General features: G+C 34.9%; 3 protein-coding genes and 1 long non-coding RNA gene across 7 annotated transcripts in view; 3 read left to right on the top strand and 1 right to left on the bottom strand.

Moving 5' to 3' along the window:
• Positions 1-14,395: 14,395 nt before the first annotated feature.
• LOC126725601 (methyl jasmonate esterase 1-like) lies at positions 14,396-16,313 on the top strand. The gene is made up of 3 exons (XM_050430404.1): positions 14,396-14,941; positions 15,620-15,751; positions 15,860-16,313. Exons 1-3 carry the CDS (start codon positions 14,492-14,494, stop codon positions 16,142-16,144), a joined length of 867 nt encoding a protein of 288 aa, XP_050286361.1. The 5' UTR covers positions 14,396-14,491; the 3' UTR covers positions 16,145-16,313.
• A 19,482-nt stretch (positions 16,314-35,795) lies between these two features.
• LOC126725599 (pleiotropic drug resistance protein 1-like) lies at positions 35,796-43,891 on the top strand. Its single transcript, XM_050430403.1, has 24 exons — positions 35,796-36,428; positions 36,762-36,882; positions 36,984-37,072; positions 37,203-37,287; positions 37,374-37,533; positions 37,680-37,756; positions 38,054-38,107; positions 38,195-38,285; positions 38,369-38,670; positions 38,791-39,072; positions 39,178-39,494; positions 39,619-39,782; positions 39,865-39,968; positions 40,059-40,215; positions 40,294-40,353; positions 40,455-40,621; positions 40,699-41,031; positions 41,544-41,834; positions 41,925-42,008; positions 42,112-42,245; positions 42,401-42,628; positions 42,725-42,896; positions 43,055-43,309; positions 43,465-43,891. The coding sequence occupies exons 1-24, from the start codon at positions 36,160-36,162 to the stop codon at positions 43,720-43,722; spliced, it is 4,254 nt and encodes a 1,417-aa protein (XP_050286360.1). The 5' UTR covers positions 35,796-36,159; the 3' UTR covers positions 43,723-43,891.
• Positions 43,892-55,765: 11,874 nt separating this feature from the next.
• On the bottom strand, positions 55,766-58,228 carry LOC126725600 (uncharacterized). Of its 2 annotated transcripts, XR_007655509.1 has the most exons (3): positions 57,916-58,146; positions 56,179-56,464; positions 55,766-56,067 (listed from the first exon to the last, which is right to left on the bottom strand). It is a non-coding gene; the product is annotated as an uncharacterized LOC126725600 (long non-coding RNA). The 2 variants fall into 2 exon arrangements; XR_007655508.1 differs by having other exon boundaries at positions 56,045-56,464; positions 57,916-58,228.
• A 6,557-nt stretch (positions 58,229-64,785) lies between these two features.
• Positions 64,786-72,089, top strand: part of LOC126725598 (pleiotropic drug resistance protein 1-like) — an 8,474-nt gene continuing 1,170 nt past the window's right edge. The window contains exons 1-22 of one of the 3 annotated variants that reach the window (XM_050430401.1): positions 64,787-65,630; positions 65,920-66,040; positions 66,160-66,248; positions 66,379-66,463; positions 66,550-66,709; positions 66,842-66,918; positions 67,213-67,266; positions 67,357-67,447; positions 67,531-67,832; positions 67,952-68,233; positions 68,340-68,656; positions 68,776-68,939; positions 69,022-69,125; positions 69,214-69,370; positions 69,449-69,547; positions 69,649-69,815; positions 69,897-70,229; positions 70,799-71,089; positions 71,180-71,263; positions 71,369-71,502; positions 71,672-71,899; positions 71,996-72,089. The exon at positions 71,996-72,089 is cut by the window's right edge and continues 78 nt beyond it. In XM_050430401.1, coding sequence (XP_050286358.1) covers positions 65,305-65,630; positions 65,920-66,040; positions 66,160-66,248; positions 66,379-66,463; positions 66,550-66,709; positions 66,842-66,918; positions 67,213-67,266; positions 67,357-67,447; positions 67,531-67,832; positions 67,952-68,233; positions 68,340-68,656; positions 68,776-68,939; positions 69,022-69,125; positions 69,214-69,370; positions 69,449-69,547; positions 69,649-69,815; positions 69,897-70,229; positions 70,799-71,089; positions 71,180-71,263; positions 71,369-71,502; positions 71,672-71,899; positions 71,996-72,089 — 3,759 coding nt within the window. In that variant the 5' untranslated portion in view covers positions 64,787-65,304. Of the gene's footprint in view, positions 65,631-65,919; positions 66,041-66,159; positions 66,249-66,378; positions 66,464-66,549; positions 66,710-66,841; positions 66,919-67,212; positions 67,267-67,356; positions 67,448-67,530; positions 67,833-67,951; positions 68,234-68,339; positions 68,657-68,775; positions 68,940-69,021; positions 69,126-69,213; positions 69,371-69,448; positions 69,548-69,648; positions 69,816-69,896; positions 70,230-70,798; positions 71,264-71,368; positions 71,503-71,671; positions 71,900-71,995 lie in introns of those variants that run through there. The other 2 variants (XM_050430400.1, XM_050430402.1) reach the window with 2 other exon arrangements.

Here is a 72,089-nt window from a genome sequence, read left to right as displayed (position 1 = left end):
CTCTGGGAAGCATGTCCAACATTTCCAATCCTTGGACCTTTAGGAAGCACGTCCAAACTTCAAACCATCGGACCTCTGGGAAGCACGTCCAAAATTCAATTTCAATGGACCTCTGGGAAGCACGTCCAAAATTCAATTTCAATGGACCTCTGGGAAGCATGTCCAAAATCAAACCACCGAACCTCTGGGAAGCACATCCTAATCCAATTCCATCGGACCTCTAGGAAGCACGTCCAAAATTCAAACTATTGGACCTCTGGGAAGCACGTCCAAAATCCAAATCCATTGGACCTTTGGGAAGCATGTCCAAAAATTCAAATCCATCGGACCTCTGGGAAGCACGTCCAAATTCAAATCCATCGGACCTCTAAGAAGCACGTCCAAATTCAAATCCATTGGACCTCTGGGAAGCACATCCAAACTTGAAACCATCAGACCTCTGGGAAGCACGTCCAAAATTCAATTGCAATGGACCTCTGGGAAGCACGTCCAAAATTCAAATCCATTGGACCTTTAGGAAGTACGTCCAAATTCAAATCCATTGGACCTCTGGGAAGCACATCCAAACTTGAAACCATCAGACCTCTGGGAAGCACGTCCAAAATTCAATTGCAATGGACCTCTGGGAAGCACGTCCAAATTCAATTTCAATGGACCTCTGGGAAGCACGTCCAAAATCAAACCATCAGACCTCTGGGAAGCACGTCCAAACTTCAAACCATCGAACCTTTGGGAAGCATGTCCAAAACTTCAAACCATAGAACCTCTGGGAAGCACGTCCAAAATTCAATTTCAATGGACCTCTGGGAAGCACGTCCAAATTCAATTTCAATGGACCTCTGGGAAGCACATCCAAAATCAAACCATCGGACCATTGGGAAGCACGTCCAAATTTCAAATCCATTAGACCTCTGGGAAGCACGTCCAAATTTCAAATCCATCGGACCTCTAGGAAGCACGTCCAAATTTCAAATCCACAAACCTCTGGGAAACACGTCCAAAACTTCGAATCCATCAGACCACTAGTAAGCATGTCTTGTACTCATTTTTTTTCCAAAAAAAGAAAAAAGAAAAAGAGGCTGCATGCATGAACTACGTTTAGACCTGATCCTCCCACTAAGAGGTACGTAGGCAATCTCCCTCTAGATTCGGTCCACATTTTGATCCAGAACAGGACTGTCTGCATTTTTATCTACATACATCATACATTCACCATGGTTAAATACTGATTGCAAAGTTAGGTGTCTCTTTCATACATTGACATTCGCTTTTCAAACTCTGCCAATAAGGGGCATTCTGTTGACACTCTATTTTGCAACCCACATTTAACCTCACATGGAAGGTAAAAAGGTAATTTCACCTTGGAAATATGCATTTTGATTCTGATCATTAGATCCTTAATCTCATTTCACCAAAATGATCTTGATGTTGTAACGATCAAATTGATTGGTCATGAGCCCTAATCGGACCATGAGATTGAAAGTTATCATCAAATCAAATTTTAATGGCTAAGATGTATTATCACAAATTGAGTCTGACTATATGTGATTATGAACAATTGATTTCAATTGGTTAGAAGTATAATCAATTTGAGATCGATGATGTGCCATAATTTGATTGGTTAGAACTACATTTTATGGTAGGGTTGCACACACCTAATTAACTAGATAGTTAAACAATAATTATTCAATGAGTAATTTGTGCAATTATCTTTTAATTAGAGTAAATTTGGAACTAATTAAGTCTAAAATGGGAGTGATTAGAGCCATTTAATGTTAATTGGGAGCTGATTTATGACATATTAATGTTACTTGTGCTGAAACCATTTTCTAACAAATGACATTTACTCACCATTTCATCAATATCTCTCAAATTTTTTTGAATCTGTGAATGAAGTTAATTTTCCAAGAAACTAGACATCCGGGGCTTCAATTTGAGCACAAGAATGAGATAATTTCGATCAGAATTGAGTCAGATATGATTTTTTGAAGTTGGCTTTACAGGCTGTTACAACAGCTACGGAAAAACCGAATTTTGCGTACTCCTCACTCTCATCAATCTCTACATTTAATGCACCAGATTTCCCCAAAGGTTAAAATGAGGTCTAGGTTCATGATTCTTTGTCAACCCTCATTAAATGGCCTTCCATTCATATTTCCTCCACCACTACTATATAAACCCCCCCTCTCCTTCATTCTAAGGCACACAAAAACCCTCTCTCTTCTCTTTTCTTAAGTTCTAGTGAAGTTGAGTAGTTTTGTCATATCTTGGTCTTCCTGAGATTCAAGATACTAAGTGAGACTCACTTTTCCTCTCCTAGCTCTTCTTTTCCTCCACCCTTAGGACCTCCATCAAGAGTCTCCTCCTCCACCATATTAATATTGCATGAAAGCATAATATTTTTCCCTAATTGGTTTTTTATGTTGCCATGATGAGAATTTAAGATCAAAGCATGATAGTAATTATTTAAATTCTCTTGAATATATTTGAATGTTCTTAAATGTTCTTATGTGTTCTTCACATGTTCTTGGTTGTTCATCAGATGTTCATGCATAAACACTAATTTTGATCCTAAATCCATATCAAAAATATGAAAAACATGTTTGTTTCATAATTCTTTTAAATCTTTGAATCTAGGATATCACCATACATACACATTCACTAGAATTTATTTTTCAATCTAAATGCCATGCTTAATAAATTGAATAAGGGTTTATCACATGTACACACATTAAATTCAACATGCAGATTGATTGATATATTGGATGATATGATATGAATGTTGGCCACCATAGTCTAGAAGACAGGTTTCACCAGGCAAGGTGGGTGCCTTACACCTTTTCACTTTGTAACATAACCTTCGAGCTTAGATCAAGGGTTAGTAGATCAAATGCTTATTCATGTAATTTTCAATTTTTAGATTGTAACTAGGAAATATAGCCATGTACTTTATCTTAGATTGTATCTAGGGCCAAAGCCATGTAATTTTCCTAGGATCAATGTAAATTCATTTTCAAATTAATAAAATGAGGAATTTTTCAATTATGGTTTTCTTATTTTTCTAATAATTAAATAAGTGGTGACTCCATTGTAAAACTCTTAATCTAAAGGGGAAAATATAATCAGTCAAATCTCCATTTTGAGAGGCAATAACACGACTCCACCTATTCATATGGGTTTGGCCCAACATCCTATAAAAAGTAGGCCAGGGGCGCGGTCTCTCACATTGAATTGGATCGATTTCATGGTTCATAGTTCATACTAAATATTACAAATCTAAAAGATTATTATTTAATCCACATAACACTCTATTTAATTAATGTTATCCGATGCAAGTCACATTGAAATCTTAAGGAGTGCAAGAATTTAGTAGTAAAACGCACTCACAGTTTTTTACACACATCCATCCCCTTCATTCTCCACCAAAACAAAACAAAACAACCAAAAAGAATGTTTAAGAAAGTACCTAATATTACAATTTAGTATCAAATATAACAACTCTTTACTAAAAAATCAAAAAATAATAACAGAAAAACAAGGAAAGTAAAGTTGGAAGTATTTCTAAGTGTTTGTCACATTTTTTCAATGAGGTTAAGTCTCACTTGTGAGAGCGATGGTTTAAGATTCACCACCATCATTGGCTGTTTGTGAATAATTGGGAATGAAAAATGGAAGACTCGGACTCTTCAATGTTGAAGTTCACTAGTAGTAGGCTCCTTAATGAGTTGTGCCACTATCAGTGGTTGAGCAATAGTTAAGACTGATACGAAATGCCAAAGTATATAATATCCACGTTGTGGACACCAAAAAAAATAAAGAGCCTTGGTTAGGGGTTTTTCTTGGTTTATCTCATGTTGGGTCCTTAGCAACGTGACTCTTTGTGTGCATGTGTTTCTAGGGTGAGGTGTGTGTGTCCCTTTTTCTTATTTTTATTTTAGGACTCGCCACCAATAATTGGTTTTGTATTAGGTGTAATTGGTCACCTATTTGTCTAATTCTCTTTTTAATTACCTAATTAACTAAAATCGATTCAAGAGTTATTAATTAATTAAGGTGAACTAAAAGTATCAAACCAAAAATTTTGGACTCAGAAGTTCAATTACATGTGGGGAAGGTGTTAGGCACCCTACACCTTCTATCCAAAGGATAATACCCCATTTTAATTTTAATTCAAACGTTATATTTTCAATGAAAATTTTAAATACTTGGCATATGGTTTTTAGAAAAGATTTTGTACGTGTGTGTGTGTGTGCACGCACGTGTGTGTGTGTGAGAGAGAGAGAGAGTATTTACTTACATATAGCATACCATGTGAATATTTATTTCAAAGAATTATTTACAAACAAAGCATGTTAAATATATGTACATAACATGTGAGAATTACTATGTTACAAAAATAATACATATAATTTAACATGTGATTTTTTATTTATTACATATTTAGCATATGAATACTTACAACGTAAAAATAAAAGACAACATAAGAAAGATAGCACCTTTTAGCAAATTTATCCTCCATTTTTCTCATTCTTATGCACAAACATAATGAACCAAAACGTTAGTGCCAAGGGGAGGGTGGAATGTGTTAGATTGATTGATGCCTATTGGTTCATTGGAATTGAACCATAGATACAAACTTGTAAAAAGATGCAATCCAAAAGATTGCAAAATTATGTACATGTTTGAAAGTCTTAAAACTTACCTAAAAAAAAGAGACAGTTTCTTAGGAAAACCAAGGCTTTTGGAAAAAGTTTGCTTGAAAAAACTAAGGTTTACACATTTTTTTGGTAAAAGACTTAAAAATAATTTTTCATGGTTTTTATAATAAAAAATAAGAGGTTTTCTTTGATAAAAAAAAATGTGAAATTTTTTTTGATTTTAAGGGAATTGGGAAATGAAAGCATTTTGGTGAAAAAGAGTTGTATTTTCAAGAAGATGGATTCCATGGTTTGTTGAAAACCAAGGTTTTTCTTCATCTTTTTAGGGTAGAGAGGATTTGAAGAAAGGTTTAAAAACCATTTTATTTTAGGAAAAGGCTTCTATGGTTTTATTGAAAACTATGGTTTTTATCCAATTAAAGAAAAAATGTTAAACTTTGTTTTTTTGTGAAAGATGACAAAAAAGCTTTTAAGAAAACAAATTTTAAGCTTTAAAACCTTTTTTTTTAAAGAGGATTAAAACAACAATTTTTGGAAAAAAGGTTTTTGAAACATGAGAAAATGATTGATTTGAAGAAAATTGTTTCCATGGGTTTTCTTTTCAAACAAAGACTTTAGATTCAAAAATCCATAGTTTTTATTCATTCTTAGAAAATAAAGTGTAGAAAAGTTATTTTTTCTATTTTGAAGAACCCCACTTAGCTAAACTTCAAACCTCATCACATCCAAGCTTACGGATTCTTTTCTATGGGAGGAATGGGAGTCTTTGAAGACTTCTACCATTCTCTAGAAAACATACCCATATTATACTTAGGAAAGAAGTTCAAAACCCAATCAAGAGGAATTCAAAAAATGGTTTCCAAGGATTTCATTTTATAAAAAGATGCCAAAATTTTTTTTTGTAAAAATAATTTTTTGAAAGAAAGGAATAGAAAGAAAAGGGTTTTTGGAAAAAGGTAATGCCCCTTTAGAAGACTTTTAAGGTTTTTAGAAAGAAACTTCTTTTGAAAACATTTTTTGGAATAAGGGATGGTCATTGGAACCATTTTTACTATTTTAGAAGACATTTTTAGAGGTTTGTTTACCTAAGCTTTTTACTCTATGGTAACTTAAACCCCATTTCTCATGAGAAGGGAAAAAGGAAAATAAATGTGCATAAATAAAGGACATGGAATTTAAAGATAAGGAAATAAATAAAGTGCTTGAAATTTAAAAGAATTTAAAAAGAAGACAAGGAATGTAAAGGAATTTAAATAAGATAATAAAATAAAGTGCTTGGAATGTAAAGGAATTTAAATACAAGACAATAAAATAAAGTGCTTGGAATTTAAAGACAAGACAATAATGTAAAGTGCTTGGAATGTAAAGGAATTTAAAGACAAGACAATAATGTAAAGTTTATTGAAATGACTAAGAGCAAAAAATAGTGAAAATGCATAACTGTTTGGTGAAAATGCATAACTGTGATGTTGCTGGTGAACATAACTGTTGCTGGTGAACGATATAAATTCACAAATTCTATAGATTTATCGAGAAGTTGTAGCCTCATCTCAAAACCAAACATTGCATATATATAGTAAAACAATTTATAATCCTGCATACAATCACAATTATACACATATATGAATTTAAATTATGTGTGATATTATAGTTAAAACTTGCACATTTTTTTTTATGAATTTCTATATATATATATATATATATATGGGTAATTACTATAAACCCAGTGCAGTTAGGTCTATTTTCACATTACTTATCCGTAGTTTAAATTAAAAAGTGTCTTTTACCCACCTGACGTTCGCTCCATTAAGACTTCATAAAAATGAGGGTGAAATACAAAAACAAGAGAAACCATGATAATAAAAAAGTTAGGGTTTTGGAAGAATTAATAACAAACATATGAACTATCTCTTTCCTCTTCAGCTATGAGTCTTTCTCTCTCTTATATTCCTCTGTTTTGTTGTGACCCGTGCCTCCTTCAGGATAATGTGGGGTGCTACTCTTCAGTAATAGCTTTTACTAATTGTAGGTAACTTGCTATTGTTCTGATTGAACCAAAATCAAAGCTTGTCTAAGGGTGAGTTTGGTTCAGCTTTTTGTAAAAGTGCATAATGAAAAAGTGGAGTTTTAAAAAAGTGCATAATGAAAAAGTGTATTTTCAAAAAGCTGAATGTTTGGTAAAAGTTGTTAAAAAGTACTTTTTAAAAAAGTTGAGTGTTTGGCTAACACTTATAAAAGTGGTAGTTTGAGGGATAAATTACCAAAAAGGACAATGTATATATAAGAGCATCTCCAGCAAGTTAGACAAATTTTTGTACTGTTTGGACAATCAACAGTGACATTTACCTTTTGCCTATCTACTTTTTTAATCTTTATTTTTTAATCAAATTTATTCTTTTTTAATATTTATTTTTCTTTTTCTATTCATTCTCAACAATTATATTTTTCAACAAAAAGTGTTACATCCACAATATTTTTTGCAATACTTTCACAAGAATCACAACAAAATCTTATATGGAAAGTTGTTACTAGTTTTAATTTGAACCCACCACTGAAATTATATTTTTACTCATCAATATTTGCTAATTACTTAAAATTTATTGTGAAAATATTGTGAAAATATTGTGGTAGTATTTTTAAATAGTGATTTCTAATTCTTTGCCTTTCTTTCATCCATACGTTTCCTCATTTTGTTTTTCCTCTTGCATTTTTTCCACCACACACGTATACCCATAGGATTCCATCATCTCTTTTTTTCCTTTACATTCCACTTGATTCCAAAGCCTTCCTTTCTTATTATTTCTCCAGCTTTCTCATTCTTTGCTCTTTTTTTTTTTTCTTTTTTTTTTTTTTTTTTTTTTTTTTTTTCTACTTGATTCCATAAATTCTCTAGCTCTCTCTATGATACTTGATTCCATAATCTTGCTTGCCTTTTGGTGTCATTATCTTCAAACACACGTAGAAACACATGGAGAGAAAGGAGAAATCGTCTTTGCTCCACCACACTGCCACCGCTGCTCCTCTTCCTCACTACGGAGTGCATGCAACTAGGGGTCATATCGGCTTCTATTTTTTTTCCTTGTTCTTGATTAGTTGTTGTTTTTGATTTTAGATTTGTCAAATCGGCTTCTTCTTTTTTTCTTGATCATTTATTGTTGTTCTAATTTTTTTTTTCTGTTCTTGATTTGCTGTTGTTGTTGTTGTTGTTTTGATTTAAGATTTCTTGTTTAAATTATATCAGTTTTATGAGAGCAAGAATTTTTTTGCTTTTATTGTTATGGTTTGATTAATTTTAAGATTATGTTTTTGAGTTTGTATTTTGATTATGCTTGAGATGAGAGGCGTGAGAGTGAGCTTCAGGGCAAAGGGAGAGCAGAGAGATGAGATGAGAGGCGTGAGAGTGCTTTAGGCATGAGAATTGATGACTATTTATTAGGGTATTTTCGTAATTGACTATCCAGCCCAACGGATAGTTAAAATTTCCATGCGTGTTTTGGTTTATGGACCTCTTGCGGTCCATAACATTTGCGCATTCTTAGTGCGTTTTTTGCCTTGGCCCAAAACGCACATTTGTCTCCAGCTTTTATAAAAATGTGTGTTTCAGCTCCTAAAAGCTGAAACAAACGCACACTAAATCTAGCTTTCCTCATTTCATAAAGTGTTAGAAGAACCCAAGTCTTCTTATTCACTTTGTGCCAAGGGAAGCAACCTCGGATAATGGGCTCTACCATACTAAGCACAAGGTTAGGTTCCGATAAGAATTAATACATGCCAATCAAACAGCTTGTAAAATCTTAAAAATCAAGGAGTCGCATCTAATGATTTGTTGTTGTTCCCATAATGTTGTAAAAGTTCTTCATTGTAACTATAATTAATTTTTACATCGTAAAATTTCATTCATACGTACGTGAAGAGGGAGGCAAAGATGAGAGAGAGACACACTGGAAGATAAGAGAGAATAAGATGTTTGTTATTAATTTTTACACAATCCTAACTTTTTGACCTAACCTGATAGGCCAAAAACATATTGACCCCTTGTGATGAATTAATTGATTAATTAGCCAAGTTTATTAATTAATCAAATTAACATGCAATTGTATGTGGCAGCACAAACAAATCACCAATTAACTAAAGTATGCAACAGAAAATAAATTGACACGGTGATTTGTTTATGAATGGGGGAAACCTACATGGCAAAAACCTCACCGGATGATTTTAAGGTCACCACTCCCGAGAATCCACTATCATCAAAACAAGAGGTTATAAGTAAAGGAATCCCAATACCTTATACTAATATACAGTTAAACCCTTACCCCAATACCCAATTAGACTTGTAGTGACAATTTCTCCTTTCCAATGCACAACTCCTAGTACGTGACTAATCAATTGCGCGGATCCCAGTACGCGACTTGATCACCAACTTGAGAAGGATGTTGGCTACAAAGTTCTTCAGTTCATCACACGATGAAGATCATGAAGTTGCTTGGTCACAAAACCCTATGGTGTACAAACACAGTAGCTTCTTCGAGAACTAGGGCAAACTAGGTTTCCGGTCACACTCTTCTTCACACTATGAAATTGTGCTCTTGTGTAACTTGTGTCACCTTTTATGGCCTTTAAAATAATTCTTATATATGTTTAGGGTTGTGAGAAAAGAAAGTCCAAACATACATTCATGGATTGGATGAAAATCTGAACTTCATAAATCTCGACAGATACCCTATCTGTTGAGCAGCTGTCGAGCCTTGGGTTGAAACAGCTCTCTTTAAACCTTGATAGATGCTAGTTGTCGAGTTCTAAAATCCTGCACTTTCTGACTTGATTCTTGGACAGACTTGTATGGTTTTAACACTTGAACTTGAAACCTTATTTCTTGAAGTATTAAACACATCCTAAATCTACCCAATTACAAGTAAAGTGCATTTTGTCAAAGGGTTAGCCAATTACATAAAATAGTGACATATGTTCCTAACATTAAATCACATATGTCCTAACAATCTCCCCTTTTGGTAATCCGTGACAAAACCACAACAAACAAATGAGATATGAGAGAAGTCATAAATCACTTAACTCATATTTACTTGTTGAATACAATAAAATCTATCCTAACACAAACTCTTGAAAAACTTTGTAAGAAGAGAGTTTATGGCAAGTAGACTTTGACAACCTATATTTCTGAAACACTTTAAACAAAAATCATCAAGGCATCTTAGTGTGAAGCAGAAATATAAGATTGCATACATTATATAAGAAACATGTGTACAAAGAAAGAAAAGAAACAACATATGTAAAGATAGGTGAAAGAACATACATCAATAATATATAAAGCAAATATAAGTACAATGTATGTCAAAATGGTTACAAGACCAATATACAAGATGTAATGTATCTAAAATAGAGAGAAAAGAAAAAATACATCAAATCCTTACTACATCCATCAATATACACTCCCCCTAACAAAAATCTCCTATATTAACCTTTCCCCTACGAGAATGACTACTCTCATATCCAAAACTACTCCCCCTTTTTGTTACGAGTGACAAAGGGTAAGAGTATCAAGTAGACATCTCATCATCATTGGAAGAGCTAGCATCTCCATCCTCATCATCATCATCATCGTTGTCGGAGTCATCATCGTCCTTGGATGCCTCGGGAGGAGGAGAGGGAGACTCCACAAAGCCACCAAGGCGAGCCTGCCATTTGGCAATATGACCGACACAGGTGTTCACCTAATACATCTCAGTAGTGAGTGTATCAAGGCGATCATCCATGCACTGAAGCTGCGCCTAATCGCATCAAGAGTCACATCTCCCGCAGAAGAAGAGGGAGCGGAGATGGATGGAGCTGAAGGAGTGGGAAGAGTTGCCGACTGGGACTGCCTCGAACGTAGCTACGCCTCGCTTTGTTTAATAGTAGTGGCATCAATGGCACACATAACATGGAAGTGATCAGAAACGGGAAAGGGAACAGAAAAATGGCATAAAATCCTCGTGATAGCCGAAGGGAAGATGAGCTTATCATGGGTTGCCGTATCCCTATGTACATCTATAATGGAAAGAATGAAATGGGAGGGAAAATTTATAGTAAGATGCTCTAACGGAGAAAGCAAAAATCAAGCACGAGGCTTGTTAATAGAGTTATAGTGAGAAAGAGGATGCAAAACAAAAGTCTTGACCATCTTAAGAAACCTAAGGCCTTTAGCAAAGGCCGTACACGAGGTGAACCGACGATTACCCCAAACAGAGGGACGCTTACAAAAAGAAGATATGAGCTTGTCTTTGGACACAGTCCTCAGACGATCACAACCGGGGTAGTAAGGATGCTCTACCCTTGAGACACGGAGCACATCGGATACAATATCCGATGTAACCACAATGTGCATTCCTTGAACGCGAGTAACAAAAAGAGGTAATGAATAATCAAATCCATGCATGTTGGAGTAAAACTCCTAAATCAGCATAGATGGACAAGTGACCGGGATGTCACACAGTGACTCCTAACCCCTACTGTGAATGATAGTGGGTAGGTCAGTGTCGGAGAAGTCTGACAAAATGACTTGGCGTTCTGAATGAACACCTCGTCGAGAAAAGTTCTCAAAGAAGTCCGATTTGGTCTTCTTATCACGGAACTGGATGTGTGGGGGAGTAGGGTCAGAAGAAGTGGATGCCCCGGAACAAAGAGGATTCTAGGACGGAGTAGACTTACGTTTAGGTGATATGACGCAACTAACATAAACTAGAGAGAGAGAGGGAGAGAAACACTCAGAAAAGTCTCAATACAGTTCAATACTAAAAATATCATGGGCTCAGCCTAATCCAATCCTACCAGCACACATGTTTGCAACAAAGTAAACACATATCTAAGAATGCATGAAACGGTGTTATAATGCAAATGAGATGCAATGTATGATGTTTTAAGATCAAAAATACAAAACTCATCCCAAAAATTTCACAATAACTTCATCAATTTTGAAAAACCCCAAAATTTTCAAAATAATCCCAAAAAGTTAGGTCAAATGCATGAAATGCTTGAAAAAGAAGGATTAGGATCCTTACCAAGTGAAGAAAAACTTAATCTAGGCCGAAGAATCCTTGAGTATGATGTTTGGAGTGAGAGAGAGAGAGAGGTTTTGGGAGGTGAAGAGACGAGGGCTATCGAGAGAGATCGAAGAGAAATGAATTTGAAATCACGCTGAACAAATATATAGGATCTTAGTAATTCTCAACAGATCGAGAGGTGTCGAGCATTAAAAGGGTCGACAGATGCAACTATAGAGCAGGTGTCCACAGCAAAAAGAAAGCTCGATGGATCGAGGAGTTATCAAGCAGATATCAAGGAGACAGAAACTTTCTCGATGGATTGAGGAGCTATCAAGAAGCTGTCAAGATAGCGATTAAAAGAAGCTGAAGAGCTTGATAGATAGGCCAGGTGTCAAGAGGTGTCGAGGAGCTGTCGAGATTGCTTAAAAATAGTTTTTCAAGAATAGAAAAATATAGACATGAATGCAATCAAACATGCAACTCAACCAAGGATCCAAACAATATTTTAACCTCTCAAAAGCATCTCTCAACAAGAAAAATGTTAAGCACATAGATCCCAAAACACACACACACACTAAACAAGTCTAACCAATTTTATATTTCAAAAACAAGTTAAGACAATTTAGTAAGCATACACTAACACATGTATTCCTTATGATGGCCAAATCACATTGTACCTGCACATGTATCAAGAGTAGCAAAGAATATTACGTATTGTGTGTGAAAAATATCGCAAGATTGCATAAGTGTTTACATGTTATGAAAATTTGAGATATGAAAAAATCACTTTAACTCACACACATTCATAACTGTTTGATGGGGACTGTCACCTTCGAGGTACATCCTATAACTCCTACATCTCTTAGAATACACGCTTGCAATCATATATAAAGCATTTTTATTCTTTTTGCTTTTATTTTCTTTGCATATTTTTCTTTTAAGCAAACCATGCATGGGCATATAAGAGAGAGAAAAGAAATATCCAGTTATGTTAAGCATTTTGACATTCCACTTTTGCTATGCCAAAGCATACAAATGTCATTTCATGATTGGCGGACAATAGTGGTGAGATGATTAATTATGCCTTTCTCTTAGGATTTTCTAGTCCTTCCCGTCAAAAAGAGTGATACGAGTGTTAAGTACAAGAGATCACTTAACCTTATTCATCACAAATACGAGCCACAAAACTCACTTGCTTAGTTGTGCATAGAGATGCTCATCTAAGTTACAAAAAATACAAAGTTTAAAAAACTTTGTTTTAATGGCCATCTAAGGTACACAAGTACCAATGTACACAAACACACACTGGAGACTTTTAATCTTGATTCCATTGACCTTTGAGATCTAGGCAGGTAGTTTAGATGATTCTGCTTTGAATGTTCCTTGCATTTGAGGTCGAAGTTCTTGAAGTTCTTGAAGGCTTCAGGGCTTGATTCCAGCAAAGCTTCAGTACTTCTGAGTGCTTCTGAATCTTCTCTGATGCTGCTTGTGCTCTAGATGACTTGGTTTGTTTGTTCCAAGATCTCTCCCAAGGTGTCTTGGTGTGTTGAAATGCCTTAGGAAGCCTTCTATTTATAGGAGTTTAAGAGTGGGTGAGCGACATGTGATGGAGTCTGATTGGTGACACATGTCACAACCTGATTGGTCCGCTTATGTTATCGCTTACATGTGCTAGATTGTTTATGTCATCGCCTACACAAGCTAGACTAATTATGTCATTGCTTACATGTGCGGGGCTGCTTACGTCATCGCTTACACGTGCTAGACTGCCTACGTCATCGCTTACACGTGCTAGATTGCCTACGTCATCGCTTACTTGCGCTGATGTGTGATTAGTTTTTGCTTGAATTTATGCCTCTATTTCAATGACACTTGGTAAATTTATGTTGGTTTCTAAGTAGTGATAGCAAAACCTAGCAGCAGTACGTGGCGCTTTGTAATTGACTGTATTTTGTAGACTTGGTAGTATAATGTGTCAGCTTGTGATAGGTCAGGAATTTTCCCTCTCTACAGGTGGATTGTTACACAGTGTAATTAGTTAGAAGTTAGTTAGGGAAATTCCTAATTTCCCGCTTCTTTGCTTACTCTGTTTTGTGTATATAAAGCAAGTAGATATTTATGTATTTTGTATCTTTCTCATAATCAATCAATTAGAATCTTTCAATCAGAGTTTTCTCTCTCTCCCCAAGTTTCTTTGAAGTTCTGGTAGTTTCTAGAAACTCCTTTTCTTTACAGAATCTTTGATTTTTTTGAACCCTATTTCTCCTTAAAAAATGGATTAATTAATGTAATTGAGTTACAGACTCTCTTGGCATCTTCTAACTGTTCAATGTTTGATCGAATTCAAGTAGCCCCACTTGCATGCTATGACTTTCAAAATCTGTTCTCAAATATCAAAGTTCAAATTTGCATACATTTTTTATTGAGAAAACGTGAGCCCATTAAAATATAGAATCGGTGATGTCAGAACCTACCCGTTTATAAATCAATGATGATCTGTGTACTGGATAACTACACAAAGAAATTAAAGAATATTCAATGATCATTTGAACTTGTTAAAGCTATTTGAGAAGTGTTGTTTTGTGACAAGTTTTTCAAAATTCTTCTCGAAGATCTCAAAGTCAAATTCAAAAAAAAAAAAGGAAAAGAAAATTATATGGTCAAATTGCATGTTTATATAGAGGGAAAACTAGCCCACTGGAAAGTTCATGAATCATGATCAAAACCTACCTCTTTATAACTACTACATAAAAGCTAAGACAATTTGTGTCCATAGGAAGAGCAAAACATAATATGGAGATGAGCAAGAAGTATTTCATGCTAATTTCTTTCTTTATCATGCTTTCATCTCTTGGAATTGAGTCTACTAAGGAGGAGCCACCAAGAACTGGCAAGCACTTTATGCTAATTCATGGAGCATGCCTTGGAGCTTGGTCTTGGTACAAGCTTGAGACACTGTTAAAATCTTCAGGGCACAATGTCACTGCACTAGACTTAGGCGCTTCTGGAATCAACCCACTGCAGTCAAATGATCTCCAATCAAGTTCTGACTATTTCAAGCCTTTGAGGGACTTCATGGAAGCTCTTCCTTTTCATGAAAGAGTAATCCTTGTTGGTCATAGCTATGGTGGGTATGCAATTTCTCAAGCCATGGAATATTTTCCAAGTAAGATTTCTGTAGCTGTTTTTGCCACTGCCTACATGCCTGGGCCGGCCCTCAACTATTCCACCCTCAATCAAATGGTACTCCTTGCAACTTTTTTTCAAATGATTTTTTTTTTTTAACGATAAAGTTCAATATAATATAATTAGATCAAATAGAAGTAAGGGTAACCCTATTACACTTGCAATTTCTCTCCAACGAAATTCGTTACCCTTTAAAATACCATTGAGATTCAGGCCCAAGTCGGCATATTAACCACAAGATTTGAACTATTGTGCAATGTCCATGCCCAAATATGAGCTCTTGTTGAAGCTATAGCTGGGCCAAAAATATTTTACGATGGAAAATTTTTTTCTAGGCTCCTGGCTTTACTATAATCTCGACCTGCCCATCATAAAAAATAAAATCTAAACCTACCCTTAAGAAAATATCTCATCATATAATTATTAAATATATTTCTATGAAATTGGCTAATAATTAATATTTACCTGTCCGATTCTGAAAGAAAGAAAGAAAAAAAAAAAAAAACTATTTACCTATACAAATTTCATGATTAGAAATTCATAGTTGTTAGTGATCAACTCTATTAAATTTTTTGAATACTCTATTGAATTTTCTTCTTAAAAAAAAAAACCTCTATTAAGTTGGTGATATCAGATATGTGATCCTTAGAAATAAGTTTGCACTTCACTCCTGTAACACCAACCCCACTCTTTGAGTTTTGAGTCTTTTGACACTGATTTATCTTATTATTACAGAGAGTGAGCCAACAAGGCCCTCAGCTTGACAATCACTTTACATATGGCCAAGGCCCAAACAACCCTCCAACTACTTTAATCTTCGGACCCTTGTACTCGGCATTAGATTTGTTCCCGCTTAGTCCAATTGAGGTAAGAAATGCATTTTCTTTTCCAAAACTTCTTCTTGAAACTAACATGTCAACCTTCTGATCATGTTCAAACAAGTGCTCTAACATTTTATGTTGCAATTTGTTGTAGGATTTGACACTGGCTGCCTTGTTGTTGAGACCATTGCGTTTGTTTAGTGATGAAGACCTGTCAAAGCAGCTAATGCTGTCTACTAAGAAGTATGGGTCAGTTAAAAGGGTTTTCATCATAGCTGAAAAAGATAAGGCGATAAAGAGAGATTTTCAATTGTGGATGATTGAGAGAAATCCACCCAATGATGTGGTGGAGATCAAAGGATCAGATCACATGGTCATGATGTCTAAGACAATAGAGCTTTGGTCTCATCTCCAAGGCATTGCTGAGAAATATTCTTAATCCACTTTCAATGCATGGGACATTGATTCACTAGCAATGTATTATAATCAGAGAGAGAATTCTAATTTATAAGCCATAGCTTGTAGTAAATAAGCTAGTGGTATTATGGCACAAGGCTCTCTATGAAAATGATATTGTTTTAATAATAATAAAATTTGTGTTTCTAACCTTCTACAATAAAAGGAAAATTGATTAAATCATGTTTAATTGTAGAATTGCTTATTTGTGTGTACAAAGTAGTACTCTATTGAATTCTAAAGGTTATTGGTCCCAATAGATAATACTACCTCCAACTAGCTTACTCTGATATCTTGAAATGATTAATTTGCAAGTTGTCAAGTTTTTGAAAATTACTTCGCATTCTAATATTTATAAACTCAACCCAGTGTATGCTCATATTTATTAGGATTTTTCTCATTTGTCAACTCTTCCAAGGGCTTAAACATGGTGGAGAGTGCTAGTAGGAAGAAAAATGGAATAGAGAACTATTCCCTCTCTGAGTTCACTATCACCCTGTGCTCCACACTCATACTTCTCATTGCTCCAAACCTAAACAATTTCCATTCCCAAAGTAAAATTGGACAATAATAAAAGCCTTCAAACACATACAAGCTCCAATATAGGGATAGTATCAATTCTAATCGGACCAATAATTATATCAACATGTTACGGGAATCTATGTTACCACTGGCATCCAATTGAGAAGTGATGCCTAGTAATTTAGATGCTTGATAATCTAATTGTTCCTATGTTTGGTTTGATTAGGCATTTAATAAGATTCATAGGAATATGAAATTTTTATGTTTGGTTTATTCTTAAGAATCTTATAGTAATTATTTATTTTTCTCAAATTATCGTTACATTTGTATATACAATATCACGTCATTTTTTTCCTCCAAAAAATAATGACAAAATATAAATTATAAATTATGGTAAATTCATTGAAATTGTAGTCTAATATTTTTGAATGACATATATAATACAAAAATAACTATTTAGCTAGATTCTTGTTCTTCACAACATCGTGTTTTATTAATAAAAATAATATATTTTCTTTTAGAATCAAACTCAATTCCAAATATGAAATATAAAAAGAAAAACTATATATAGTCTTACCAACAAATATGACAATGAATATAGTAAAAATTATATAGTAATAATCAAGTTGATTATACATTACTTTGAAGTATGTTATCTCTAACAAACATTATTTTGTTTTACATCTATTTTCTGATAGCACTTCCACTCCCATATGTTGCATTTTTCATCTACTACTTCATCTTAGTCAGTGTTTACTGTTCTTTCTTTTGGTGGTAGGCTGAGCCTCCCGTTCATTTAAATTGTTTATTATCTTGTGATTACCTGTTTAAGCTAATCCTTTGCCTCCCAGTTATCTTTTTCTTCTTGTCTTTGTTTCTTTCCCACAATTTGTTGCAGATGTGTACTAAGCCAAGTTCTGTGAAGAAATGTTATCCTGTAAGTCTAGGAGTAAGCTCCGGTTTTGTGTCCGTTTGCTGCCCAGTAAGTCTAGAGTACCGAGGTTGAGTGTGAACTCGCGTCAAACAGTAAAGTCCCGTGTGAGCCGTTAGCCAGGTGGGCGTTAGGCGTTGAGGGTATGAGCGATAGGGTACGTAAGCACCAATAATAGGACAAGCGGCCGTTAGTAGTAGCAAACACCACAAAAGGCGTCCGAGGGGCGGTAAGTGGTAACATATTACAGAAGGTGTCCATACACTCCCTGTTTCAGATCTAAGGATAGATCCAGAAATTGGAAGATAAAGGTAGTCTAGGTTGTAATTGATTTCTTAGGCTTTTAATCCAGAATGATAAATAGGATGTTTAGAAGGAGTGACTCTTCCACTTCCATTAGATCTAGCAGTACAAACCCTCCTGAGATTCCACAAGAAGATGGAACAATCAACTCGGAGTCGTACCAGCTTTCAGATCTAGATCAGAAGTTAGGAGATTGGAACATACCCAAAGTTCCCACAAACCAAGTCTATAAGTCTTCGTCATGGTCCTTGAAAAAGTCTTTCAGAACGGACTACCATGTTAGGACTATAGAACAAGTTTACAGCATTAACAAGGAATATGAAACTTGTTATTTGTTGTCCCCTGCAGCCATGAAAGCTCACAGGGAAAATGGTCATAGATTCCTCCACATAGGACTTGTCCAAGTTGGAGTAAAACCATTGATCAGAGAAGGTTTGAACAACTCGATCCTTATGGCACTTAGAGACACCCGTCTTATCAGATTTAATGACAGTCTCCTAGGAACCATAGAATCCAGTTTGAGTAACGGTCCAATTCACTTCGACTGTTTCCCAAACCTCACTGTTGCGATTGACGACCCTCACATCCTAAAGGTCCTCACTCTCAACATCAAGACCCATAGAACCCTCGTGTTACATGGAACCAAGCAGCTTGCTCTTGTATACAGAGTGTATTATAAGTGCATGAGGACAAACATGTCCATCCAGGCAGTTGATAAGAGAAAGGCAGGTGAAACCACTCTTATCCAAACCCCAGATGTTAGATCCACCGTTCAGGTACCAAGAACCCTGAATTGTCTGAAATAACATTCCCAGCACAATGGTCTTTAGAGAATGAAAATTATCCTCTACAGATCCAGAATCCTGTTAGGAATCCAGATCTAGATTATGTCCAGCAGTTAGCTGATGGAACGGTTAGACTTAGCTTTGACCAGTCTAGGTTTAGATCACCTTTAGAGTATGATGAACCCAGGCCCAGATCCTCATTAGATCCGCACCAGGAAACATACCAGGAACCAAGGTCTAGATCCGTAGATCTACGCCAACCCCTTAGGCAGCCAACTATCCTCTTAAAAGATAGGCCTGCATCCCAGTATAGTAGTTCGTCTAGAACACGAGCTCCTACATCTAAAAGAGACTTAAGTCCACAGTTTCAAGGTGTCAAAGACCACTCCCAGGTTAGAACCCCTTGTTACACAGCCAAACAAAACTCCGTTGCTGATCAAGAAGAAGACAGCAACAGTCAGGACAGTCTTAAACCTCCCTCACCATCAGGATCTGACTTTAGAAATCCTATTCAGCAAGAAACTGAATACGATCATCAGCTCCTAATGTTGACAAAAGAGTTCATCCCTGATATGGACGCTCTTGAAAAGGAATTTAATTCTGAAGAGAACAGAGTTAAAAGAGAAGCCTATAGAGCCAACCATACCAGAGAACAGAAGGTTGAAGTTTTGGAGAAATGGAAGTTATTCATGAAAGAGGTAAAAGCTGATTATCCTTTCTTTGAATACTTTGAGAAACATTTCCAATGGCATAAAAAGAACTGTGTCATTTCCAAGACCAACTGGAATCTACTCCCTAAAAAGGATGCACCAAGTACTAGCAAACCAGAAATTGTTAGGTCTAGTCATCCTCCCCAAGAAGCCATACTCTTTAAACACAGAAAAGTAGATGTTATTGCCTCTCCCTTCAAGTGTGCCACAACCCCAGATGAAACGGTTGTCAGGAAGGTAATAGAGCAAAATAACTATACCAACCAGTGTTTAGGAGTCATAGGAAAACAGCTTGATAGGATAGAAGACAGGATTGACAACAAGGTTCTCCTCCAGCCAGGAAACCCTAGCAAACCAATCCAGACTCTAGAAAAACCCTTAGTCAAGCTCCCCACAACCAGACAAGCTAGCCTCAAACCTAAGGATCAAACAGCCTTACAAGTAGTGGCTCAAAAGCTTGAAGATCTCGTAAAAAGGGAACCAGTCACCCTTTCACCAAATCACACCACAATCAGTAGGGACCCCAGGCTTGAAACCCGGCTAGAAACCCTACATGCCCATACAGCTTCTAGTAGTTCTAGTAGAACCTCCTCAGAAACTGAAAAGGAGACAGAACAAATAGAAGACCAATTTTGAGGATTACAGGTGAATAGGCTTTACCAACCCAAGGTAACCCCAACCAGCCTTACCAAGAATTGGTACCCCAGGCCCACACCACCTGACCTCCAATTTGAGGAAAGGACCATGCAGTTTACAGTATCCAGTGGTAAGCTCTATGAATGGAACATAGATGGCTTAGCTGAACAAGAAATCCAAAACAAAATCCAGCATATAATCATGGTAGCCAACAACTATCTAAATGATGGTATTCCAAATACTGAGGTTGTAGAGCTCATTGTTTTAGGATTCACTGGGAAACTGTTGCATTGGTGGAATAACTGTATGACAGCAGCTTCCAAGGAAGATATTAAACATGCGATCCAAAAAGATGAGGATGAGAACCCTATCTTTGACGAACGCATAGGAAGAGGTGTTCCCAATGGAATCAATACCCTGATCTACACGATCATGAAACACTTCATAGGTAAACCCAGCAATATCACATCTAGGATTTATGATCAGTTGAGTAACCTTAGATGTAAGAACCTTGGAGAATACCGGTGGTATGAAGATGTGTTCACCACCCGTGTCATGCATAGAAGCGATTGTAACTCTCCATTTTGGAAGGAGAAGTTCATCAATGGCTTACCAACATTGTTTGGACAGAAGGTCAAAGAAACTCTTGCCAGCTCTTTAGGTGTCATAGATTATGATAACCTAACCTATGGAGACATCTCAAGCACAATCCGAAATGAAGGGATGAAAATGTGTAGAGATCTTAAAATCCAGAGTCAAGCCAACAAGAGCAAAGCCAAGTACGAAATAGGAAATTTCTGTACCTAATATGGCTTACCTTCAATCATCCCCAAAAGGAAATCCAAACACAGAGGTGAAGAACCCTCTGAGAAATCCCATAGGAAGAAACCTGCCTCCAAACATTATAGGAAACGAAAGTTCAAGACTGATGATTTCTATAAGAAAGGCAGATCCCAATCCACAGGTAAATTCATACCTAAAACATCAGAAACATGTTTTAAGTGTGGAAAGAAAGGTCATTTCCAAAAAGAGTGTAGAGCTAAGGCCAAAACCCTTATCAATACCCTCATCAGTGACCAAACCAACAAGGAAGAAATCTTCAAACTCTTAGAACTCGATCACCTAAGCAGTGAGTCCAGTGACCAAGAGAAACGTCAGTTGTTTAGGACATCTTCTGAAACCTCTAGAGTATCTTCTAGTTCCTCTAGTGACACAGATGAAATCCTAGCCTGTCAGGATAGTTGTTGTAGAAACAAAACTGTCCATGTTCTTTCTAAGCAAGAAGAGCTGCTCTTAGATCTCATAGAACAGATCAAAGACCCAGAAGAGAAAGCTCAGAGACTTAGTGAGTTCCACAGAACCCTAGTCAAGGAAGCCAGTACATCCAAACCTAGGTTTCAGGAACCCAAAGTCGACTTAGAAAAGATCTACAATAGGTTTACAAAATCCAAGAAAGAGATCACCATCCAAGATCTCCAGAAAGAGATCAAGGATCATAAAGCAGAAATGAGAAACCTTAAGCAGGAGTTAACCATCCTTAGGGTTGATCATGGTCTCATGGATTTAAGAGTCAAAAACCTAGAGTTTACCTCTCATCAAGGCAATGAGGACAGAATCTCATTACAGAACCCTTCTGATGATGAAGTAGATGAAACTGTTAATCCTACTGCAGATATGGAGCCCGAACCATCCACTGGATCGTCCTTGCAAACCATCAGTAGAATTAACTTCTAGAAATGGCATTCTAAGGTCAGGATTGTCATAAGTAAGGATTTTCAATTCGAGGTAGTTGCCTTAATAGATTCAGGCGCTGATCTCAACTGCATTCAAGAAGGAATCATCCCCTCTAAATACTTCCGGAAAACTAGGGAACGGTTAACTTTCGCAAGCGGTGGGAAAATGCAGATTGAATTCAAAATCCCAGAAGCACAAGTTTGCCAAGACAATGTGTGTTTCAAAACCACCTTTGTTCTTGTCAAGAATATAACAGATAGGGTCATCCTAGGAAACCCATTCATGTGTCTGTTATATCCATTCACCACAGATAGTGAAGGAATCACTACCTATCCTTTTGACCAACCAGTTAAGTTCAAGTTTCTTAGAAACCCAGAACCTAAAGAGATTGAGAATCTCCAAAAAGTTTCTGTTTCTAAAAATCCTAACCTCATCAATACCAAAACCTCTTCATTTGGTCCAGATCAAGCAAAGAACCTTGATCCAATTGCACCATCCACCATATTTGATAATTCATTGAGCCTCCATAAACCTCATAAATTATCATCTCATCACATTGCATATAAAAGTATTTGCTCCATGTCATCTCATGATTTTAACAAAAATGTTTTCAAAAATAACCATTTTGTTAATACATGGCAGGAAGAAAAGCAAGTATCTTTTGGTTCTAGTAAGTTGAAAATGGCTTCTTCAAGCAGGAACAAAGGAAAAGCCCCTGTTTAGGGTTCTCCTTCTCAAAAGCATGAAGGCGCTTCCTCTGGACCAGAACCCAGGGAAGTAACATCCCTTCTAAAGCATGTTCCGCTTCAAATAACATTTTCAAATGGTAATAAGGCTATTACTTTGCATGAAGTTTTATCCAGGAAATTCCAATTTACAAATGGAGTTTATACAGGACTTCCACCCTCCATCAAAATTGTCCTCGATAACCTTCAAAGAGCCTTTACCCAAAACAACAATCACCTTTTCCAAAGAACCCTCAGAGCACTAGAATTGCACTTAGTAAACCTTGAGGCAGAAATCGAGATTGGAAGAATTTCTATTAGTCAACTCTCTAGCAAAGAGGATATCCATTCAATGGATAAAACGACTATTATGGGCACAGAATATGCTAGGTTAAGTCTTAAGACTCAAAACCAGCTAAGAAGTGCTGTTGCCAACTTGCCTTCTGATATACAAGAACGTATATTTAGAAGCAAGGCTATGTCTGAATCATGTGACCTATGGTTCAAGCATTTCAAAATCATGGTCATCACTCATTTTCTAGTTTATGATGAATCAGAAGATGCTGCCTTCATCTTATCAACCTGGGAAAAGTACTTTGGAAGCAGCCACAGGGTCTATGAGAAAAAGCATCCCTTCCCTGGTCTAATTATCAATTATGAAGATTGGTCCATTGAAGAAGATCCAAGCTGGCTTTCAAGGATGTTTGAATATGGGTTCGTCCGGCTCATCAAGCTAACTAGCCATGACCAGATCAACCAATTCCCACAGATCGTCCGTCAGGTTGTCTCAAAAATCAAGAGTCCATTTGTCTCCATCAGATGCTGGAGTACTCTCCCACAATGGGACAGAAACAATTGGATGATTGTCCAACCTGCGCACCATCTTGTACTCATCAACGGGTACACTCATAATGGCCCTTGGTATGAAGGAGACTCTTATCTCCATAATGAAGACCCCGAGGCTCTTGCAAACTGCTGGAAAGGCTACTTCAACAACGAGATTATAGATGTCACCCACGAGCTTTGGCAAAATTACCACTTTGTTGGAAATACTGGAAGAATTATGGTATTTACCACCAGGCCATATTCTGAAGCTCTCCATACCGAAAGGATTGACTACACAGAACCCGGACAGATAATTCTCCGACAAGGAGATTATGAACCTATCCTGTTCTGTGGTGTTTGTGACAAATTTTCCAGGTATCATGAGCACAATTACGACTATGACCCTCCATGGGATCCCTATGATGGTTATCCGTCTGGCCATGATACTGATTAAGCACTTCAGAAAGGCTCCCGGATGCTCCAGAACAGCTCCAGAAGCCCAGGAAAGCTCAAGAACCACCTTTGCAAAAACGGTTACTATTCAGAACAGTACCCGCACTAGCAAAGCTGCCAGCAAGCTACTATTCACTGCACAGTCCAGAACACTATGCAGAGTTACTGTTTCAGAAAAGCAAGGGGACAAGATACTGTTTCAGAAAAGCAAGGGGACAAGATACTGTTCATAAACAGTGACCAGTTACTGTTCACTCTACAGTACCCCAATAGAATCATTGAGGTTACTATTGCTTTCGGCTAAAAAGATATTCACCTGAAGGTAAAAGCATTTCACCTCCCGTGATTCACGCAGTCTCCTGAATGGATCCAAGGCTCCCTCTAGCTATAAAAGGCATCATTGGCCTCAGTCTTTGGCAGGCTCAATTCTTCACTTAAATTTAGAATTACCTCAAAGGTCTTTCACTTGTAATCAGAATGACTCTCTTCTCCTCCCCCCTAGTTTACACTTGTACCAGAACTACATTTGTAACCTATTTATACTTCCGCCCCCAGTGCCCTCTGAACGGCACCTCATTGTTGTAACTTACCCCCATTTATATATATATATATATATATTTATATATATAAGTGAAGGAGGGTTGGTTTTAAACCTGAAAAATGTCATTAAAAGTTACAAAATGTTGTCATCTTCTACCCATTCAAAAAATATACACATTTGAGAAGCCACTCTTGCTTGCTATGACTTTCAAAATCTTTTCTAAAAGTCAAAGTTTTAAGTTGCATGATATTTTTATTTTATTGAGAAAATGTGAGCCTATTAGAATGGGTTTCTTTTTTTCTTTTCTTTTTTTAAATTTTTTTCTTTCTTTCTTTGCTAGAAGAGCCCATTAGAATAATCATTGTCAAAACCTACCCTTTATACATTGATTATAATTTGTGTACTGGAGAACTGCGCAAAGAAATAAAAAATATTTAATCATTTGTGCTTGTTAACATGCTTGACAAGTGATCAGCTTGGTGTTCTTTGTGACAAAATTTTCAAAAAGCCTTATCAGAGATCTCAAAGTCAAATTCAAACAAAGGGAAAAAAAATTATGTGGTCAAATTGCATAGTTTATGTTGAGTCCTTAGGAAAGGTGCTCATCATCAAAACCTACCTCTTTATAACTACATAAAACCCATGACAATTTGTGTGTCCTTAGGAAGAACAAAACTGCAAGTAACTCGATTTTGGGCGAATCTAGTTTTTCATTGAAACTCGATTTTTAACTTACATGGAAGTAACCTTGTTTAGTAAGTTTTTGCAAGTAACTCGATTTTGGGCGAATTGAGTTTTTCATTGAAACTCGATTTTTAAAAAATCGAGTTTGAAAACAGGGGCATATCCCAAAATAATTTCAGAACATGGACATTTTGCTTGAATTTTTGGGTGAAAGGGGTATTTGGCCATTTTGGCCCATTTGCCCACCCTTCTAACTTTTAAGTATCTTTACCAACCAACAGTGTAGTCAACAAAGCATCGTACAAAGGAAAGAGCAAGGTTAAAAGCAATACGGTTTAATCCTCCCACTCGATCTTGACATCCATGCTGACAAAATTTAGTCAATATATTAAAAGCAATCAAATGATCCTGAATATAACTACTTTCCCCCATATTTAGTTGATGCAACTTCTTTTCAAGTATAAAAGATTTATAAGCAACTTTGACATATATATCTTCTCTAACTTTTTCCACAATTTTTGGGGAGAAGTTTCATTCAACACGCTATAGCTTTACCCCTAAGGCAAGACTCACATGAATAGTACTCACTATTTTCATCTTAAGCTCTTCCAGTTCATCATTGGACATAGTGGCCGACTTTTGTAATTTCCGATAGTATGCTTTAATCAAATTTTGCTGCACCATGATATCTTTGAGAGTACTTTATCAAAGGCTAAAACTATTCATCCTATCTAATGGTCCACCTCAAACGTTGCGCTTGCTGTCTCTTGGATTCCAAACCAATAGCTTTGATGCCAATTTGTTGCGAAAAAACACACAAGACAATAAAAGGCATATACAGGAACACAAAATCTAATATCATATCACAAACTCTATGACTACATTCATGGGTACTATCAAAAATAGATAAATAAATAAATAACAAATCTGCTTATCTGAGCGGCCAAAAGAAATAGATTCTTTGATGGGTATCTCAAAATTACATAACACTAACAACAATTTCCTCAGGAGAAGTCAAAATAGTATATGGGTATCTCAAAAATCACAATTCTACATAGAATAACATAGCATACATGATTCAGAAAGAGCACAAAACCCAAAAAATATATATTAAATCCTTTCTACATATGAATGTATATGTCAATTATATATATATATATATATATATATAAATGAAGCAAAATACATATGTAAACAGAAAAATTCAGAAAATAAATTGAAAAAGAGAGAGAAGAAAACTTTCTTGCAACGTCAGGTGTTAGAAGTGGCAAGAAAACTTTTGGCGTCAGTGGTTGGAAATGACGAGAAAGAGAGACGGTTTTGGGCGTTTTCTGATGAGACAAAGGTCAGTATCGTTGGAACTGGTGATGATGGCCAGCGTATCTAGATCTCTATCTCCGGTTGCGATGCTAGGCAACGGCTGTAAAGGTTTGGAGTTGAGAGAGAGAGAAGATGGAGGTGCTGGTGTGCTGTGGACTATGATGGTGCAGATAGAAACAGAGAGGGAGAGGAGAAAATACATCCTGTTACGGGTGTATGTTTCTCTCCTCTCACAGTGGGTGGAACCTACAGTCCACCAACTGTGGGTCCCACTAGCTTGTGAGTGGGAGAAAGTATACACTCGTAATAGGGTATACTTACTCGAGGGAGAGAGATGAATTTTTTTTTTTTTTTTGGGTGACTTATTAGGGTTTGTTTGGGATTGACTTATTTTATTGAAACTAAAAACTTTTTGTTGAAGGTATTATAGATAAAGGTAAAAGTTACCTGAAATAATACAGTGAGACCCATAAATAGTACCAAAAAGTGCAGTGGGACCCATAAATAATAGCAAAAATAAACTGAATAGTAAAATAAACTAACTTTTTAAGATGGAGCCAAACGCACACTCAGATAGATGAAAATTTTGATTTTGCAAAAAGGGGTAAAGCATGAGTTTGCTGACTTGTAATCTTTATACATAGGTCAATTTTTTATTCAACTTAGAAACACTAACCAGAATAACAGTTTCTAGTGTTTAAATACTGAAAATTGTGAGTCCAAAAAAATAAATAAATAAAGTGTTTGATAAGAGAATTTTTTTTAGGAGTGTTTGAGTTACGTTTCTTATTTTAGGGTGTTTAAATACGGAATTTAGAAGACTCCTCTTACTAGTTTTCAATTTTCAAATAACATTGCTCAATGATACTTTTGTAAATAAGTAAAAAATTGTAGGTTCCATTGATTAGACTACATGTCATCAAATTTAAAAAAAAAAAAAAAAAAAAAAAAAAAAAAAAAAAAAAACACACACCCACACATACCAAATACACAATTATGTTTTTTTATTTTTGAAAAGACGTTATTAGAAATATAGTACCAAACACATTTTTTGCATTATGAGTACCTTAAATACGTGTTTTCATAATACTTTTTAAACCATAGTGTTCACATCATTTTGAACAACAATACTAAAACATCTCTACCAAACAGGCCCTAAGTCGGGGTTCCTGAAACATCGTATACTTTCTCCTACATCAAGGGCTTATAAAAACAACGTCATTCTTGCTCAACGTTTTAGATTTATTAGTTTCCCTCATATCAAACAGGAAGGCAATAGGCCTGCCCACATTCTAGCCCAATTTACTAAACAGATTGGTGACTTTGTGGTTTGGTTGGAGGAAACTCCCAGCCTTATTGAGTACACATGTACTTAGGATGTACCTTTTTCTTCTTCAGTTGGTTAAATAAGAAGTTCAATCTTTCCATCAAAAAAAAAAAAAACAACAACAACAGCAACAACGCCATTAAAATGGTGCCATGAGTAATATGCAAGAAACTCACAAGAAATTATTTTATAAACATGTCAATATTGTGTGACAAAATCATTTACTATGAAGCAATGTATTGTGAGTTAGAAATGAGTGAATAAAGTTACCAATATGCATGAAGAAATGGTAATATTTCCTATTAATAATAGGAAGAAAAGAAATAAGGTAGATAATAATGGGTGGTCAATGTGATTTTACTGGAAATCATCATCAAGAGGAAAATTATGTTAGTGAGGAGATGCAAGGTTCAACCTCTGATTTTGCTACTACTTATCCGTTGAGGGTTTTTTTTTTTTTTTTTGGGTAAGAAAAGAATTATTTTTGTTTAGATTTTTTAAAAGGCAGGGTTGTTTATTTTGGATAAAATTGGTTAATTGGGTTTAATTTTTTTAGTTTTACTATTAGTAATTTTTGTTGCTGAGATCATTTTTTAGGCTTGTATATTTTGTTTTAGATTTTAGATCTATAAATTTTTTTATGGTCACTAAAATGAGGAAAATGTTAGAGCTACAAACTTTTATTATAAATTGTTGATGTGATGATAAGTGGTTAATGGTAAGTAAAAAATTATGTAAGTGGTGGGCCTATATGTGAACCAATAAAAAATTTCTACTAAAAAAATTAGTAAAAATGTTTTAAAAAGTTTGTGAGTACAACATTACTCTTAAAAGAATCAATGATATTGTTGAAGAGGAGCAAAATGAAATTTTATAGAACAAAATTGCTAAATTAGTATACATATATATAATATAATATTTTAAAAAAAAAACTAGGGGGGTCATTGCTCCCCTAGTCCAACAGTGGCTCTGTCCTTATACTCTTCTTGAGTTCCGTAAGAACTTGTGGGTTCTCATCAATCAAAAAGAAGATGACAAAGGAAGTACTAAAGAGATTAATGCAATTCAACAATCCAGACTTACATTTATGATAGGAGTGTGTGTAGGTCGGATTGGGCGGGTTGAAAAAATCCAACCCACCAACCTATATACAAAAATGGTGGGTTAGTTGAAAATTTGCCTAGTTTCAACTCAATAGGTTAGGTGGGTTTCTTTTAGTTATGTGTAGTACACTAAATTTCAAATTTTATTTACCATTTACGAATAAATTTAAAAAGTATTTCCTCTAAGTTCTGTATAACATTGAAGGGCATGTAACAAAAATATAAATTATTATAGCAAACCATAGGAAGTGTCTATTTTCTCATAAATCAAAGTACACACTTCTTATGGTATGAGTATTTTCTAACTTTTTTCTATAAAAAAAAAAAAAAAAAAAAAAAATCATCATATCCATGACATTAGTATGCTTACAAATACGTCGGAAAAGTATCGTATTTTCCATATTAGCATGTATAAATCATGAAGTTAATTAAAAAAACTTATATATATATATATATATATGCAGGTTCGGTCGACCCACCACTTTAATAATTGAACCCACCCAACTTGTTTGGAAATAAATATTAGGCTAAAATGCAAAATTTACTCTCTATTTTTCATCAAAAATCATTTCAGTCCTTTATCTTTACTTTCGTTCATTTTAGTTTTCTAACTTTCAAGTTTATTCAATTAATGATTGAAAAGTATTTTCCAATTTTTTTTTTTTAAAAAATTTTAACAAAAGTTGACAGAAAGACCTTAATTGAATAAATTTGAAATTTAGAGGACTGAAATGAATGAAAGCAAAGTTAGATAACTAAAATGCATTCTAAAAAGACTTAGAAAGTAGGTTTTGCATTTTAGCCTAAATATTATATCCATGAGGGGCAGTGTAGAGCAGAGCGGATTTGATAATTTGGTCCGATGGAACTAGCTAGTTGTTGCACAGACCTATTTTACATATAAAATGTCAAAGGACTACATATTTCATTCATAATACCTAGGAAGAGCAAAAGATCATTTGCAAGAATTTATCATTTAATGTATATTAAAATTTCAATTTTCGTCCAATCAAAATTATGATATATCGTTAAAGAAAAATAATGCCATACAAATGAACGTAACTAACAGACCATATTTAAGTAAAAAAATATAGAGATTTTAGTAACAATATAACTAAAATTTTGTTGAGGCTTCTGTGAATGCTCTATGCATAATTACTTGTTAGAGTACAAATAACATTAACAATGAGAAAAAGTTATCTCTTTTCAAAAATAAAAAATTGGATTGTGCCATTATTTCATCCTGGGCGGCTACAAATAGAAAGTAAAGTGATGGCATGGTTCATTCCCTATTTCCCTTGCTTGTTGTTGTTGGCATCATTTTGTTCTTCTTTTGGGAATCCCAACCCATCTCATCCATCTTTCATGAGTTTTGTCTGCTAAAGATGGGCTGGTTCAGGTTTGCCCTCCCTCTAGTCTTCATAAGAAAGAATCTGACTATCACACCAAAGTGGAGGAAGTGGAGGAACATGGGTGGGGGACCTGAATGCATGAGAACCATAATTAAAGTTGACCTAAATATTGTAATTTATATTGTTGATAACATAGTATTTAAAGATGATCTTGCTCTTTGCATCAGAGAGATTTTATTTTTTGAAGATTTTGGTTCTTAACAAACCCCATTTCTTGCTATATATAAGTCACACTGAGATTTCATCCTCAATCATCAATTTCTCCTTGGCAGAAAAAAGGGGATAATAGATGTATATATAACCAAGGTTTTGAAACTCGAACTGGACCGTATGGTCTGACCAGAAAAACCTCGAACCGCTCATTTTTGCGGTTCTTTTAGCCTCAAGAACTACTCTATGGGAAAAAAGCAGGGACCCGTGCGAACCGCTGTCGAACCTCACGGTTCTCGCAGTTCTCATAGGTCCCTTTTTAAAAAAAAAAAAAAAATTAAAGCCACCATACCAGAATATTTACTATTTTTGGTAAAAAAAAAAAAAAAAAATTCCACTGGTAAAGAATTTGAATAAAAGTAAAAAGAAATTAGAAAATGTCTGATCTGACCCAGAAAATGTCTGATATTTATTTCAATCTCTTTGTTTCACTCTCAAAAAACGTCTCACATAATCCAAACAAAAAACACAAAACAAAGTCTAATTCTTACAACAAAGTTGAATCAGAACAAGTAAATATGAAAAAAAAAAAAGAAAAAAAAAAAAGAGAAAGAAGAACAAGCCGATCTGACCCAGTCTGGTGGGGGGGGGGGGGGAGGGAGGAGAATGAAAGGCGGTGGGGTGGCGGACGAGATAGTGCTGCATGGTGAATGCCGATCTCCACCGGCTTTGTCCTTTCGGTGACCTCGATCTCCGCTGGCCTTCAATATGTGCACCTTGATCTCCACTGGCGCTTCAAATTCTCCTCTCTCTCTCTCTCTCTCTCTCTCTCTTCTCTCTTTTTTGATGTGAATATGTGAATGTGATAACTGTGAAGTAAATGTGAGGTTGAGAGTTGAGTAATAAATTGGGTCCATATGAAAATGTGTGGTTGTCTTTATCCCTTAGTTTTATTTATTTATTTATTTATTTATTTTTATGTAATTGTGTGGTATTTTTTTTTAATTCAAACGTGTGGTATTTAATATTAAGAAATGCTATCACAATATTTTCACAATAAATTTTAAGTAATAGATTGTTATTAGCTAATATTGGAGAGTAAAAAAATAATTTCAGTAGTGGGTTCAAATTAGAACTAGTAACAACTTTCTACATAATATTTTGATGTGATTCTTGTGAAAATATTGCGAAAAATATTATGGATATAACATAACAATTCTTTCTTCATCTGCTTTTGTTTGTATTGCTTTTTTATCTCTTCCTTTAATTTCATTTACTTTTGTTTCTAGTGCTTTTTTAGGTTTGTGAATGTAAGCTAGACAGCTAGTCACGTGGGCATTGGAAAGTGGAAATTGGAAAGACAATCTGATGCTTTTAATTTTCTTTTTATAAAAAAATGGTTATTATTATTATTGGATAGATATTTCATATTTGGGCTATAGATGGATATATTAGACATAGTTAAAATATGGATTTATAGTTTTAATTGGACTATTTTAGTTAATTTTTCTATTTTTTACTAATTTAATATTTATATATATTTAAAATAATTATTAAATTAATTATGACGTCATCACAGTTCGATCCCGGTTCAACCTCAAAAACCTTGAAACTCTCCCTTTTACGGTTTAATGAACGATCCAGGTCTGAAAACTTTGTATATAACACCTATAAATTGAATAACCAAAAAAAAAAAAAAAAAAAGAGAAACCAAAAATATAAAACTCCTTGTATGCATGTGAGTCATGTTTTTAATTTAATTTTTGAAAAGCTAAAAAGATTTGTTTGCTTTTTGTTTCTTTACTTTATTGGCAAAAGCAAACAATAAGAAAATGGGAACTTCTTGAAAAGCTTAAAAAGGAACTCAAACCTATAGTGAGAGAGATGGCTTAATAATTCTCTCTTTGGTTTGTGACATAATCAACGATTTCATATATAACCCCTTAGCCTAAATGAAGGCATGCAAGTGCACTCACTTGCGATGCCTGTTTGCTGATATCAGCCATGAAGTTGTGTGGCAAAAACACAAAGTAAGAAACGGATGTTCATGGAATAAAGTGAAAACGATTATATCATTGATGATGGGTGTAAAAAATTTGAGAAAATATATTGAATGATTATTATTATTTAGATGATATAACCTTTTCTAACAAAAATGAAAAATAAAATGTGGCTATATTATAAATGTTTATGAGGTGTAATTTAAGAAGGATATTAAACAGGTTAGTTAGATACCATTTGAGATCCCTAAGACCATAATTTAATTAATGACATTTTTTTTAATATTTAAATATCAATCAATTTTTTTTTTCAAAAAATAAATAATTTTTATTTAACTTTATAGAATATAAATTCATGTACTTAAAATTCTTTTTATTTTATTTTTTAACTTTTACTTTTTAAGAAACAAAATATTGCTAAGTTTTTGTATTTATATTTTGCTAACACATTATTTTCATTGATAATGTGATAATCCGCCTAACCTTCTTGTGATAGAATTGATATTAAGAGGAATACTTCCTCAATATATATATATATATATATATGTTTGTTCGTTTAGACCCGTTAAATAGATTGTTTAACCTAATTAATTAACCAAGTTTATTATTAGGTTTATTATTCAGATCTAGGTTAAACAAGCACATATCAAATCATGCATAAAAGCGCAGAAAAAGTAAATAATGCCATGATATGATGACCTAGGAAAACCAATAAAACGAACCGTTTCAAGGTAAAAACTTGGAGAGGATTTCTTTTTTGAGAAACAAGACTTCAAATTTTTATTAAGCAGACAAGGCTGGGAAATCAGCCTGTACATATTGGAGGATATCTGGTGGTACATCTTCCATCCAGATATTTAAACTTTGGCTCAAAATTGCCATCCTAGCCAAACTATGAGCTACAGTATTTCCTTGACGACTAACATGAGTGAAGGTAATACTTGTAAAAGAGAGAGCTAAAACCTGTGCATCCCGAATCAAGAGTCCATGAAGGGATAGAGAAGGACTTGGACTTGGAGAGGATTTGACCTAACTATTCTCAAGGTAAATTAAATCCAATAAAAGAGAATTAAAGTTTTTACAATCAGATTTAACTCTAAATCTATTGCTACCTCCAGTAGTAACTTACTGACATAACCATGTGCAAGCTCTGAATCCATGGACTCTTCTCTTCTTGGATTTACAGCAACACAAGCCTCCTTGCTTGTGACTTTGAGATCCCACACAAAGGTTTCAGATCACCATTAGTAATAATCTTGATGCAGCAACTATGTTCTACCAAACGTTTGATTGTAGTTCTTGCTCTGGTAGATTCTAGTGTAGTTAGAAGGTACAAAACCTCTCAAATCTCACAAAAAGTAACACACAAGTCTCTTTTTCAAAAGCTTGAAAAATGTAGCTAGGGTTTTCCTTAATATACTAGAAGTGTTTCACTGGAAACCCAAAACTTTTAAGCAAAGTTTGGGTGGAAATAAAATTCTACAGAAATTTCATGTCTACGATTTTCGATTGGTCGGATTTCACTGAATTTGAATTCTCCTTTCTACGGCTTGAATGTTCTTGTATTTTGACATGTAATACCTTGAGTATTGTCTAATCAAACCTATAGATCTAAAAATCTATATCTGGACAAGTTTGTGCTCGCAGTTTGCCAATTGTTCTAAACTTTTAGAACTTAACAATATATATATTTTTTTTGCACGACCAATTGTAACAAGTATTATTACTAACATTTTGTAAGCCAGAAAGGAATCTAGTCTTTTTATATAATAATAAAATTACATTTCATGTTTGAACATCATTGTTCTTACATCCATTGGTATAATCTTTCTATTATATTATTTCATTAATTATCTTCTAACTCTCTTCAATGAATTTCGTATTCATAAATGAGATTATCATCTAAATTTTATGTTATATTTTTTATATTGTTAATAACGAATTTATTAAAGGATTGTATTTGAGGATTCGATAAATTTCTCTTTCTCTCTCTCTCTAGTATTTCATATCCAAAGTAATATTTTCCACTTAATATTTGTAATTAAAAAAATTATAAATAAAAGAATATTATATACAATATAGAATTGTAATATGACAAGAATAAAATTAAATTTAAAGCATGGAAAAGTATAATATATTATTTAATCAATTAAAATTTTTTCATTCATGATATGAGAAGTAATTAATCAATCTCTAGGGTGTGTTACATTATTCTTTCACATAATAGTAGGCAACCAGAGATACGTTAAATTCACAATGGGTTGCACCATTCTTGTGAGAGAGTACTACCTCATTATGTTTTAAGAATACTTAATAGTTTTGCACACCCTTGATGCGATAGTCACTTTACAAATATAAACACTTGCGAGGTATGGAGGAGGGGAGGGGCAAGAGCTGGGGTTCAAGTCTCCAAGAGAGAGTTTCATCTACATATACATTTAGATTAGACTAAAGTAAAATTTTTATCTTATAAAAAAAAAAAAAAAAAAAAAAAAAAAAAAAAAAAAAAAAAACCCTAATAAAGAATACTTAGTTACTTATTTTAAAAACATTTTCCCCCACTTTTTTAATCGAAAATGAATAAACCTAATATATATACATTTTTTTTTTTTTTGGTTCCTTTTGTTTTCTTCATATATATATATATTTTTTTGATAGGGATCATTCTTTATTGTTATTTCCCTTTTTTTTTTTTTTTGGTGATAAAAAAAAGTTAAGGAAAGACATTAAGGTTCTGTTTGGATACAGCTGAAAACTGAAAACTGAAAATACTGTAACAAAATAATTTTTAAATATGTGAATAATTTTTAAATATGTGAATAGTATCGTGAGACCTACTTTAAATGAAAAAATTGCTGAAAAGTAAAATTTGTGAGTCTTGTGAATAATGCACGGGACCATCTGGGTGCTAAAAAGTGGCTAAAAGTTAAATATTACGGCTCTTGTTCACTCTTTTTTATTGCTCATATGCCTTGGTGCGTTGTTCATGTCCCATGAACAGTGCACCTAGTGTTGGTCTTAAAAAAAAAAAAAAAAAAAAAAAAAGAAAAACGTGAAAAACGTGGAAACGCTAAATCCAAACCACAACTAAGTATACAATGACAAAAGGACTTTAATTATTTGATGATTCTACGTAATCCATTAATTTTTTTTTTATAGGATGTAATCCATTACTGAAGCAATCAGTCTATGGCCATTCCTTTTCTTGGCGTTGTGGTGGGCTCAAATAACTGAAGCTCTGTCTGCCTTTTTTAAGATTCATGCATGCAATGCAAGGAGTTGTTTAAAGAAGAGGTCCCATTAATAATAGAAAGAAACATGCATGTTTTTAGAAAAATAGTAAAGTCATAATTTCTTACTATTTGTTTCTGCCAGAATTGGATGACTCATAGAAGGACCATAAAATTATTGAGAACCAAATATGAACTTTGTTATCTAGTTTTTCCTTTGTTGTACGATAAAGTAATGATCAGTTTCCACGCGAATTATAAAAAAACATGAACAGGGACACAAAGTTTGAAGCTTTAAGGCCACCCATTTCGACTCTATAAATTATTAATACTCGCACAACACAGCCAACCTGTACGCATACTGGTTTCAGAGTATAAAGGAAATTAACTAAGTTGTTTAACTTCAACACAGAGACAGAAACCATAACCCATTTCTATATTTTCAGGTTCTGATCCATAGAACCTGAAACCTGGGCCTTACTTCACGTAAATTCCAAGAAACAATTCTGGGTTTTAGTGGATTTAGCTGTTGTTGAGGCACTGATCTTTTGTTAAGAGTGGTGATATTTATAAAGCCGGTAGTATTTTTCGACTAAGCAGTCCCTCAATGTGGAGGGACACTAGCATGGAAGTTTTCTCGAAATCTTCGCGAGAAGATGATGATGAAGAAGCTCTCAAATGGGCTGCGCTACAGAAGCTTCCTACTTACAACCGTTTGACGAAAGGTTTACTGACTACACAGCAAGGTGAGACCAGTGAAATCGATGTACATCATCTTGGACTGAAGGAAAGGAGGAGTTTGATTGAGAGGTTGGTGAAGGTCTCCGAAGAAGATCATGAGAAGTTCTTGTATAAACTCAAGGACCGCTTGGAGAGGTAACTTTAATGCCGACTTATGCAGTGTTTTGTCGATGAGTCATGCTGTTCGATATTATAAATTTTACTATATAATTCTTATAAATTCATGTCTTAAATTTGAAGTAAAAAAAATAATAATATATTAAGAAAATTATCTATCATATTGTTGGGGTGGCATCGAAAATATTCATTGCCGTTTGTAAGTATTTTATAGTAAAAATTGATAGTAGTCTTAGTGGTTTTTTTTTTTTTTTTGTGTGTTAATTCTGTTTATCCAATTTCTTTTTATTTTGTTTTGATTACGTTTCATATGAATTTACAGTAATGGGTATTTTTCTCTGGATTTCTTAGAGTTGGAATTGCTATTCCCACAATTGAAGTCCATTTTGAGAATTTGAATGTTGAGGCAGAAGCGCATGTTGGGAGCAGAGCTTTGCCTACATTCTTGAACTTCTCTGTTAACATAATGGAGGTAATTACGCTTAAATAAATACACCATTTTTTTATTATTCTACAAATATTGATGCTTTTTTTTTTTTCCTTTTCTTTTTAACATTGTTTTTGATTTTAAAGGGTTGCTTGAATTATCTCCATATTCTTCCAAGTAGAAAGAAACATTTGTCTATCCTTCAAGATGTTAGAGGAGTCATCAAGCCTAGCAGGTGAGAAGGCAGCCCTTTTTACAGTTATCAAAATGAACTCTCATTGTTTGATAATTTTTCTCTTTAATGTTCCTTTTCCGGTTAGAACTTCTATTATCCATTTCTAACATGGTTTTTGTGTTTCACATAGAATGACATTACTTTTGGGTCCTCCAAGTTCTGGGAAGACCACACTCTTATTGGCTCTAGCTGGAGAGCTTGATCCCGACCTAAAGGTATTAGGCAATTTTGAATTCTAACAACTGCATATTCTACTCTTTCTTCTGTACATCTAATGCATTGAGTAAAAATTCTTGTTCAGTTTTCTGGGAAGGTGACTTATAATGGCCATGAAATGCATGAGTTTATTCCACAAAGAACTGCTGCTTATGTCAGTCAACAAGACCTCCATATTGGAGAAATGACTGTAAGGGAAACTTTGGCCTTCTCTGCAAGATGCCAAGGGGTTGGATCGCGTTATGGTTAGTTACTTTGAAGGATTATTTTGTTCCTTTTTCTTCTTTTTACATTTCCTTAATTGTACTTCTGAGGAAGTAATCCAATAATTGTTATTTAAGCTTTTTTTTTTTTTTCATAATTCCCTTTCCTTTTTATTTCGCCACTGCAGAGATGCTAGCAGAGCTAGTAAGAAGAGAGAAAGAGGCAATTATTAAGCCTGATCCCGATGTTGACATCTACATGAAGGTAGGAAGAAATCTATTGTCAATTACAACATTTGAAAATTGTAGCACTAAAATTTTTTATATTGAGAATGGTTTGTACCTCTCTAGATTGATGAGAAATTGAGAATACATTTATGGACAATTACTTTTATGGGCACCCTTGCAAATTTTACCTTTTGAGGAAATTTGTAATATATGACAAATTATGTTCAAATTAAAATAAAGCAAAACCAAACTTTTCTGTCCGGATTTTCACAGCTTACTTAAAGTATGGATTGTCATTTTATGTCATTCTATCAATTTGTTTCTGCTAATCTAGGCACTGGCAGCAGAAGGGCAGGAGGTGAATGTGGTGACAGATTACATTCTAAAGGTAATAACAGCAAATTGTTGAATCGATTAGTTTAGAAATTATCATTATAGTTCACTTTTGTTCATTTTTCCACCTTTTTTTTTTCAGGTTTTGGGATTGGAAGTCTGTGCAGATACCTTAGTAGGGAATCCAATGTTAAGGGGAATATCTGGAGGACAAAGGAAGCGAGTTACAACTGGTAAAGTCAAATTTGTAGTTCATATATACAAAATCATATTCTCTCTGTAACTTTCTAAATAATATCTAATAATTAAATTATAGGTGAGATGTTGGTTGGACCATCTAAAGTGTTATTCATGGATGAAATATCTACTGGTTTGGATAGCTCAACAACTTTTCAAATTGTGAATTCGATCAAGCAATATGTTCACATTCTCAATGGAACTGCTGTCATCTCCCTCCTCCAGCCAGCACCAGAGACTTATAATCTTTTCGATGACATTATTCTCATCTCTGATGGCCAGATTGCATACCAGGGTCCCCGTGAACAAGTGCTTGAATTTTTTGAATCAATGGGCTTTAAATGTCCTGAGAGGAAAGGGGTGGCCGACTTCCTGCAAGAAGTGAGTTTGAATAAAGGTTTCCTTTTGGTCTCGTATATGCTAATAGTAATATTATCTTCTAAAGAGATAAGCATTACAAGTAGAATCTCATATTTGGATTCATGTATAACCAATTTATAGGTGACTTCAAGGAAAGATCAGGAGCAGTACTGGGCACAGAAAGAAGAGCCCTACAATTTTGTAACAGTCAAGGAATTCGCTGAGGCATTCCAATCTTTCCATGTGGGACAGAAACTCAGAGATGAACTTGCAGCTCAGTTTGACAAGGCTAAGAGCCATCCAGCTGCTTTGACAACAAGAAAGTATGGTGTCAAAAAGGTGGAGCTGCTGAAAGCTTGCTTGTCAAGAGAATTCTCGCTCATGAAGAGGAATTCGTTTGTCTACATCTTCAAGTTCACCCAAGTAAGACGAGCTCTATATTATTTTTAAAACTTTCTTTTCTATATCAAATTTCGTTATACCAAAATTTGATTAATATAAACATTTTCTTTTCTTTTCTTCTTTTAGCTTACGATAATGGCAATGATTGTTATGACAACTTTCCTACGGACTGAGATGCACCGAAATTCAGTGACTGATGGAGGAATCTATAGTGGTGCTTTGTTCTATAGTGTTGTTGTCATCATGTTTAATGGTAGTGCTGAGATTTCCATGACTGTTGCAAAGCTTCCTGTTTTCTTCAAGCAAAGGAAGCTCCTATTCTATCCCCCATGGGCATATTCTCTCCCTGCATGGATCATCAAGATTCCAATCACGTTTGTAGAAGTTGCTGTATGGGTATTCATTACTTACTATGTCATTGGCTTTGATCCAAGTGCTGGAAGGTAAAAGATAAAGAATAAATAAATAAAATCATGCTACTTTTTTGTCAACTTACAACAATATGTTTCACTTTTTATTTTTTTATTATTATTTCAAATTATATATTTTCTCATGTTCATATTGCAGGTTTTTTAGGCAGTACCTTTTGCTTTTACTTCTTAACCAGATGGCTTCTGCCTTATTTCGCTTTATTGGGGCAATTGGTAGGGGGGACCCGATTCTTGCCAACACATTTGGATCATTTGTACTGGTCATGATGTTTGCTTTGGGTGGCTTTGTCCTGTCCAGAGGTATAATTTAATAAGTGGCTTTTCTTTTATAATTGGACAAAATCATTTCTATTGCTTCTTATTTCATTGCGTACTCCCACAGAGAACATAAAGAAATGGTGGATATGGGGTTACTGGATGTCACCGATAATGTATGCACAGAATGCTATAGTAGTTAACGAGTTTCTTGGGATGAGTTGGAGACGTGTAATTTCTTAAATTGGCCACTATAAACTTCTTCTTTTTTCAAAATCTCTTAATAATTGTATGACATTTGAACCTGTTTATCTACTAAAGGTTCTCCCAAACTCAACGGAACCACTAGGAATTGAAGTTTTGAAGTCCCGTGGATTCTTTACACATGCATATTGGTATTGGATAGGAGTGGGGGCATTAATTGGATTTATATTACTTTTCAATGCTGCCTTCACTCTGGCTCTCACGTATCTCAATCGTGAGTACCTCCACCTTTTCAACTTCAAGGCATACATGTGAGAGATTATGTACTAATGTTTCCTAAAATATTGTGTAGCATTGGGAAAGCCACAGTCTGTTAAATCAGAAGAACCTCAAAGTCAAAAAAAGAGCATAGGTGATATGTCTCTTATACAATGCATGCTTGTTTGTGTGTGCTCTTGTATTTTGTAAAATTTTAATTTCTCTTAAACCCAATTGAATTTTTTTAATCTGCAGAGAATGGATATGAAATTAAGAGGGGCAGTATCACCTCTAGCCCCTCATCTATTAGCGTAGAAGCTTCTGTAGAGATCAATCAGAACAGGAAAAGAGGAATGATTCTTCCATTTGACCAACATACCATTACCTTCGATGAAATAAAGTACTCTGTTGACATGCCACAGGTAACTTGTAAAATTTAATATAAACATTTTGGAAATGATACCTTCTTTTTTTTTTTTTTTTTTAAATAACTGTGCAGGAAATGAAGAATCAAGGTGTTACAGAGGATAAATTGGAGCTTCTGAAGGGTGTGAGTGGTGCATTCAGGCCAGGAGTTCTCACAGCACTGATGGGTGTAAGTGGTGCTGGTAAAACAACTTTGATGGATGTACTCGCTGGTAGAAAAACTGGTGGATATATCGATGGGAAGATCACGATTTCTGGGTATCCAAAGAAGCAAGAAACATTTGCTAGAGTTTCTGGATACTGTGAGCAGAACGACATCCACTCTCCTCATGTAACTGTCTACGAGTCCTTGCTCTACTCAGCATGGCTTCGTTTATCCCCTGTTGTCGACTCTCAAAAAAAGAAGGTTGGTTTCCAAAACTTGAATGTATTTCTGGCATTGGGTTTCTCCTATTTGTTTGATCGCAATTCACAGGTTACAAGGCAAGTCATTTTTGAAAAGTTGGTTGTCAAATTAAATTTTGTTGAGCTATAGTCAGACTCAGGTTTTGCTTGAGGCCTTGGTTCATGATTGGAGTAATAAATTTTGCATATTATAAGCTTGTAATTCTTACCTTATGTGGTTAATTGCCTATCCAAAAAAGAAAAAAAAAATCTTGCCTTTTGTGCTCGGACAGACAAGTCAAAGACAGCTTATAAGCATGATTGATGTCATCAAAGCCAAGTATTCATAAAATTGTTCATGGTAGCCGAGCAAAGTCTTGTGAATGCTGATTTAGGATTCATATATTACACTATAGGGGCTTTATTACAGTTAAGAATCTCTGAATTGTAAAGAATTTTAGTCAAATACAAGCAGATTGAATATTTCACCAGCTTGTTATGCTGAGTTTTTTTGCAAACGAGAAATGTTTGCAGATGTTTGTTGAGGAAGTTATGGAACTTGTGGAGCTGAAACCATTGAGACAGGCATTAGTCGGGTTGCCAGGTGTAAATGGTCTCTCAACTGAGCAACGTAAGAGGCTAACAATTGCAGTCGAGTTAGTTGCCAACCCCTCCATAATTTTCATGGATGAGCCAACCTCAGGGTTGGATGCTAGAGCTGCTGCTATAGTTATGAGAACTGTGAGGAACACCGTTGACACTGGAAGAACGGTTGTGTGCACCATCCATCAGCCAAGCATTGACATATTTGAAGCTTTTGATGAGGTGAGAAATACTAATAAATCAAAATGATTGGAACTTTTGTTCATATTCTCTTCTGCATATGGGAATGACATGTTTAACATGACATCACAGCTATTCCTAATGAAGCTCGGGGGACAAGAGATATATGTAGGGCCATTGGGTCGCCATTCTTGCCATTTAATCCAGTATTTTGAGGTATGATGTTACAGAATGTCAGGAAATATAGAGTCAAACTTTTAACTCTAGATCTTAATCTTTCTAAATATTTGCCAATACAAGTACCTCTCTTATCTTTTAGGGAATAGAAGGAGTAAGTAAAATTAAAGATGGTTACAATCCAGCAACTTGGATGTTGGAAGTTACTTCATCAGCGCATGAAACAACTTTGGGGATTGATTTTGCTAATGTGTACAGAAATTCAGAGCTGTACAGGTAGGTCTATTTTTATACTACCTGACTAAATTATAAGGTCAAATCTTTGTTCCTACTCCCTATACTTAGTTTAAAACTACCCTTATATCTTTTTCATAGCTATGTTGGGCTCTTTTTTTGACAAAATCTGTACAACTGAATGTCATATATTTCAGGAGAAACAAAGAACTTATTGAACAATTGAGCATCCCTACTATTGGATCGAAGGACCTCTATTTCCCTACTCAATACTCACAATCATATTTCACCCAATTCATGGCTTGCTTATGGAAACAACATTGGTCATATTGGCGCAACCCACTGTACACTGCTGTAAGATTTATCTTCACGACTGTCATAGCCCTGATGTTCGGGACAATGTTCTGGAACCTTGGCTCAAAAACGTAAGTTACAACTGGGGAACAAAGAATGATATAATTGTGCAAATTCCTCCAATTGCTTTGAGAATTTGTATTAACTTTCGACATTAATAAATACAGGACAAAGCGACAAGATTTGTTTAATGCAATGGGTTCCATGTATGCTGCTGTTCTCTTTATTGGTGTTAAAAACGGTAATTCAGTGCAGCCAGTGGTGGCTGTCGAACGAACTGTCTTCTATAGAGAAAGAGCAGCTGGGATGTATTCAGCTTTGCCCTATGCATTTGCACAGGTAAGAACTATTTGTCTTTTGTTCACTTAGTTATACTCTTAAATTTGTTAAGAAAGATTACCTTTTTCATATGATCAATAAATTTGCATATTAAAAACTGTGATTTTAACATAATATTTTACCTATGTTTAGTTATGCAATTTCATCTTTTATTGCAGGTTCTGATTGAAGTCCCATACGTTTTTGTACAATCCATGGTCTATGGTTTTATTGTATATGTATTGATTGGATTTGAATGGACTGCTGCTAAATTCTTCTGGTACCTATTCTTCACGTATTTCTCACTGCTGTACTTCACCTTCTATGGCATGATGACTGTTGCCGTGACACCAAACCACCACATTTCTTCCATAATTTCCGCTGCATTTTATTCAATATGGAATCTCTTTTCTGGATTTATAATCCCACAACCTGTGAGTTTTTCCACCTTATTTCAATTGTATTCCTGTTTTTTTTTTTTTTTTTTTTTTTCCTACTCTCTCCTTTACAGATGTCAGATATTACATATTACTAATCATTTTTCCCTGTTTTTTTATTTTTTTTTATTTGCCTACCTTGTCAACAATAGAGGATCCCTATTTGGTGGAGATGGTACTCTTGGGCATGTCCATTAGCCTGGACCTTGTATGGGTTGGTCGCACCACAGTTTGGAGATAAGAAAGACATGCTTGATACTGGTGAAAGAGTGGAAGATTTTGTGAGAGACTATTTCGGTTTCAATCATGATTTCCTAGGAGTGGTTGCAACTGTCGTTGTTGGGTTTGCAATACTATTTGCATTTATCTTTGCTGTGTCTATTAAAGTGTTTAATTTCCAAAGGAGATAGATGTCGAAATTTGAGATATCATGGGAGGAGACGAGAAAGAAAGAACGGAGGAGATTAACTAGGTCTCTAAATACTATTTATTGCTGAAAACTGAAAACACTGTAATAAAATAATTTCTAAATATGTGGATAATAATGCCTGAAACCTTGTTTTAAAGAAAAATTTGTTGAAATCCGTACTTACAGGTCCCGCAAACAGTACACGGGACCCACAGAAAAAAAAAACACAAGTTAGGACCTACGTCCACAAGGTCAAAAGCCGAAGGGTTACTTATTTCATTTATTTAATTTTGCTGATAACGTGTTACAAATTACAAGTAGCCCAAATTTATATTGAGATTTACGTAACTTTTTTTTTTTTTGAGAAACCAGACCCCAAGTGCGGGCTGGGCTTTATTGAAACAGAACTAAAACATCAAGGAACATCACCCAAAATCAGAGGGGTAATGTCTTCAGGACAATCTTCTAACCAAACTTGTAACTTAGGCCCTGTTTTAGCACGTTTAGCTAATGCATCAGCTACTGAATTACATGAACGAGGAACATAACAAAAATCAGAAAAATGTAAAAGAGAAGCTTGGCCAAGCACATCATCAACTATGTGACCATACAAAGATTGGTTAGCCGATCCTTTTGAAATGGCATTGATCACTACTGCTGCATCACCTTCAAATATCACTTCATGTAACCCGATCTCAACAGCAAATTGGACAGCACGCCTGCAAGCTAAAGCTTCAACCAATGCCACAGACTAAGGGAGTGGTACTCGAGCTGAAAGCGCACCTATGACAACGCCATTAGTGTCCCTGATAATCACACCCAAACCAGCAAAGTTAGAGCTTTTGAATAGAGCTCCGTCGAAGTTGGCTTTGTACCGTGGCTGTGCAGGGGCAGTCCTTTTAGGTTGGACAGGATTTTGGGCTATGACAGGTTCCTCATCGTGAGCCTCCAGGAAGTCTTGCAGGAGTCTAGCGAAGAAGATCTGGTTCAGAGGTCGAGCTAGGCGCCTAAAATGAATTGAATTTCGCCGGTTCCAGAGCAACCAAGCTGAGATAGCAAATATCTCCACCCTATAATCATCCCGAACCTGCAAAAAACTTGAGAAAAAGGTTAGAAAAATCCCCCGGTGAGTGAGGGATAGTGTGTTGCATCCAGTTGATAGTGCTCCACAATTGTGCCACCTCTGGGCAGCCCCATACAACATGCAATATATCCTCAGTTTGGGTCTGGCATATGTTGCAATAGGCAGAGGGAGTTATGTGACAATGAAACAAGTTATCCATTGTTGGAAGTGAGTTGTTACATGCTCGCCAAGTGAAGTGCTTCACCTTATTTGGGGTTCGTAGCATCCAAACACCTCTCCAAAGATGTCTCTGGGGGTGTGGATTTGAGCTACTTGGGCTGTTGGTTGCAGCTTCATTAACCAGAAGCTTGTAAGCGCTTTGAGTTGAGAAAATACCCGTAGGCGTTTTTGACCAAATGGGACTATCTTGAGGCAGACTGGTACTAAGAGGAATGCTCATGATTTTCTTCGCTTCATGAGGCAGAAAATTGTGCATAATTTCAACCTCCTTCCAAGTTCCATTCTCCTCATCAATCAAAATACTAACCTTGGCATCAGGGGGAATAGAGGGGAAAGGGGAGCTAACCGGGCGGTATACTTGATCCGGGAGCCACTTGTCCTCCTTTAAACTCACTGTTTTACCATCACCTATCCGCCAAACCATGCCTTTCCGCACCACATCCCTTGCACTTAAAATACTCTTCCATGCATACGACCCATTAATCGAGGGATTAGCTTCAAGAATGGAACAATCCGGGAAAAACCGAGCTTTAAAAACTCTATGGCAAAGTGATTCCAGGTTTTTCAACATACGCCAAACTTGCTTGGCCAACAAAGCATCATTGAACTTCTCAATCTCCTTAAACCCCATGCCTCCACAATCTTTAGCTTGACAAAGTTTCTCCCATTTTACCCAATGCACCTTCTTATTATCACCATGGCAGCCCCACCAAAATTTGCGGATCATGACCTCAATCTCCTGAATTAATCCCTTAGGAAGCTTGAAACAACTCATAGAATAGGTTGAAATGGCTTGGATGACGGACTTAATAAGCACCTCTCTGCCTGCTTGAGATAGGAGTTTCTCCTTCCAACCTTGAATTTTCTTCCAAATTCTCTCCTTAATGTATGCAAACCCTTGTCTCTTTGCTTTCCCCACAAATGCAAGTAACCCCAAATATCTCTTATATTGCCTGATAGCTGGAACACCCAACAGATGTTGTATTCGAACTTGGACATCATGGTGAGTGTTAGAACTGAAGAAGATATTTGTCTTATCTCTGTTTATTTTTTGGCCCGAACCCCTCTCATAAACTAATAAAAGATCAAGGATTACCTGACACTCAGATTCTTTTGCACGACAAAAAAGAACACTGTCATCAGCAAAAAATAGATGAGACACACATGGCCCATTTCTACAAATTGACACTCCCCTGATAACACCCTCAGATTCAGCTTTGTGGAGCAAACCTTGAAGTCCCATGGCACATAGCAAAAATAAATATGGAGACAACGGATCACCTTGCCTCAACCCCCTACTAGGCTTGATAGTTCTACCTAGCACCCCATTGAGCAAAACCGAATATGAAACAGACTTGATGCATGACATGATAGTAGCAACAAAACTTCCAGCAAACCCTAAGTGCAACATAGCCCTTTCCAAGAAATCCCACTCCACTCTGTCATAAGCTTTGCTTATATCAAGCTTTAGAGCCATATACCCATCTTTCCCTTGGGTCTTCCACTTCAAGAAATGGAGTGTCTCGAATGCAACCAGCACATTATCAGTAATCAACCTTCCCGAAAGAAAAGCACTCTGTGAATCAGAAACTACGTATGGCAAAATTAGCTTCAAACGGTTAACCAACACTTTTGCAATGAGTTTGTAGACCACATTACAAAGGCTTATAGGTCTAAAGTCTGAAACTTTCTTAGGGTTTTTTATTTTGGGAGTAAGTGTAGTAAAAGTAAAGTTAATAGAAGCTGGAATAGTGCTGGAATTTAAAGCTGTCAAAACTACTTCTGTCACATCTATACCAACAATATGCCAAAATGATTTGTAAAAAATAAGGGACATACCATCAGGGCCTGGAGCTGTGAGAGGGCCATATGGTGGAGAGCTTTAAGAACCTCTTCAGCCGTGTAAGGTTTCTTTAAGCTATTATTCATCTCCTCAGTTACTGTAGAAACTAGGCCATTCAAAATCTCATCAAAGCCAATTGGATTTGATGTGGTAAACATAGTGTCAAAATAAGTACTTGTCAGTCTGCCCATTTGATCTTCATCTTCGGTCCAAACACCAAACTCATCTTCCAACCCCACAATAAGATTATGCTTGTTCCGTTGGTTGGCCTGACAATGGAAATAGCGAGTGTTGCGATCTCCCTCCTTCAACCAATCACTATGAGAACGTTGCTTCCACATTGCTTCCTCTCTCACCTGGAGCAAGTTAATTTCTGACCGAAGCATTTCAATCTGATCCGGATTGGTTCTATACAAACCAACCTCCTCAGCATGGCTCAACTCCTTCAATTTCCTGGCCAATGTATTTCTCACATGCCCAAAGGTAACCCAATTCCATGTGCTAAGGTTGACTTGGCAACTTGCAATTTTTTTCAACAAAATACTAACCGGGTTTGAGTCAAATAAATTAGCCCAAGATTGTTTCACCACATCCTCACAAGATCTATCTTTGAGCCACATTGCCTCAAATCGGAATGGCCGCCCCTTTCTATAGAACCTTTTTTGCTCAGCATCTGAAATGAGAAGGATGGGTCTATGGTCAGAATGAAAGCACTCTAAGTGATGGATACGGGAAGTAGGAAACCATAAGAACCAATCCACTGTTGCCACCCCACGGTCCAAACGAATCCAAACATTATGGTCTCCTGGTCTTCTGTTGCACCATGTAAAAGGGTATCCATTAAATCCCAGATCTTTAAATCCACAATAATCCAAAGCATCCCAAAACCCCTACATCTGTCTTTCAGGCCTATCCAACCATCCCTGTTTTTCTTCAAGTCTAAGTATCTCATTAAAATCACTAAGGCAAATCCAAGGTAAACTGTGTCTGTGGCTCAAATCTCTGAGTAGATTCCAGGAATGTTCCCGGTTGGCAGTTTCAGGCTCTCCATAGAAACCCGTGAAACGCCAGGCGTCATCCATTCCTTGATCCACCACCCCATCAATGTGATTATCAGAAGAGGTAAGGACTTTCATAGCAAAATCCTCTTTCCACAGCAAAGCCAGTCCCCCTCCCCTGTTATGTCGTGGAACAACAAAATAATTTTTGTACTGCATTTTACGACTTATCTTCTCAATAACATCCATATCAACTTTGGTCTCCATGAAGAAAACCATTTTGGGATCTTTTTTGCTAACTAAGTCAGCAAGTTCGGCCTCTGTCTGTGGGTTTCCAAGCCTACAACAGTTCCAGCTTAGGCAACTCATTGTAACTGGTGGTGCTGGAAACCAGCCACCACCTGATTATTCTCATTTCCCCCCTTACTTACTACACAAACCCTTTTCTTTTTTCTATTAGTCAAGTCCACAGTCTCCAACTCTGGTCGCCTACTCTCTGAAGTCTCCATATCTGAACTTGAATCGGACTCCCCAACCTCACGCAATAGTTTTGTCCATTTTTTCTTGGAACTTGTCAAAGGCTGCGTAGCTAACCTATTTGTTATGTCTGCTAGTGGAGTTTGGGTTGCACCAAAAGAGAAAAGACCATTCAACCCCTCACTGTGACCAACTCCCCCCTTATTACACAAAGCTGTTTGCATGGGCATTGTATTAATTGGCTGACCCGGACCCACCAAACTCTCCATGCTTTTTTCCAAAACTTCAAACATCTCACCATTGACACTAGAGTCATTTTGGTTCAAAGTATCATGATGAAAAATAAGCTCACCTGATGGTTTGGCTTCCATAAGAACTGCCTCAAACTGAACGTGTTCCATCGCACCTCCCTTGCCCAGTTCTGAACCATGCACACCTTCGTTGTTCAAATCATTTGTTGTTGGCTGTTTTTGCGCCATTGCCGGACCCTTTTTCCAGCTCTGTTTCCCACGAGCTCTACCAGATACAACCACCACTGTTTTCCTAGTGTGACGCACCAGATCAGCACGCAACCAATCCCCATACTGTTGCTCTTCCTTCTTCAATCTACCTTTTCCCCGAAGCCACACGTCGCAGTCGCTCTCACTATGAGTAACCTTCTCGCACCAATAACAAAAGTTGGGCAGCCGCTCAAATTTAAGCAAAGCCCACCCAACATGCTCTCCTTCCGACCACAGTTTGCAACACCACGGCAGAGGTTTTTTAATATCGATCACAACCCGAATTTGCAAGAACTCCCCTCCCTCACCATCATCCTCCGGGTCCGCCACCTGCACTAAAGCTCCAATGGTGTTACCCACTACTTCACCCGTCGCCTGAGTAAGGCATTGATCTGGGACGTTGTGGAGTTGCACCTAGAAGGTAACATAATCAAACGGTAGCAGAGGAGCGGAGTCAACATCCACAACGTGCCGAAAAATGACTAAGCTTTTGTCGTAGATCCATGGCTCAAACTCCAGGACACATTCTAGGTCCAGCGCATCATCGAACTCCAACAACAAAATATTGCCCCCAATATCCCGAATCTTCATCTCTCCAATGAGTTTCCAAAGCGGTTTGAAAGTCCGACTAACTGCCTCTGCATTAACCACTCGCTTTGTGAAAAACTTTGCTGCTAAACGCACTATGGAGACCTCTGTTTTCCGAGGAACATCAGACCCGTTCTCTTCTTCTTCTGTTAATGAAAAATGTGACCAAAGGTCCTCAATGGATGCCATAGCAATAAGACTGCCAGCCACACCACTCCGTAACAGGGACACCAACCCACACCACTCACCGTCCTACCAAGCACAGGGTTTGAAGGGAACAGAAGAACCTCCACGAAGGGAAGGACAAAATTCTACACTCATCGCTAGATAAACCTAACTAGAGAAACCCTAGCAGATAAACCCTAGGCGGCGTGAGAGAAACTTCTAAAGAGAGGAGACTTCCTAAACCACAATTCTAGTTAACCATCTCCCACTCAGTAGTCAGTTGGACAACAAACAAAAGATGACATTTTGAGATTTACGTAACTTGAAAATACATTTCCTATCAATTTATTTAATTTATATTTGAATTTGAATTTCCCTTCAAGAGTAATTCTACCATTCTTTTTTTTTTTGGGTACGATACTTACTAGTAGACAACCTGCTATATTAGATTACCATCACATTTGATAATTACATCCTCATATTGTGCAATTCCAACATCACATGTGATAGTTTTTTTGTCACATTTGGTGGTTTCCTTTTTTTTTTTTTTTTTTTTTTTTTCTCACATTTGATGATTTCATCCTCACATTGTGCAATTTCAACATCACATTTGATACTACTTTTGCCATAATTGGTGGTTCCTTTTTTTTTTTTTTTTTTTTTCTCACATTTGATGATTCATCCTCACATTATGTAGTACCAACATTACATGTAATTGTACTTTTGTTACATTCGGTGATTCTTTTATTTTTTCTCATATTTGACGGTTCTATACTTCTATCCTCACATTGTGCAATTCTAATATCACATGTGACTGTTCTTTTGTTACATTTAGTGGGGTTTTTTTTTTTTTGTCCTCACATTTGATGGTTCCATTGTCACATTAGGTAGTACCAATATCATATCTAACTGTACTTTTGTCACATTCAGTGGTACCCTTTTTTTTTTCTCACATTTGATAGTTCTGTTGTCGGGTAATTCTATCGTACCCCCCCCCCCCCTTTTTTTTGGGATATGGTACTCACTAGTATGCAATTTGCTATATCAGGTTACCAAATCCTCACATTTGATGGTTCTATCTTCACATTGTGCAATTTCAACATTACATGTAACAGTTTTTTTATCATATTTGGTGGTTCCCCCCTTTTTTTTTCTCACATTTGATGGTTTCATCCTTATATTATGCAGTTTCAACATCACATGTGACAGTTCTTTTGTCACATTTGATGGTTCCCTTATTTTTTTTCTCACATTTGACGATTTCATCCTCACATTATATAATTCCAACATCACATTTAATAGTACTTTTGTCACATTTGGTGGTTCCCTTATTTTTTTCTCACATTTGACGATTTCATCCTCACATTGTGCAGTACTAACATTACATATAATTGTACTTTTGTCACATTAGGTAGTTCCTTTATTTTTTTCTCACATTTGATAGTTCTATCCTCATATTATGCAGCTCTAACATCACATGTGACTGTTCTTTTGTCACATTTGGTGGTTTCCTTAGTTTTTAGTTTCTCACATTTGATGGTTTCATTGTCACATTTGGCAGTACCAACATTACATTTTACAGATCTTTTGTCATATTTAGTAGTTCCCTTAATTTTTTTTCTCACATTTAACAGTTTCTTTGTCTCATTTAGTAGTACCAATGTCACATCTAACAGTACTTTTACATTTGTGCCCACCACTGAAGTCCCTTTTATACTTACTTATTTCTTTATATATATGCTTGTAGCAAAAAATGAATGATGAAGATGGCAATCCCACACTGGAATGGTTTAAAAATACATATAAGGACAATGACAAGTATATGTCATAATTAATGTTTTGTGAATATGTAATTTTACTCAACACACTTTGTATTTTACATTAACACATACTAATACATTGTTTATTTGTACTCGTAGATTTATATCCCTATGAATGACAATAATAGTCACTAGTACTTATGTGTCATTGACTTTAGTTCATAAAGATGTGTGTATATATATATATATATATATATATATATTGGACTTTTTGCCAAGCACAACTGGGAAAGACATGCGAAGAAAAAACGTGCAAACAGTGGTATTGTTTCTTTCTCTTTGTGCTTAATAATAATTTTGATATGTGATTTTGTTAAGTTTTGTACTTAATAATTGCTTTTTGCCAAGCACAACTAGTTTGAACGTTTGCGATATAAGTTGGCATCAAATCTAGTGCTTTCAAAAGAAAATGAATGTTCCAAAATTATAGAAAATGCTAGAAAAATTCCACTACATGATTATTTTCAGTTACTAAAATGACAGTGATTTGTATTAAATGATGACTAAGAGATTGTTAATAATTTAGTGAATTGTTTTTATATTTAATGAATGGGAGATTGAATGTTTATCTTTAGCAATTTAGTGAATTTTTTTTTTCTTTTGAAAGGGAAATTGATTTTTTTATCATTCAAAAATAAAAATTATTATATGAGAAGCATTAAAAAAAAATTATATGTAAAGAAACAGCAAGGAATCCATGATTAAACTTTCTTCAATAATTAAGCACAAGTTACTTTCTCAAAGTTCATTGCCAAAGCATAGATAAGTTGGTATTTTCTGGCATTCAACTTGAGCCTTAGTTTTAAATAAGTGAAGCTTGAGCCTTAGTTTTAGGCTCGTTTAATAAACAAGTCGAACCCAAGCAAAAAAAATTGACATGCACAAACATGCAAGGTTTCAGGGAAATATTTGACACTTGAAACAACCAAACCATCAGACCTTGAAATCACAAAGACCAACCTAAAGCAAAATAAACCCCTACTCAAGAAGAGAGAAGAATTTAAAAGAGAAGAATTTTGAGGGAGAGAATGGGGTAAGTTTATTTTTTCTGAGAATCTTTCATCGAATGCAAGAGAGGGAAGCAATTTAAGAGAGAACAAGAGCAAATTTTTTTTTTCCTCTGTTTTATTTATTTATTTTTATACATCACCTACTTAACCAGTGACAAGTATTCCATTCAAAATAAATAAATAGCCAAGATTAAAACAAGTAAGATCTACGGTCAAAATTTACATGGGTACCGTACCCCCCTAAAAAAAGCATGGGTACCGTAGAATGACCCTCTGTTATCAGTGGTACCCTATTTTTTTCTCACATTTGATAGTTTCATCGTCACATTAAACAGTACCAATATCATGTTTGACCGTACTTGTGTCATATTCAATAGTTCTCTTCTTTTTTTTACTCACATTTGATAGTTTCATCATCATATTAAGCCGAACCAACATTACATATAGGCGTAGCCAACCCCATCGAATTATCAAATAATTGATGGATTTATATAACAAAAATACTCCTAAAATCTCTGAAATTCCCAAAATACCCTTAAATATACTAAAATTACCAAAACGCATCCTAACAATTAAAAATTACCAAAATAACCCCGAAAATTTTAAAAATTATTGGGCTATCCTTAAAACCTAAAAAATAACCGAAATGACCCTCAAATCTAAAAAATGACAGAAATACCCTTTAAACCTAAAAAATAATTAAAATACCTTAGATACTAAAAAAATTACCTAAATGACCATGAACCCTAAAAAATGATTGAACTGACCTTGTAACTTAAAAAATGATACTAATGCCCTTAAAACCTAAAAAACGACCATAATGCATCTTAAACCTAAAAAATTACTGAAATACCCATAGAACCTTAAAAATTACCAAATGACCCTGAAATCTTTAAAAAATTTGAAATATCCTTGAAACCTATAAAATGACCAAAATACCTCAAAAAACTTGAAAATGACCAAAATTCCCCCGAAACCCTCAACAATTACTGGAATACCCTTAGCACCTAAAAAAATAATCAAAATACCCTTAGAACCTAAAAAATGACCGAAATTACCCTAGAACATAAAAAATGATCGAAATAACTAAAAAACCTAAAGCAATGACCAAAAATACCCCATAACACTTGAAAATGACCAAAATACCTTCGAAACCCTTTAAAATTACCAGAAGACCCTTAAAACCTAAAAAATAACTTAATGAAATAGAAACCTAAAAAATGACTGAAATGACCTTGTAGCCTAAAGAATTACTTAAATACGCTTAGAACCGGAAAAAAATGACTGTAATGCCCCCAAAACCTAGAAACTTACAGAAATAGTTTCACATGTAACCGTACTTTTGTCACATTCAATGGTACCCTAATTTTCCATAATTTGTTTTCTCACATTTGACAATTTCGTCGTTACATTGGATAGTATCAACATCGCATTTGACCGTACTTTTGTTGCATTTGGTGGTACCATTATTCTTTTCTCATATTTGATGGTTCTAACGTCACATTGGGTATTACCAAAATTACATATGATCATACTTTTGTTATATTCAATAGTTCTATTATTTTCTTCTAAAAAAAAAAAAATAGTTTTATTATTTTTTAGTCACATTAGACAGTACCAACATTACATATGACTGTACTTTTGTCGATTCATAACAATTTTGGTAATAATTAAAATGTTAACAATGAATTTTCCCAAAATGGTTATGAACTTGAAAATTAACAAAAATACCCTAGAAATTAAGGATTTCAAAAAATAGTCCTAAAAATATATAAACCCCTTTCCCTCTCCCTTGTGTGTGTGTGTGTGTGTGTGTGTGTGTTTCTCAAAAAAAAAAAAAAAAAAGGGTAATTGTCCCACATTGCTTAAGAGAGTGTATTGTATGTAGTATAACTTATCATATCCTCCCTTAAAAGTTACCATGACTTTTAAGTAGAGTTGTGGTCTGCCTTTGTGTTAGAACTCCTTTCCCTCTCCCTTGTGTGTGTGTGTGTGTGTGTTTCTCAATATATATATATATATATATATAATTACTATAATACCCCAATGCCTCAAATATTACCAAAATACCTTCATTAACCTATAAAATGACTACAATACATTTTTAAACTTTCAAAATTAATAATAAAAAAACACTAAAAATGAACAAAGTAGCGCTAAAAATACCTAGAATGATTAACATACTAATTTTTTTGATAATTACTATAATAGCATCAAAACTACTCAATTTGGCCATGTTAGAATGATATCTTGGATTTGTTTTAGTGATTGTAAAGATATTTTGGTCATGTTAGAGGTTTTCAAGACAACTTGGTGTTTTTCAACATCTCATGGGTATTTTAATCAAACACATCTCAGCTTTTTGGTGCCTTTATGGTGTTAAATTTTCTAAATGAAAAAAAAGATGACCCAAAGCAAACATTATTTGTTAGGAAACATTTGCTCCTCTAAATGATTCCACTATATATTTAGACCATATAGTGCTGTAACTATTAAATCTAAAGAAGAAAAAAAAAATTGAAACCTAAAACAATTTAGGCCTCAGAGTGTTTTCTTGAAGAACTTGAAATTGAAACCTAAAACAAATTTAGGCCTCAGAGTGTGTTCTTGAAGAACTTGATATCCCAAATATGAAGGGAAAGAGAGTGTAAAATTGAGAAGCAAATAAATTATGCATTCTAATGAAAATAGCTAATGATATTCTTGTCAAGAAATAACAAAATGAAGCAACCAAGCAAAAGCAAAAACATACCAAACCAACAGCAAGCTATAATTACCTTTCAAAACAATTTTAGATTTCATAGTCTGCCAAAATGCATTGTTATCAATTGTTAACAATTACATTCAATATTTCTGCAACAATTTTCTTGTCAACTACTTGGTAATTTTACAAATAAAGATCATTGTTGTAGCCAATTAGCTCAAATAGTTGTTGCCAAAGGCTTTGTAACTGAATTGACACCTCTCTATGCACAAAGTGCTTGGGAGTCTAGGAGGAAAGAGTTTGAACTGTGAGATTAACAGCATATTGTAATTATCTCTAAAAAAAAAAAAAAAAAAAAAAGCTCAAATTGTTGCTCAGAGGCCTTAGAAACTTATAATGCACTGAGATTTGGTTTGAAGGAAGCTCTCCATTACCAAATTCAGCTCTTGCAAATTGATAAAGCAAGGGAAAAACAATTGAAATTTTTCCAAATAATGTGAATACAGACATAGTAAACTAATAATGCAAACCTAAAAGAAAAAAAATTTGGTTGGATTTGTTACTCATACAAAAGCTTGATGACAGTTTCGGCATGGAATATTTTTTGGACCTATAATTAGGCCAGGTACTAATGAATAACCAGCACTAGTAATTTAGTATTCTCTTGAGAACTTTGCAAACACTATGTCAAAAGAGAAACAAAGCAAGTGACTCTAGGATATAATTTAAAATAATCATAACGGGACTAAATCCTTTCTATCATTTCTCCATTTGTGGATTGAGGAAAGGTGCTTGCCAATGCTAATATAGCGGATGCTGATATGTCAGCAGAATGCCAACATAGTATTGCATTAAACGTCCCATGTCTCAAGTGCTGCAAGTTCATCATTGTGTTGTTCAATCAAATTAGCAAAATGCAAAAACGCCATTTGTCTTTCCTGGATATTTATTAGAAAAAAAAAATACCAATCTTAAAATTTGTAGATAGCGACGTTTTCTTTCTACATCAAGAAAAGTGACAAATAAGAAGTACAGTAAGGAATGGTTACATAAGTAGTCATCTTTGGCCATGGTCCTTCATCAATTGCCTTGGAAGCAACAACAACTTCTCAATTTATGCATTCAGCATCTGCTTCAATAACCTTTTTTTGTTTTTGCTATGTACCTTCAACAACATAGGCATCACATCCCCTGCTCTGCCCTGGGATCCAATGTCAAAAGAGTTTTGCCTAAGGTCAAATGTAGCCAAAGCATAACTTGCAATATACGTTAGAATAACTTGCAATTTGGAGAGCACCCTGGTGCATTTCTCAATTTGATAAATCACTCCCAAGACTGCATAACATGCATATAAAATAGCTTAACATCACTTCAAAGTTTCAAACAAATAATTTCACAAATATCTCCTTTGCATTTCCAAATCAGCATTAAAATAAAATATATTTATATATCTAATGTGTATAGATCACTATTAAGATTATACACTCCAAGGTTAAACTAAAATCATGCAATTCAAAGCTAGTTGGGGAATAACATGTGATCCTTTATGTTTGTTATGCAGTGGAAGCTTTGAGAGTAGAGATCATCTTTTTTAAAGTGCCTCCTTTCTAAAATACTTTGGAGGAAAATTAGGAAATGCTATTATCAAGATAGACTTGATGGAGACTGGCATAGTCTCACCAATTGTGCTGCAACAAATTGAAAAGGTAAAAGGTTGAGTGTTGACTGCTACAAATCGGGTTTTAATGCGTGTATATACCACATATGGGCACAAAGAAATGCTATAAAGCATTTGGGAACTGTTAAAACAGAGGATTAATTGCTGGTCTTATAAGGAAACGGGTGAAGGCAAGGATTGAAAGTAAAGGACCATATCCCAGGTCTAGTATCAAAACCAAAATATGCATCAGGAGGGGTATTTCAGATGTTGTGTTCAAGTCAAGGATTTGATTGAAAAGGCAGAATTCTGGCTAGCTCTTTACTACTTCTTGGTAGATACAACAAAAAGCCACAAAGATAAAGCAACAAGCTTATGTATATCCAAAACAGCACAAGATCTACTAGTAAAGTTTAAGGCATCAGATGAAATTTTCCATAGACAGCGGAGAGTTCAGATTTGATTGTAATTCTTGACACCCTTGTAGCTAGCTGTGCCTTACATCAACCTTATTGCCTTTCAATGTTAATTTGGACAATATAAGTAATTATGAGAATTAATTAGATTATGATTATTTCTTTTGGGATTGCAATAAATTTGAATGTGATTAAGTTCCTCAACAAAGGCTATGATCATAGTCAACCAGAAGGTCCAGAACCAGGTAATCTAGTTAGCTGTGTGTGTCGTGTGTTTGCAATTTTATTTTTTTATTTTATTTTATTTTTTAAAATAGATTGTAACTGCAACTAGTTGTGTTATCGCTCAAAAGATTAAATTTCACTCTCAATGCAACTATTTAACTCAACCGAGGCAATCTTCTCAATTGAAATCAAATAAAAATAAAAATAAAACTTTCTTTTTCTATTTATCAGGTTTCCCAGTAACTGAACACAGGTCAGTCAGAGAAAGCTAATTAACATCAATCACCCATTTTTGTTTCCCCTCTACTAAACCTTCAAATCCAAAATCCCTATTGAAACAATCAAAAACCCTAACTCCCACATTTCCAAACACACAAAACAAAGATGAAGACCTAATTTTTAATAAGCAATATATCAGATATGATAAACCAATCATCTTTTAAAAGAAGAAGAAGAAGATAAAAACGAAGGCTTCGCCATTTTTGTACCTTAGAGAGTTTGAGGAGATCGTTCTATCGGAGATCAGGGTTACTAAGGTCAAGCACTAATAAGTGATCTGTCAAGGCCATTTCCGGTCTTGTTAGGTGGAGCTCCGGTAGTGGCAATTTTCTCAGAAGGAGCGAAGCAACCAAAACAAATCCCCTCTGACTGGTCGTGCAAGCACTTGATTCGCCCTTCAGAATTGAGAGAACGAATAGAGAAGACTTGATTCTATTATTTTTGCTTTTATATGCTAACTTGCCTTACCGGTAATTGGTATTACTTTAAGGCTAGGTTTATTTGGATACTATTTATTTTTATTTTGCTAAAAGTATGGTGATAAAGATAAAAGTTAGATGAATTAGTACAACGGGAGCATAAATAGTATCAAAAAATACAGTAGTGCCCATAAAAAATAATAATAAAAATAAACTGAATAGTAAATTAATTTTAATTTGTTCATTGGTATCCAAACACACACTAAAATTGAATAAACGATCAAATTAAAAACCATTAGATTTGATGGTCAAGATTTGCGTGAGTACCATACCCCCAAAAAAAATGGAGGGGTACAGTAGAATGACCATTTAGAAAGTGTTAAGTTTGTAGAAAGGATCAAGTTGTACTCCCCAAAATTGCTATCCAGAATATACTCATATCTATCTATTAAAATAATGACTTTTGTAAATGAAATAATCCTTTATTTTTTGTTAGATTCCCCTCAAACTTTCCAACACTCCCCCTCAAGTTGTGTATTTCATAGAATAGCCAAAGTGGGAGATTGAGAAATCCATGTTCGTTGGCTTTATTCAATGACAAATTTGCATATATTTATTTATTATTTTAATGTATCTTTCTAGGAATTATTTGTAATTTGGGATAGATGTACTTAAGACTCATCTACTATTTTGGAAAGTTGCATTCACAGTGATCTCGCGACCTCAAGCGACTTGCATAGCCTGCGAGATACACGTGGTAGGATGTCAAGATTAGAGTGATGATTAGGCAAGTTGCGACCATCTCAAGATCCAATTCATTTTGGTGGTGTTTACATTGGTGTTTCAATGGAGGTTTTTTGATAAACTAGAAAGAGAAAGGACTTGGAGCAGTTGATTGCTATAGCTAGAACTTGAAGTACATATAGAATTGTGGACTTGGAGGGTTCATAGTATTCTTGTGCACTGCAACTATCTTGTCTAGTATCATTAGTTTAGTTTAAAAGTGATTAAGCTATAAAAAACATGATTTAGGGTTCTAAATATTTCTAAGGTTGTTGCAGCATTTTTCACCATTATTTCAGTCTAGGTGGCTACAAATAGAGAGTAAAGTGATGTCCAGGTTCATTCCCTTGCTTCTTGTTGTTGGCGTCATTTTGTTCTTCTTGGGAACCCTAACCAATCTCATGATCCATCCCAACTTGGGTTTTGTCTGCTAAAGATGGGCTGGTTTTGCAGTCAGGTTCGCTTGGACCTCTCATCCTCTTAAGAATATCTTATCTCAAGAAAAAAAAAAAAAAATTGTTAAGAGAATCTCGAGTCTTGCTGAATGACTATCACACCAAAGTGGAGGATCACGGGCGAATGACCTGAATGCAAGAGAACCATGTTGCCCGGATCTTCTAGTTGACTTAAATATTGTAATTTATATTGTTGATAACATAATTAAAGACGATCTTGCTCTTTGTATCAGAGAGATTTTATTTAATGATTCATTTCTTGACTTTTAAACTTGTTTTACTAAAATCGAGGATTGAAAATTTTGGGTCTTAACCATAGTTTTCAGAACCGGACCGGACCGGGGGGTCGGACCGTGAAAATCGGGAACCGGGATGGAAACCGATTTTTTAAGCATAAAGAACCGGATTTTTGTTAATTCTGTGAACCGCTAAAACATGGGTTGGACCGTACGAACCGGTGAGAACCGTGCGGTCCAACCCCTTAGCAGTTTTTTTTAAAAAAAAAAACAACTTAACACAATTTTATTCTACTTAATTAAATTATTCATCTCTTACAATGAATAAAAAAAAATTATAATTAAAATCCTTCAAAGATATTCAACTTTACTTCAAAAATTAATCATAAATTTTAATTTTTTTATTGTTATTATTTTATTTTATTAACTTTCTTATTTAATTATTAAATATATGCTTAAAAATCATTAAATTTCCCTCACATATATAGATATATTTTCAATTTTGCTAGTTTTATAAATTTAATATCTATATTTAGGCTTTAATTAATTATTAAATTAATTATGACGTCATCACGGTTCAACCTCGGTTCGACCTCGGTTCAACCTCAAAAACCTTAAACCTCTCCCTTTTATGGTTCAATGAACGGTCCGGGTTTGAAAACTTTGTTCTTAACATGTAAACCCCATTTCTTGCTATAAGTCACGTTGAGATTTCATCCTTAGGTTGTGTTTGGTAAGATGTTAGACCTTTTTTGAGTGTAAAATATTTTTAGTTGAAAATATTTTATGAAAAGGAAAATATTTTTAGATGTTTGTTTTGGGTTCTAGAAAATACTCTGGAGAAGTATTTTCAGTGTTTGGTTGTGTATGTAAAAGCATTTTTCCAGAAAATATTTTCCTGCATTTGGCCCTCTAATGTAAAACATTTTACAGGAAAATGCCAAAAAAATATACCTATAATACAATTGAGCATGTCAAAATACCTATACACATCATATATGCACATCCATTACAAAATTCCAATCACAAAAAATATGAACATATACACATCCAAGTTTTACATAACAATGACAGAGGTACCCACATACAAAAATCACAACCCTAACACAACTTTCGTGGTCATTCACCCAAGTTTAGATGTGCCATTTTATTGAGCTCATCATCGGGTAGGACTTGAGATGCCACTGCGTTTAGCATTCTTGCATTCAACTTTGCAATCTTCATTGAGTGGTTTCGCTGCTTAATTGCGATATCTAATTGATATTTCAATAAATTGTATTTAACATCTCTTGTGTTGGAACTCTCTTCAGTTGAAGGAGTACTGGAACTTAAGCTGGAATGAATAGAATATGTATTGGATGAAGAACCTTGTTGCACATTCCCACCATCAATCTACTAAAACTTCATAAAAGCAATTTTTGCATCATTTTATGCTTAAACATCTTGTGGTCTGCTCTAGAATATTGATGAACTTGGGCACAAGCTTCTTCCCATGTGTCATACAACCCAGGCACACGACCAACAAAAACAACGTATGTCTTACCTTTTAGGTGGTCAATAGCATAAACAGTTTAAAAACCAAAATTGGTGTTATGACATACATATTCTTAGCATAGGAAATTATTTGACATACCATTCAATCAAATGCGTAAGCAAGAAGATGATATTTACCAAAAAGCAACTTGCAATAAAAGACAATGTGGACCCATTCAACATCATCTCAGCAAAGTCTCCACAATAATTGTTGTTAAACCATCCAAATTCATAAAAATATTGTAACAAGCCTAATTCAAGAACAATGCTAATTTCATTTTACCAAAATATTCAGAAGCTACCATATACCTTCACAAACACTATTCCAGACACCATTATGCACATATATTTTTTTATATACAAATAAATTTATAAATAAGGATATATATATATATATATATATATCAAATCTGGTACAGGGATAGGGTGTGGTGGGTTTGAGGAATGGGTTTTGGGAAATTTTAGGGATGGGTGTGGTGGGATGCTCAAATCAGTGTGGGTAGCTGCAGTGGGTAGATTGGGTTTGGGCATTGCTCAATTTGGCCTTGCTTCGTCGGAGTTGGGTTTGAGCAAGATGGAGGGGATGAGGAGTGGCGGGGGAGAGAAGAAAAGCTGAGAACGAAGATAGAAAAGAAAGGAAGGAAGAGGAAAATACTACTCACCATCTCGTGTAGGGGACGAGGACGGCGATCTGACCAGCGAGGCTGTGCTTGGGTTGTCTTTAGGTGGAGTGGACTTTGAGCTCTCTCTCACTCTCTCTCTTCGAGTGTGTAGTCCAGAAATAGAATGAAGATAAAATAATTGTGTAAAAGGTTTTACGGGTCAACTGGGGGTATTTTATAGTCAAGGGAAAATGATTTTCAATTTGACCTTATTTGCATGTGCACCCAAACATGCATGATGGTGTAAAATAGTTTCCCAATTCTATACTCCACTGAAACAAACACACCCTTAATCATCAAATTTTCCTTGGCAAAAAGAGAGAGAGAGAGAGAGAGAGAGAGAGAGAGATAATAGATTTGTATATAACACATATATATTGAATAACCAAAACAAACAAACAAAAAATGAGAAACAAAAAATAAATATAACACTATTATATGTGAGTAATGTTTTTAATTTAGTTTTCTTTATAATTTATATTATAATGATAAGTCGTGATTGAATCAAATTATAATATCGATTCAATATAGATTGCACTTTTATAAATATACTAAATTTTCTCAAAAAAAAAAAAAAAACTAAAATAAACATATCAATTTTAAAATTGTTAACCAATTTATTTATTTATTTATTTAAAGGGCAAGATTTAGGTATAATACCTAGGTTTTGTTATTTAAGTTCCCTTCTTAAGATTCTTTTTTTTTTTTTTTTCATACAACCTCCTAAAATACGAGAAATTATAAGGTTTTCGTGATAGACAAGTGATATGATCTACCATTCCACTAAAAAACTCTCACCTATTTAAAATTGTTGAGATAATTTTTTTTTTTAAATAGAAACTGATTGCTGACTCTGCAATTTTAAACAAGTGAGTTTGTTTTAGTGGAATGATGGACAAGTGACGTGATCCACTAAAAGACCGTATAATTTTTCCTAAAATATTATACCTAAGTCTTATCCTTATTTTTAATATCTGCGGAGTTCCTATGTTCTTGGGCATGTTATACACGTGGAGAAAAGTAAATTTCCAATATCTTTGCTTGATCGTTATATTTTAAAATAATTAGAGTTCCAATCTCTTTGCTCTTGTCGCTTTCGGTGCCACATCTTTCTTGGCAAAAGCAAAGCAATAAAAAAAAAAATTGGACTTGTCTCTTCCCGTTGAAAAAAGCTAGAAAAGGACAAAGATATTACGGAACCGTTTGTGGATAATACTATAGCACTTGAACAAGTTAGACTAAATTGAAAAATATATTATAAGATTGCTATTATACGTTGAAGTCAAACTCAAACCTATAGTGAGATGCGGCATAAACTTTGGTTTGTGATATCATCAATGATTTCATATATTCCTTCCCCCCTTCGCCTAAATGAAGGCAAATTTACTCATCACTTGCGATGTTTGCTGATATCAGCCATGATGCATGTTTTGTGTGGATCGAAGAGTTGGTAAGAAACGGCTGTTCACTACATGGTGTAACCGATCGATGATATCATTGATGATGGGTGTAAAAATTTTAATAATTATATGGAATAGATATATTATTATTTCTTTTGTATTTTTTTTAGAATACTAAATATTTTGATATACACAAAAAATAAGAAAAAGGTCTTAGAAAAATTGATAGTGGTGTATATTCAAAATGACATTTTATTTTTGTACTCTTAGTTATTTTTTAGATGATACAACTCTTTTTAACTTGTAAATTTATAAAAGATGTAATTTTACAAGTGATATTACCGTGTTGGTTTGATACTTTGATATTTGCCGTTTGAGATCGCAAAGACCATAAATATCAATTGATTTTTATTTTTTATTTTTTATATTTAACTTTATAGATTATAAATTCGTGTACTTAAAATTCATTCTTTTTACTTTTCAAGAAACAAAATTATTACTAAGCTCTTATACTTATATTTTGCTAACATGTTATTTTCATTGATAATGTGATAATCTGCATAATTAACCTTCTTTTAATATAATATAATCAATATTAAGAAGGGTTTTTTAGATTTTATTTTATTTAAAAAAAAAATCTGCACAAGCAATTGTAGCAATTAGCAAGTATTATTACTAAAATTTTGTAAGCAATATATGCATTAAAAATGAATTTAGTAGTTTTATATAATAAAAAAAATTATATTTCATGTTTGAACATCATTGTGCTTATATCCATTGCTATCTTTCTACTACATTATTTCATTGTAATGTGACCAGAATAAAATGAAATTTAAAACATAGAAAAGTAGTGTAATATAATATTTCAATCAATTAAAATCCCATGATATGAAAAGTAATTAATCAAATCACTAGGGTGTGGTACTTCATTCTTTCACATAATAGTAAGTAACCAAAATATAATAAATTCATAGTGGGTTGCACCATTCTCGTGAGATGAAAGAGTACTATTTCGTTATACTTTGAGAATACCTATTAGTTTTTATATAATATTTTTGCATATAGGCCCACTTGAGAAAAGTTTCAGTTACTTATTTTAAAAACGTTTTCCCCCACATTTTAATGGACAAAGGATAAACAAAAAAAAAAAAAAGAATAAATATATATACATTTTTTATTGTTCCTTTTGTTTTCTTCATTTTTAAATGGAGTCAATATTTATTGTTATTTCCTTTTTTATTTATTTGGTGATAGAAAACGTGAATGCATCCCCTCAAAAAAAAAAGAAAAAAAAGAAAACGTGAATGCAAGGCATTAAGTGATTATAAAATGACATAAGGACCTTAATGACCTGTTGGGGGATCCTACGTAATGCATTACTGAAGCAATTAGTTTATGGCCAATCCTTTTCTTGGTGTTCAAATAAATAGTAATATTTTTAAGACACGTGCATGCAATGCAAAGAGTTGTAAACTTAAAGAAGAGGTCCATTACTTTGAAAATAACACTCAACCAAAAGCAAGTACTTATATTAATAACTACTACTAATAAAAAGGAACATACATGCTTTTAAAAAAAAAAAAAAAAAAGTAAAGTCAAACATTTCTTATTTGTTTTTGCCAGAATTGGATGACTCATAGAAGGAGACCATGAAATCAGAACCAAATCTGAATTTTGTTTTCTTTGTTGCGCGAGAAAGTAATAACCAGTTTCCACACCAATTAAAAAAAAAAAGAACATGGACGCTAAAGTTTGACGCTTCAAAAGCCACCCTTTTCGACTCTATAAATTATAAATACGCGCACAACACAACCAACCTGTACTCATACTGGTTTCAGAGTATAGAAGGAAACTAATAAGTTGCTCAACTTCAACACAGAGACATTCTCAAAAAAAAAAAAAAAAAAAACTTCAACACAGAGAGAGAAACTATAACCCCATTTCTATAAAATCTCAAAAAATAAAAATAAAAATAAAAAACCATTTCTATATTTTTCAGGTTCTGATCCATAGAGCCTGAAACCTTGGCCTTATTTCACGTAAATTCGAAGAAACAGTTCTGGGTTTTGGTGGGTTTTAGCTGTTGTTGAGGCACTGATCTTTTGTAACAATGGAGAGTGGGGATATTTATAAAGCCGGTAGTAGTTTTCGACTAAGCAGTCCCTCAATGTGGAGGGACGCCACCATGGAAATTTTCTCGAAATCTTCACGAGAAGATGATGATGAAGAAGCTCTTAAATGGGCTGCTCTACAGAAGCTTCCTACTTACAACCGTTTGACGAAAGGTTTACTGACTACACCGCAAGGTGAGACCAGTGAAATCGATGTACATCATCTTGGACCGAAGGAAAGGAGGAGTTTGGTTGAGAGGTTGGTGAAGGTCCCCGAGGAGGATCATGAGAAGTTCTTGTATAAGCTTAAGGACCGCTTGGACAGGTAACTTTAAGATATTATAAATTTTACTATATAATTCTTATAAATTGCCGTCTTAAATTTGAAGTACAAAACATAAGATGTTAAGAAAATTATTTATTACATTGTTTGTGTAGTATCGAAAATATTCATTGCCATGTTAGTTTGTAAGTATTTTATAGAGGGACTGATATTAATTTAGCTTCTTTTTTTGTGTGTTAATTCTGTTTATCCAATTTCCTTTTATTTTGATTTGATGTATGTTTCATATGAATATTCAGTAATGGGTATTTTTTTTTTTTGGATTTCTTAGAGTTGGAATTGCTATTCCCACAATTGAAGTCCATTTTGAGCATTTGAATGTTGAGGCAGAAGCACATGTTGGAAGCAGAGCTTTGCCAACATTCTTGAACTTCTCTGTTAATATAATGGAGGTAATTACGCCTAAATAAATACACCATTTGTTATTATTCAACAAATATTGATTCCTTTTTTTTTTTCGTTTCTTTTTAAATTCATTCTTATATGACTCATATTGTTTTTTATTTTAAAGGGTTTCTTGAATTATCTCCATATTCTTCCAAGCAGAAGGAAACATTTGTCAATCCTTCAAGATGTTAGTGGAGTCATCAAGCCTAGCAGGTGAGAAGATAGCCCTTTTTACAATTATCAAAATGAAGTCTCATTGTTTCATAATTTTTCTTTTTAATGTTCCCTTTCCTGTTAGAAATTCTATTATCCATTTCTAACACGGTTTCTGTGTTTCACATAGAATGACATTACTTTTGGGTCCTCCAAGTTCTGGAAAGACCACACTCTTGTTGGCTCTAGCTGGAGAGCTTGATCCCGACCTAAAGGTATTAGGAAAATTTGAATTCTTACCACTGCATATTCTACTTTTTCTTCTGTACATCTAATGCATTGAGTAAAAATTCTTGTTCAGTTTTCTGGGAAGGTGACTTATAATGGCCACGAAATGCATGAGTTTGTTCCACAAAGAACTGCTGCTTATGTCAGTCAACATGACCTTCATATCGGAGAAATGACTGTAAGGGAAACTTTGGCCTTCTCTGCAAGATGCCAAGGGGTTGGATCGCGTTATGGTTAGTTAATTTAAAGGATTATTTTGTTCCTTTTTCTTCTTTTTATATTTCCTTAATTGTACTTCTGAGGAAGGATTATTTAAGCTTGACTTTTTTTCGTACTCCCCTTCCCTTTTTATTTTGCCCCTACAGAGATGCTAGCAGAGCTAGCAAGAAGAGAGAAAGAGGCAAATATTAAGCCTGATCCTGATGTTGACATCTACATGAAGGTAGGAAGAAATCTATTGTCAATTACAACATTTGGAAGTTCTAGCACTAAACTTTTTTTTTATTTTGAGAAGGGTTTGTGCCTCTCAAGATTGATGAGAATTAGATTTATGGATAATTACATTGATGGGTACCCTTGCAAATTTTACCTTTTGAGGAAATTTGTAGTTTATGATAAAATTATGTTCAAATTAAAATCAAGCAAAACCAATCTTTTCTGTCCTGGTTTTCACAGCTTCCTTAAAATATGTATTGTCATAATTTGTCATTCTATTTGTTTGTTTCTGCTAATCTAGGCACTGGCAACAGAAGGGCAGGAGGTGAATGTGGTGACAGATTACATTCTAAAGGTAATAACAGCAAATTGTTGAATTGATTATGAAATTTTTTAGAAATTATCATTATAGTTCACTTTTATTCATTTTCCACATTGTTTTCAGGTTTTGGGATTGGAAGTCTGTGCAGATACCTTAGTTGGGAATCAAATGTTAAGGGGAATATCTGGAGGGCAAAGGAAACGAGTTACAACTGGTAAAGTCAAATTTGTAGTTCATATATACAGAATCACATTCTTTCTACAACTGTATAAATAATATCTAATACTTAAATTATAGGTGAGATGTTGGTTGGACCATCTAAAGTGTTATTCATGGATGAAATATCTACTGGTTTGGATAGCTCAACAACTTTTCAGATTGTGAATTCAATCAAGCAATATGTTCACATTTTCAATGGAACTGCAGTCATCTCCCTTCTCCAGCCAGCACCAGAGACTTATAATCTTTTCGATGACATTATTCTCATCTCTGATGGCCAGATTGCATACCAGGGTCCCCGTGAACAAGTGCTTGAATTTTTTGAATCAATGGGCTTTAAATGTCCTGAGAGGAAAGGGGTGGCCGACTTCCTGCAAGAAGTGAGTTTGAATAAAGGTTTTTTTTGGTCTCATATATGCTAATGGTATTATTGTCTTCTAAAGAGATAAGCATTAGAAGTAGAATCTCATATTTGGATTCATGTATAACCAATTTATAGGTGACTTCAAGGAAAGATCAGGAGCAGTACTGGGCACAGAAAGACGAGCCCTACAATTTTGTAACAGTCAAGGAATTTGCTGAGGCGTTCCAATCTTTTCATGTGGGACGGAAACTAGGAGATGAACTTGCAACTCAGTTTGACAAGGCTAAGAGCCATCCAGCTGCTTTGACAACAAGAAAGTATGGTGTCAATAAGGCAGAACTGCTGAAAGCTTGCTTGTCAAGAGAATTCTTGCTCATGAAGAGGAATTCGTTTGTCTACATCTTCAAGTTCATTCAAGTAAGAGGAGCTTTATAGTATTTTTTAAAACTTTCTTTTCTATATCAAATTTCATTATACCCAAATATGAGTAGTATAAACTTTTTCTTTTGTTTTCTACTTTTAGCTTACGATAATGGCAATGGTTGTTATGACAACTTTCCTACGGACTGAGATGCACCGAAATTCAGTGACTGATGGAGGAATCTATAGTGGTGCTTTGTTCTATAGTGTTGTTGTCATCATGTTTAATGGTATTGCTGAGATGTCCATGACCGTTGCAAAGCTTCCTGTTTTCTTCAAGCAAAGGAAGCTCCTATTCTATCCTCCATGGGCATATTCTCTCCCTGCATGGATCATCAAGATTCCAATCACGTTCGCAGAAGTTGCTGTATGGGTATTCATCACTTACTATGTCATTGGCTTTGATCCAAGTGCAGGAAGGTAAAAGATAAAGAATAAATAAATAAAATCATGCTAGTTTTTTGTCAACTTACAAAGATATGTTTCACTTTTTTTTTTTCCTATTTCAAATTATATATTTTCTCATGTTTGTATTACAGGTTTTTTAGGCAGTACCTTCTGCTTTTAGTTCTTAACCAGATGGCTTCTGCATTATTTCGCTTTATTGGGGCAATTGGTAGGGGGGACCTGATTCTTGCCAACTCCTATGGATCATTTGCACTGGTCACGCTGTTTGCTTTGGGTGGCTTTGTCCTGTCAAGAGGTATAATTTAATAAGTGGCTTTTCTTTTTTAATTGGACAAAATCTTTTCTATTACTTCTTATTTGATTGTGTCCTCCCACAGAGAACATAAAGAAATGGTGGATATGGGGTTACTGGATTTCACCGATGATGTATGCACAGAATGCTATTGTAGTTAACGAGTTTCTTGGGAAGAGTTGGAGACATGTAATTTCTTAAACTGCCATTGCAAACTTTTTTTTTTACAATGTTTCTTAATATTTTTTTGACATATGAACCGGTTTTTTTACTAAAGGTTCTCCCAAACTCAATGGAATCACTAGGAATTGAAGTTTTGAAGTCCCGCGGATTCTTTACACATGCATATTGGTATTGGATAGGAGTGGGGGCATTAATTGGATATATATTACTTTTCAATGCTGCCTTCACTCTGGCTCTCACATATCTCAATCGTGAGTACCTCCACCTTTTCAACTTCAAGGCATACATGGGAGAGATTATGTACTAATGTTGTCTAAAATATTGTGCAGCATTGGGAAAGCCACAGTCTGTTAAATCCGAAGAACCTGAAAGCAATGGACAGGATTACAGATCTAGAGAAAACAACTCAAGTCACAAAACAAGCATAGGTGATATATCTCTTACAATGCATGCTTGTTTGTGTGTGTGCTCTTGTATTTTTTAATCTTTTAATTTCTCTTAAATCCAACTAATTGTTTTTGACCTGCAGAGAATGGATATGAAATTAAGAGGGGCAGTAATACCTCTAGCCTCTCATCTATTAGCACAGACGCTTCTGTAGAGATCAATCAGAATAGGAATAGAGGAATGATTCTTCCATTTGACCAACATTCCATTACCTTCGATGAAATAAAGTACTCTGTTGACATGCCACAGGTAACTTGTAACATATAATATAAATTTTTTGGAAATGATATAGTTTCCTGTTCCAGTCATTCTAATTTAAAAACTGTGCAGGAAATGAAGAATCAAGGTGTTACCGAGGATAAATTGGTGCTCCTGAAGGGTGTGAGTGGTTCATTCAGGCCAGGAGTTCTCACAGCACTGATGGGTGTAAGTGGTGCTGGTAAAACAACTTTGATGGATGTACTAGCAGGTAGAAAAACTGGTGGATATATTGATGGGAAGATCACGATTTCTGGGTATCCAAAGAAGCAAGAAACATTTGCTAGAGTTTCTGGATACTGTGAGCAGAACGACATTCACTCTCCTCATGTAACTGTCTACGAGTCCTTGCTCTACTCAGCATGGCTTCGTTTATCCCCTGATGTCGATTCTCAAAAAAAGATGGTTGGTTTCCCAAACTTGAAAGTATCTCTGGCATTGTGTTTCTCCTATTTGTTTGATTGCAATTCACAGATGTTGCAAGGCAAGTCATTTTTGAAAAGTTGGTTGTCAAACTAAATTTGGTTGAGCTAAGTCAGACTCAGGTTTTGCTTGGGGCCTCGGTTCATGCTTGGAGTAATAACTTTTTTATATTATAAGCTTGTAATTCTTACCTTGTGTGGTTAATTGGCTATCCAAAAAAAAAAAAACTCTTTCCTTGTGTGCTAAGACGGACCAGTCAAGAGACCTTATAAGCATGATTGATGTCATCAAAGCCATGACAGCATGTAGTGAGGAATCAACATTTTTGTTTGGTTCACAAAATTTTTCATGGTAGCTGAGCAAAGTGTTGTAAATGCTGATTTTGTATTCATATGTTACACTATAGGCTTTATTACAGTTATCTCTGAATGGTAAAGAATTTTAGTCAAATACAAGCAGATTGAATATTTCACCAGTCTGTGAAAAAGAAAAGAAAAGAATATTTCACCAGCTTGTTATGCAGTTTTTTTGAAAATGGAAAATGGTTGCAGATGTTTGTTGAGGAAGTTATGGAGCTTGTGGAGCTGAAACCGTTGAGGCAGGCATTGGTCGGGTTGCCAGGTGTGAATGGTCTCTCGACTGAGCAACGTAAGAGGCTAACAATTGCAGTTGAGTTAGTTGCCAACCCCTCCATAATTTTCATGGATGAACCAACCTCAGGGTTGGATGCTAGAGCTGCTGCCATAGTTATGAGAACTGTGAGGAACACCGTTGACACTGGAAGAACAGTTGTGTGCACCATCCATCAGCCAAGCATTGACATATTTGAAGCTTTTGATGAGGTGAAAAATACTAATAAATTAAAATGTATGGAACTTTTGTTCATATGCTCTTCTGTATATGAGAATGACATGTTTAACATGACATTGCAGCTATTCCTATTGAAGCATGGGGGACAAGAGATATATGTAGGGCCATTGGGTCGCCATTCTTGCCATTTAATCCAGTATTTTGAGGTATGATGTTACTGAATGTCAGGAAATATATAGAGTCAAACTTTTAACTCTAGATCTTAATCTTTCTAAATATTTGCTAATACAAGTACCTCTCTTATCTTTTAGGGAATAGAAGGAGTAAGTAAAATTAAAGATGGTTACAATCCAGCAACTTGGATGTTGGAAGTTACTTCATCAGCACATGAAACAACTTTGGGGATTGAATTTGCTAATGTGTACAGAAATTCAGAGCTGTACAGGTAGATCTATTTATATACTACCTGTCTAAATTATGCGATCAAATCTTTGTCCCTATACTTAGATTAAAACCACCCACATATCTTTTTCATATGTTGGGGTTTTTTTTTTTTTTTTTTTTTTTTTTTTTTGTGTGACTAAACCTGTACAACTGAATGGCATATATTTCAGGAGAAACAAGGAACTTATTGAACAATTGAGCATCCCTACTCCTGGATCGAAGGACCTCTATTTCCCTACTCAATACTCACAGTCATATTTCACCCAATTCATGGCTTGCTTATGGAAACAACATTGGTCGTATTGGCGCAACCCCCTATACACTGCTGTAAGATTTATCTTCACTACTGTCATAGCCCTGATGTTCGGGACAATGTTCTTGAACCTTGGCTCAAAAACGTAAGTTGCAACTGGGGAACAAAGAACAATGTAATTGTGCAAATTGCTCCAATTTCTTTGAGAATTTGTATTAACTTTCAACATTAATAAATACAGGACAAAGCAACAAGATTTGTTTAATGCAATGGGTTCCATGTATGCTGCTGTTCTCTTTATTGGAGTTAAAAACTCTAATTCAGTGCAGCCAGTG

Source organism: Quercus robur, chromosome 5 (genome assembly GCF_932294415.1).
Source record: "Quercus robur chromosome 5, dhQueRobu3.1, whole genome shotgun sequence".
Lineage (NCBI taxonomy): Eukaryota > Viridiplantae > Streptophyta > Magnoliopsida > Fagales > Fagaceae > Quercus > Quercus robur.
Note: the sequence above shows the minus strand (reverse complement) of the source record. Positions and strands in the feature narration are given on the sequence as shown.

Bases quoted from the DNA above. Each gene is read 5' to 3' on its own strand.
- LOC126725601 (XM_050430404.1), top strand. From the start codon at position 14,492: ATGGAGATGAGCAAGAAGTATTTCATGCTAATTTCTTTCTTTATCATG. The intron at 14,942-15,619 runs GTACTCCTTGCA...TTATTATTACAG, and splicing joins ATTCCACCCTCAATCAAATG to AGAGTGAGCCAACAAGGCCC. The intron at 15,752-15,859 runs GTAAGAAATGCA...AATTTGTTGTAG, and splicing joins TCCCGCTTAGTCCAATTGAG to GATTTGACACTGGCTGCCTT.
- LOC126725599 (XM_050430403.1), top strand. From the start codon at position 36,160: ATGTGGAGGGACACTAGCATGGAAGTTTTCTCGAAATCTTCGCGAGAA. The intron at 40,354-40,454 runs GTGATATGTCTC...TTTAATCTGCAG, and splicing joins AAGTCAAAAAAAGAGCATAG to AGAATGGATATGAAATTAAG. The intron at 41,032-41,543 runs GTTGGTTTCCAA...AAATGTTTGCAG, and splicing joins TCGACTCTCAAAAAAAGAAG to ATGTTTGTTGAGGAAGTTAT.